Here is a 72089-nt window from a genome sequence, read left to right as displayed (position 1 = left end):
TGGGAAAATTTTCATGAAGAACTTGTTCCACTATATCTTCTAGACGTCTTTCTTCCTCCTCCCCTTTTAGGGATTCCAATACTTCTGAAGTTGGAATGTTTCATGGCATCATTTATTTCCCTGATTCTGTTTTCGTGGTTTCTAAGCTGTTTGTTCCAGGCTTCCTCTTGATTCTTTCTCTCTATCTGTTTGTCCTCCAGATCACTAATTCTATCTTCTGTTTCAGTTACCCTAGCTTTGAGAGAGTTTAGATTAGATTTGAACTCATTGAGAGCATTGTGAACCTCCTCCCTGGTAGCTTTAAGCTCTGCCCTAACATTGTGAACATCCTGTCTAGTCGTTTTCAGTTCAGCCCTCATCAATTCCGTTTGGTCATCCATGGCTTTCTCCAACCTAGCTATTGCCTGGATAATTGTTAGCTTGAATTCTCTTTCTGACATATTGTCTATGTTGATAGCCGTTAGCTATCAATGTGAAAGATGACTGAACAGATGTAGCTGGTTGTATCGACCATGGTGCAGTCAGGGTGCACCCTGGAACACTTCTGAGCAATCAGGATTTCCCGCCCAAATGAGAGGGGAAAAAAGAAAAAAAGAAAAAGAACAAAAATAGAGATGGAGAGAGAGACAGGAAATAAAGGGAAGATGAAAGAGTAGGTTCTGCCCAAATGGGTCCCAAGGTAAGATTTATGAGGTATACAAACAAAAACAGACAAACAAAAAGACTGATAAAAGTATATAACAAGATAAAAAAATATATATATGCATAAAGGAAGAACCTCGTCGAAAAGAACCCCAAGTGTAAGATTTATATACTATCAGGACAAACACAAAAACACAGAAACACTGGTGGAAGAAAAAATGGGAGAGTGGTTATAAATTCTCAGTGTGGGCAAGGAACTTTGTTTTGATTCTTCCTGGATGTATCTTGATATCTTTGTTAAAGGACTCAACTTTAAAAATTGATTTACCTATAGGGGTAGCATTGATTGGGGAAAGGGGATTACCTTGAAGTTTAACTCTATATGAATATTAGAAAATAAAAATAAGAAAGGAATAAACTAGACTAAACTAAACTAAAATTTAAAAAAATTCAAAAAATAGAAATGCAAATAAAAACACAGTGTATGTATCAAAAAGTTCAGGTTAGAAGGTTATTATGGAATTTGATGTACTGGACAGCTCGCTGTGATGGTAAATAGGTTAAAAAATTATTTATATAAAAAAATGAGCCAGAATAGTGGGAACAAAATAAAAATAGGGACGCCTGGGTGGCTCAGTTGGTTGGGCAGCTGCCTTTGGCTCGTGTCATGATCCTGGCATCCTGGGATCAAGTCCCACATCGGGCTCCTTGCTCCGTGGGGAGCCTGCTTCTCCCTCTGTCTCTGCCTGCCATTCTGTCTGCCTGTGTTCGCTCTTTCTCCCTCTCTCTCTCTGACAATAAATAAAAAATCTTTAAGAAAAAAAAAAAGGTTGTCCTATGAAGTGGTGGTGGTTCTCTTGTAGTCTTTTTTTTTCCTTTTTCTTTCCTGGTTGGCTTTCTTGGGGAGGGGCCTGCCACGTGGGTTTTCAGTCAGTGATGTTCCCTGAGTTAAGTCCTTCAGTCCCCCTCAAGGGGGTGGGCTCTGAGGAAACCGGTTTTTTCAGGCTTTTGTTCTCTGGAGGTTTCTATGATTGTTCACTTTTTTTTTCTCTCGCTATGACCGCTTTTTTTTTTTTAAGATTTTATTTATTTATTTGACAGAGATCACAAGTAGGCAGAGTCAGGCAGAGAGAGAGGAGGAAGCAGGCTCCCCGCCGAGCTGAGACCCCGACGCTGGACTCGATCCCAGGATCCTGGGATCATGACCCGAGCAGAAGGCAGAGGCTTTAACCCACTGAGCCACCCAGGCGCCCCGCCTTGACCGCTTTTGATGGTTTTTGTAGGTTTAGAGGAAAGCAAACTGCACCCTGGCCTCCCTCTCAGAGAGAAGCCTCAGTCTGTTCTTCTGTGGGTGTTGCAGAGCCCATATAAATTTCACCTTGGCCACTGGCAGAGCAGGTTCTGAGTTGCAGTCCTTTGGGACACAGGATCTTCTACTTGTCCCCCAAACCATGGCAGCAGCAGCTGTCTGGGAGCTCCAGACCACCAGAGAGGTTCCAAGCAGTGATCGCACACTTAGATTTTCCCACTGGCCCGGGCTGGGAGTGCCTGGTCTTTCTGGGTCTAAGAGCGCCCGGCTTGCGCGCACCTCTCTCAGGGGAGGCTGCGGGTCGCGTGCCCCTCTCAGGCTCTGAGAACAGGGTGCAGGTCCGAAAGCACCAGGCTGGGCCTTTGCGCACCTGTCTCGGGGGAGAGTTTGTGGTGTGGGTCTTAGGCTCTGAAACAATGGTGTGTATCAAAGCGCGCCGGCTGGGCTTTGTACCTCTCTCAGGGGAGGATGAGGGGCGCATGTATCTCAGGCTCTGTAGCAGGGCTGTTGCGTTCTGCCATCTGGCGTGGCTCCCAACCCCTCACAGGAGTCAGAACCCATGCAATCTCTGGCGCGCTGGCGGTTCAGGGACCAAGACCTGGTTTCTCCACCGCACTCTCTCTGGCTCAGCACCAGGGGAGGCTGTCCTGGGACTGGGGACTTAAGCCCCTGTCCCTAGCCGCCCTGATTCCCACAATCCCACCCCCCCCCCCCCCCCGCACCGGGATCCTTTGTTCTTTTGGAGTGCTTTCAACCAGTCTCCAAGTTAATGCTGGTCCCCAGACACAGGGCACTCTTGCTAGTATTAGGGGTATTACTTTCCAACTGGTCACCTCTGGTGGCTCTCTCCCCCATTTGTTTATCTTCCGATATCAGTCCGCCTTTCCCACTCCGCTTTACCTGCCCACTGGCATCTTCTCCCCTGTAGAGATCCAGATGTCTATAATTGTGATCTCAGGTTGATTTCATGGGTGATCAGAGTTCTTTGGTAGGTAATCAGCTCACTTTAGGGTAAAGGTTGAAAAGGCGCCTCCTCCTACTTCCCAGCCATCTTCAGCCTCCCCAGTTTGCTTGTATTTTATTGAGAATTTTTGCATTCATATTTATCAAGGATATTGGCCTGCAGTATTCTTTTTTAATGGAACATTTATCTGGTTTTGGTATCAGGGTAATGTTGGCCTCATAGAATGTATTTAGAAGTTTTCCTTCCTCTTCTATTTTTTGAAATCATTACATAAGAAAAGGTGTTAACTCTTCCTTAAATGTTTGGTAGAATTTGCCTGTGAAACCATATGGCCCTGGATTGTTGTTCGTTGGGAGATTTTCATAACTGATTAAATTTCTTTGCTGTTCAAGTTTTCTATTTCTTTCTGTTTCAGATGTAGTTACACAATGTAGTTCACATGTGTCTAGGAATTTGTCCACTTCTTCCAAGTTCTCTAGTTTGTTAGCATATAGTTTTTCATAATATTCTCTTATAATTGAATTTCTGAGGTGTTTGTTATTTATCCTTTCTTATTTGGGTCCTTTCTTTTTTGGGGTCCTTTCCTTTCTTTTTCGTAAATCTGGCTAGAGGTTTATCAATGTTCTTAAGTTTTTTCAAAGAACTAGCTTCTAGTTTCATTGATCTGTTCTACTTTTTTTTTTTTTTTTTTTTTAGTTTCTCTATCATTTATCTGTGCTCTGATCTTTAATACTTCTTTCCTTCTGCTGGCTTTCAGCTGTGTTGTTCTTTTCCTAGCTTCTGTAGGTATAAGTTGTTTATTTGAAATTTTACCTGCTTCTTCAGGTAGGCCTCTATTTCTATATACTTCCCTCTTAGGACCACTTTTACTGCATCCAAACAGTTTTGTACCTTCGTTTTTTAATTTCCATTTGTTTTCATTTTTTAAAATTTCTTCTTTGATTTCCTGGTTGGTCCATTCATTGTTTGGTAGCATGCTGTTTAACCTCCACGTATTTGTGATCTTTATAAAATTTTTCTTTAGGTTAACTTCTAGTTCCATAATGTTGTGTTTAGAAAAGGGGAATGGTATGATATCAATCTCTTTGTATTTGTTGAGACCTGTTTTATGATCTAGTAGGTGATCTGTTCTTGAGAGTATACCATGTGCCCTCAAAAAGAATATGTGTTTTGCTAATTTAGGATGGAATGTTCTGAATATATCTACGTTAATCTTGTCCAGTGTGGCATTGTTTTCTTGTTGATGTTGTGTTACAATAATCTGTCTATTGATGTAAGTGGGGTTTTAAAGTCCTCTACTATTATTGTATTATTATCAATTAGTTCCTTTATGTTTGTCTGTAATTGTTTTATATATTTGGGTGCTCACATGTTAGGTGCATTAATATTTACAATTATTATATCTTCTTGTTTCATTGTCACCTTTATAATTACATATTTTCTTCTTTGTTTTCTGTTAGGATTTGTTTTGGAGCTCAATGGGTTAAGCCTCTGCCTTCATCTCAGGTCATGATCTCAGGGTCCTGGGATCCAGCCACACAGGATTTCTGCTCAGCAGGGAGCCTGATTCCATCTCTATCTCTCTGCCTGCCTCTCTGTCTGCTTCTGATCTCTGTCTGTCAAATAAATAAATAAAATCTTTTAAAAAAAGATTTGTTTTACAGTTTACTTTTTCTAAAACATGTTTTGCTCTTCTGGTTTTCTTTTGACATCCATTTGTTTGATGAGTGTTTCTTCATCTCCACACTTTCAATCTGCATTTGTCTTTAGGTCTGAAAGGAGTCTCTCATAGGGTGCATACAAGTGGGTCTTTTATTTTTAAAATCAGTATGATACCCTATATCTTTTGATTGGAGCATTTCATCCATTTGATTTTAAAGTTATTATTGATAGATATGTATTTAGTGCCATTTTATTATTGTTTTGTCATTGTTTCCCAAGATTTCTCTGATCCTTTCTTGTCTTTGTCACTTTTGGTCTGTCTTTCCCACTCAAAGAGCTCCCTTTAATATTTCTTGCAGGGCTGGCTTGGTGCTCATGAACTCCCTTTGTTTTTGTTTGTCTGGGAAACTCTTTATTTCTCCTTCTATTCTGAATGATAGCCCTGCTGGATAGAGTGTTCTTGCGTGCAGCAGATTTTTCCCATTCAGCACTTTGAATATATCGTGCCAGTGTCTTCTGGCTTGCCAAGTTTCTGTGGAGATATCTGAAGCTAACTTTATGGGTTTTCCCTTGTAAGTTAAGAACTAGTTCTGTCCTGCTGCATTTAAGATTTTTTTTTTTCTTTATCACTATATTTTGCAAATTTAATTACAATATGTGTTGGTGTTGGCCTGCTTTTGTTGATTCTGATGGGGGTTCTCTATGCATGCTGTACCTGGATGCCTATTTCCTTCCCCAGATTAGGGAAGTTTTCAGATATTATTTCCTTAAATATGTTTTCTGCCCCCCCCCTTTTCTCTCTTCTTCTTCTGGGACTTCTATAATACAAATGTTATTAACTTTGACGGAGTCACTGAATTCCTTATGTCTATTCTCACGTTGCATAATTCCTCTTTCTCTCTTTTGTTTAGCTTCATTATTTTGTCTTCTATGTCACTTGTTTGTTCCTCTGCTTCTTCTAGCCTGCTGTTCTTGCATCAAGCCTGTTTCCAATCTCATTTACTGCACTCTTCATCTCTGATTAATTCTTTTTTAACATTTTATCTCTGTAGTAAGGGTCTGCCTCACGTCTTCTATTCTTTTCTCAAGCCCAGTGAATATCCTTATGATTGTTGCTTTAAACTCTCTATCAGACATGTTGTTTGTATGTGTTTCACTTAGGTCTCTAAACATGGCCTTATCTTGCTCTTTCATATGGGATAAATTCCTCCATCTTCTCATTTTGTCTAGGTCTCTGTCCTCTTCTCTGTGTTAGAAAAGGCAATCATGTTTCTAGTTCCTGAAATTAATGGCCTTTAAGGAAGACTTATGTCTTTCCCAGGGCTTGCCACTTCAGGGAATGTCTTTGGCTTGTGCTATGTGCACTCTGCTCTGTCTCTCCTTCAGGCCAGTCATTTGCAGAGGTTCTCTTCTCCTGCTGCAGGCAGTGTATGGTCCTTGACCATTTGTGATTTTTTAATTACATGTGCTCTGCACTGTTTTTGAAATGAGACCTGACACTATCTCCACCAGAACTGAGGCCCTGTAGAACTCTCTGTTCGAAGATGTGGTGTGGGCAGTGGTTTGTGCTGGTCTTCTGGAGGAGGAACTGAGGCATGTGTGACTAAGAAGGGTAATACTGCCAGAGTGTAGGGTGGTGGGGCTTAGTGTAAGCAAGTTGGGCATCCAATGTTGGTGCTACACTGTTTCCCACAGGTGACTCTGTGTTTATGCTGAGGGACAGGGTAGGAAAATGGTGCCAGAAAGCTCCTTTCTTCCTGGAGCCTTGCCTCCATAAACGCTACCTCTCAGGGACACACAATGAGATAAGTAAATAATCTCCCCATGTGTGCCCCAGGCATTCTTTGATTACTGTTTCCATGATGTCTAGCCCTGTGTTGTTTGCGTCCCTTCTCTCCAGGAGCAGCACCGTGCCCTCAGGTTCTATCCCAGTCAAGCTTTCTGACCTCTAGGCTTTAGGGGCACCTGAGTGTCTCAGTCAGTTAAGCAGCTGCCTTCGGCTCAGGTCATGATCCTGGGGTCCTGGGATCAAGCTCTGCATCAGGCTCACTGCTCTGCAGGGAGTCTGCTTCTCCCTTTGCCTGCTGCTCCCCCCTGCTTATGTTCTCTCTCTCTGGCAAATTAATAAATAAAATCTTTTAAGAAAGATGAAACTCCGGACTTTAAGTTCTGCTTGTTGTAAGAACTCATAAATTTCAGCCCTTCTTATTTTCCAAGACAATGACTTTGGGGAAATATTCTCTTTGTGTGAACACTCTCTTTCTCTTGCCCACTCCACAACTAGGGCTTCCTCCCCTCTGCTGCACCCACAATACATTTCTCCCCTAAAATGGTTCTCCACACTTTCTACCTTCTTTAATGTAGACTCTTCTCTATCTGTAGGTGTGGAATTTTTTTTGTCAGTTTTCAGGTTTATTTCTGGGGTATTTAGGATGATTTGATAGTTATCTAGCTGTGTTCATGGAATGAAGTGACCTCCTACTCCACCACCATCTTCCTCTGTTCAGAGAAGATTGTTTTGTATGGTACATGGGTAATCCACAGAACCTACCTTCTGGATCATGATACATTGGAGCCACTAATCTATTTTTTTTTAAATTTTTTTTATTTGACAGAGAGAGATCACAAGTAGGCAGAGAGGCAGGCAGAGAGAGAGAGAGGAGGAAGCAGGCTCCCTGCTGAGCAGAGAGCCCGATGTGGGGCTCAATCCCAGGACCCTGGGATCATGACCTGAGCTGAAGGCAGAGGCTTAACCCACTGAGCCACACAGGTGCCCCTGAGTCATTAATCTTATCCACATTTCAAAGGTAGTGATGCAAGTAATATAAAACCAAAGGCTGAATTCTTTCTTGTCATGAATACAGGGATGAGGAAGTATTTCCTTACAAGCAGAAACTAGTGGAATGAGTAAATCTGATGAACTAAGCTATAAAAATTACAGTAACAAAGCAGTCAGATTCACAGCATCATTCTGATAAACTAAGTCAACAAGGTGAATGTAGGAAGAAGCAAGCGTCTTGGAAAACTGGCATTGGTGGTATACCCATCATTACTCTAACTCTGTAAGAACTAAATAAATATGGTGAAAGTATTAACAAATAATTTGATGTGGTCATGAAGCCGTCTTCTTTACTCCTAAACCTCCTTCAGATAGTGCAATTATCAATGCTGGATATTGTGTTAAGCAAGGAATGGTGATGAAGAAACTGGAAGAGAAGATATTTTTTGTTCAATTGGATGAAAACACAATAGGCCACTTCAAAGCTAAACTGGAAAAGGAAACTCTTTGATAATACCACTTAAAGAAGATCATGAAGTACAGGAATGTAGACAGAGCAATGTAATGATGAGGGACAAACTCTTCAAAAGTGTAACATTGTTTTGAACTTTCTGTGTGCAAGCTGATAGCCCTGAAGAGATGCATACTTGGATTAAAGCAATCTCTGGGACTTATTAAAAAAAAAAGCAAGTCCCAGGACTTAGTACTTACAACTGGTCATAGAATGTTGAGTTAACCAAACTGCTTATTACAGTTATGGTAACTGACTTTGTCAAAAGTAATGCAAATTTTCTCTACAATCATCAGGTTGTAAATTTGTATTTTTTAAATGATAAATTATGATAAAAAAGAACTTCACTAATTGAAAAAATCACATTAAGCTGTCTTCTAAAGATTAATTTACTGAATTGGCTCTAGAGTTTCAATTTCTATGTTTTAGGTATTTTGAAATTTTTTATACCTCACCACTTGAAATCGCCATTGTTCTCAGAGTACATACAAACTCATACATGCATATGCATTGGATAAACTCTACATTACTATAGTTTGCATGGAATTTTAAATATCAGGTGAAATTTACCCCCCTCATAGAAATCTATAGTGTTTTGTTAATTTGTATCACTTTATTTCCAAAGTTACTTGTGTCATAAATAAACACAATATACTAGGGACTGTATGGCAGTGCATTTGGAATGGCCGTATTTTAAGAACATACTTTGATTTAGGTGGAAACAAATTGAAATTAATATTTACAACTGGTAATTATTTCACTGCAGTTTTATTTCACTGCACATTTATTTATTTATTTTTATTTCTTTTCAGTGTAACAGTATTCATTGTTTTTGCACTACACCCAGTGCTCCATGCAATACGTGCCCTCCCCAATACCCACCACCTGGTTCCCCCAACCTCCCACCCCCCCGCCCCTTCAAAACTCTCAGGTTGTTTTTCAGAGTCCATAGCCTCTCATGGTTCACCTCCCCTTCCAATTTCCCTCAACTCCCTTCTCCTCTCCATCTCCCCTTCTCCTCCATGCTATTTGTTATGTTCCACAAATAAGTGAAACCATATGAAAATTGACTCTCTCTGCTTGACTTATTTCACTCAGCATAATCTCTTCCAGTCCCGTCCATGTTGCTACAAAAGTTGGGTATTCATCCCTTCTGATGGAGGCATAATACTCCATAGTGTATATGGACCACATCTTCCTTATCCATTCGTCCATTGAAGGGCATCTTGGTTCTTTCCACAGTTTGGCGACCATGGCCCATGCTGCTTTTCACTGCACTTTTAATAAAGTATTAAATATGTACTCTTTGTTAAATTTAAAATCTTAAGTTTCATGAATGTGTGATATATTCAACACTAAATAAATACAGTTAAATGGAAGGTGAGAAGACTATGCTGTTATTGGTTACAGTGAAATTCAGTGAAGAAAACTAAACTTGTCAGACTCCCAGACAAAATAATAGGTGTGAAAAATGTTGCATTCTGCTAATTAAATAAATATAAAGAAACATGACTTTCTATTTTTATTTTCTACATTTTCATTTTTTGTCCTAAAATATGTGGGATAATTCCTAGTGTTGATTGAGAATGTATTCTGAAATTAAAGGATAAAACTGGTAGGTTTGCTTTTAAACACAGTTTAGTTGCAACTGGACCACTGTATTCTAGTTTAGGCTGACTGAATCTTCAGGTGGCAAAGCTGCCAAATTCAGCTTTGGTGACCGAACTGGTTTCTTAGTGGAAATGATTGTTAAATGTCATTGCCTTGAATTCACTCCTAAAAATGCATTGTCTTGGATTAGGAAAGACAAATTCCATATGATTTCACTCATATGAGTAATCTAAAAAGAATGAATGAGTAAAGAAACAAAAAGCAGAATCAGAGCTATAAATTCAGAGAACAAAGTAATTGTTGCCAGTGCCGAAAGGGATGAGGGGAAAGGGCAAAATGGGTGAAGGATAGTGGGAGATGAGTATTTCCAGTTATGGAATGAATAATTCATGAATATAAGAGGCATAGCCTAAAGAATACAGTCAATGATATTGTAATGGCATTGTCGTGAGCATAACATCATGCATAAACTTTAGAATCACTATGTTGTATACTTGAAACTAACGTAATGTTGTGTGTCATCAATACTCAAAAAATTTAAAAAGCAATTAAATTAAGATGCATTGTTTTAGGAAGGAACTTGAACATGTATACTGCATGGTTCATGCTTCTGCTCTGAGTGTGTGTTTTGTTTGCTTTTCAGCAAATAAAGTCTCACACTGAGTTACTAAAAAAAGTTTGCAGAACCATAATAATGATTCAAAGACCACAAAACTTTAGCATAAGCATAGTTTAATTTATTAGGCTGGATGGTGGGTGCATGGGCTACATTGTACAATTCCCATATACATTTATTAAAAATTAAATTTATTTTAATGAATTTGAGTGAAAACTTCCTTTTCTGTTGGTTTAAATATTCAAGCATCAGCATCTTTATTTCTGTTGCATAGTTCAGGTAACAAAGAAATTATTATGAGCAATGGGCTAGACATTGTGCTAGATTCTTGGGGTACAAAACTGAAAACACACACAGTCCCAACATTTTCTAACAGTATAGTGAAACAATAGTAATAGTTCAAATTGACTGCATGCTTATGTAGTATTTATGAGTGATGGAAGTATTTTAAATGGGTCTTATTTAATTTTCACAATAATGTTATGAGGTAGGTATTAATTTTACCCTGTTTCTGGGACGCGTGGGTGGCTCAGTTGGTTAAGCAGCTGCCTTCAGCTCAGGTCATGATCCCAGTGTCCTGGGATCAAGTCCCACATTGGGCTCCTTGCTCGGCAGGGAGCCTGCTTCTCCCTCTGCCTCTGCCTGCCATTCTGTCTGCCTGTGCTCCCTCTCTCTCTCTCTCTCTGATAAATAAATAAAATCTTTAAAAAAAAAAAAGGCTGATAGCTGCCATTTAATTTTACCCTGTTTCTGAGACAGACAAGTTAAAAAGCTTTTCTAAGCCCAAGTTCACCCAGCTATTAAATAGCTGAGCTGGAATTTAAAAGGATGTCAACCTAGTTCACCATGACACTAGTTAGACAGCCTCCCAAAACACCTCATTTCCATATACGCAGGGAACTCCCACATAACCTAGAAGGTGATACTACCTAGCAAGTGGTATAGATGCTGCGACGCCAGAGGACAGGCACTGTGACCAGCCATCCAGGTATGACATCAAGAGACACGTGATAAACTAAATATCTCTATGCTTTATTTAAAAGATCAAAACCGGTGAAGAAGTTCTGACTTACAGATTTACAACAGTAATTTCAAGAAGTACCAAGAATTCCCTCAGAGAAGATTCTAGAGAAGGAGACTTCATACTGTTTGTCCAAAAACAGACTCAAATTACAACAGTGTATGTTCCAGTGCCATGGCAGCAGTGTGGAAAGCACGACGTCTTCATTCTGCATTTCATCTTGAACTGTTGCCTAGCTGGACTTGCACTGATTTTTTTTTCTCCCTCCCCAAAACTGAAGAACTTCATTGAAAACAATGACTGATAGAAACTCCAGATTTTTGTTTAAAGTCAACTGACAACATCTTCCAGATTTTCCTAGTACTGCACATTCTTTTCACTATTTTAAAAACTCTGAGTTCCAAAACCAAATTAACAAAAACTTTGCTGGCAAAGATTCTGCTCAAAGATCTAGCCATCATACTACTTATTTTTCTAAATTTCACATCTGTACCTTATTTTTTTTTTTTACTATATTCCCTATGCTGTACATTACATCACTGTGTATTATTTATTTTATAACTGGAAAACTGGGGGTACCTGGGTGGCTCAGTTGGTTAAGCATCTGCCTTTGGCTGAGGTAATGATCCCAGCATCCTGGGATTGAGCCCTGCATCAGGCTCCCTGCTCAAGCAGGAAGGCTGCTTCTCTCTCTCCCTCTGCCTGCTGCTCCCCCGCTTGTGTACTCTCTCTCTCTTCCTCTCTATCAAATAAATAAGTAAAACCTTTAAGAAAATTAACTGGAAAACCATACCCTTTGATCCTCTTCACCTATTTTATCTATGCCTCCACCTCCTCCACTCTGGTATCCATTAGTTTGTTGTCTGTAACTATCTATGTTCTCTGTATCTATGAACAAAACTCATAGATAGTTGATAAATTTGTTAGATTGTTAGATTGTATTTTAGATTCTTCATGTAAGTTAAGCCATACAATATTTGTCTTAGTCTGTCTGGTTTATTTCACTTAGGATAATACTCTTTAGGTCCATCCATATTGTCAAAAATAGGAAGATTTGGGGGCACCTGGGTGGCTCAGTGTGTTAAAGCCTCTGCCTTCAGCTCAGGTCATGATCCCAGGGTCCTGGGATGGAGCCCCGCATCGGGCTCTCTGCTCAGCAGGGAGCCTGCTTCATCCTCTCTCTCTGCCTGCCTCTCTACCTACTTGTGATGTCTGTCAAATAAATAAATAAATAAAATCTTTTAAAAATAAGAATATTTCATTCTTCCTTGTGACTAATATACCATTGTATGTATATATGACATCTTTCTCACCCATTCATCTAACAATGGACATTTAGGTGGCTCTCATACCTTAACTATTGTAAATAATGCTGTAATGAATATTGAATATGGGATACGTATGTCTTTTCAAATTAGTGTTTTCATTTTCTTTGGATAAATACATAAAAGTAGAATTGCTGAATCATAATATAGTTCTATTTTAAAATTTTGAGGACCACTGTACTGTTTTCCATAGTAACTACACCTATCTACCGTCCCACTAATAGTATATTAAGGTTCCCTTTTTTCCACATCCTCCCAAACACTTGTTATTTCTTGTCTTTTTGATAATAACCCTTCTGATAGGTGTGAGGTAAAATAGCAAATTGTGGTTTTGATTTGTATTTCCCTGATGGTTAGTGATGTTGAGCATCTCTTCATGTGCTTGCTGACCATCTGTATGTTTTCTCTAGAAAAATGTCTATTCAGGCCCTCTGTCCATTTTTTAACCAGTTTATTTTTTTATATTGCATTTTATGAATTCTTTGTATATTTTGGATGTTAGCCCCTTATCAGCTATATCATTTGCAAATATTTTTTCCCATTCAGTAGTATTTGTTGTTGTCGTTTTGTTGATGGTTTTCTTCACTGTGCAAAAGCTTTTTAGTTTGATGTAGTCCCATTTGCTTATTTTTGCTCTTATTGTCCTTTGCCAATTGGCAAAACTGCAAGATGGTTTCCAGCCATAGAGAGCTCATTGAGGCTGGGAAACTGGCAGAAATTGTGCAGCACATGCCATAGATGATATTGGTTCACACTAAGGTACTGGAGGTAGGAATTGCAGTTAGTTATTAGCTAATTAAGGATGATGTAATGTTCTTAGATAACCAAATTTGGGGCGAATAATTTCTAAGGCATTGTCACTAAGATCCAAACATTGGAGTTTTACAAGGGACCTAATGGCTTTTGAAACCATGACTGTCATTTGAGTGAAGGTACAGTTACACAGGATTTGGAAGCTTCTGAGCAAGGTTTTCTGGAAAGTTTGGAGGCCATGATTAGATATCAAGCATACTGCAGCACTACATCTTGTAAAAATTGGTCCATAAACCTGGTGATTCACAGACCTGTACCTCTGGGGATAAAAATATATGTTTATAAAAAATAAAAAATTAAAAAATAAAATTGGTCCATTTCTCGGTGCTGGAAGAGCCAGCACTCCAGATGCAGGTGGTGCTGGATGGCAAGTTCTCTTAAAGAAATTTTTATGTCTTTAACATGTTATATAATACTTTAAATTAATATCATAAGAACTCAGATTATTTAGTTCTATCTCTTCCTGAACTTATAATGTCATTTCATAATGCCTTTAACATGCGCTAAGTTCACTTAAACAACTTTTTCATGTATTATTCAGATACAAGATGCTTTTACATAATGAAGCCTGGTTTATCATGTATACTATATTGCACTCATGTTTCCAAATTTGTACCTGAGGTAATTTAGCAATACACAGGCATATCTAAATGACAAGAGTGAAATATTAAGTGTAGGATAGAAACTTTAAACCTAAAAAACTATACTGGGCACAAACGGTGGAAAAATCATTAGACAAAGAGGGAGTGGGGGACACCTGGGTGGCTCAGTTAATTGAGCGTCTGCCTTCTGCTTGAGTCGTCATCTTGTCGTTCTGAGATCTAGTCCCACATCAGCCTCCCTGCTTGGTGGGAAGCCTGCTTCTCTCTCTGACCGCTGCTCCCCCTGCTTATGCTCTCTTTCTCTCTAACAAGTAAATAAATGAATATTTTTTAAAAAGAGGGAGTGGGCTTTCAGTATAAAGTCCAGAAAGTGGTACATGAAGAAGAAAATTTGAACATTTAATTCCTTTTGGTAGGAGTAATGAGTATGTTAGGATCATTGACATAAGAATCATAACTCATGAGTTCCGGCAGAGAGCGAGGTGAGAAACGCAGCGCGGCCGTCGATCCCAGGGCCCTCCAGGCCCTCCGGCCTGAGGCTGGCGGGTGACCTGGGGGGCCCGGGGACAGGTCGCGGGCTCCGACCTGCAGAGACCCAGCGCCCTCGCCGCCGCTGCCCATCGGCCAGGTCCAGAATGAAGCAGCTGCGAGCTTCTCCGCACCCCCCACCCCCACCTTGGCGCCGATGGCGGCGGCCTCTCGGAGCCCAGACCTCGCCTGCTGCCCACTCCCCGGGCGCAACTCTGCGGGACCTCCGCCAAGCCCCTGCCCGAGCCAGCGGGGTCGTGGCGCCTTTGGACGTCGGGTGTGGCGGAGCGAGAAGAATGGCGGCCACGCGAATGCTGCGGAGGGCCGTTGGGGCCGCCGAGAGCCTGAGAAGGCAGGTCTGCGTGGACGCAAGCTCGGCAACCTTTGGGCCTTGGAGCCCCACAGGCCCGGCCCTGGGATGACAGCTCCGCCCCCACTGGACGAAACCTCACTTTCTATGGAGAACGGTGGACAGAGGCCCTAACGGGCCGGGAAGGTGAGCGAAGCCCCGGTCCACGACGGGTGGAACGGTTAAAGGGCCACAGGCGGTTGGTCTTCGTTCCTCCTGACGTTGATGTTGGAAGATCGAAATGGGAGAACTACGTACCACATTTGGCCAATAGGAAGACCACCCTTCGGGAAGATTTACTGGCCCTTTTTAGAAGGCCTGTGTATATAATATGAAAAAGCTGCTCTCAACTTTCCCCCCAACCTTTCAAAAGAAAACTTTTTTGTCACATCTAGGCCTTCTAGATGTAAAGAGGTTGCCGACATATGATAAAGTAGAATTAGAAAAATCACACGTCTTGTAAATGCCTATTTGTTTTTTTTTTTTTAATCATAGAAATGTCTTTTGAAAATGACTTTGAAATGGAATTGCTAGACCACCTCTAGAAGGGACATCAGGAGCGACTCGCGTCCACGTTTGTTCAGTGGGTAAGAGGACATGAAGTAGACGACCTTGAGGAGGAAGAAAAGAAGGTTCGGTGCCAGACTGGTCATATTTAGAAGACATTTTCATATTACAACCATTGTTTTGTGTGTGCATTTTATCCCTCAGCTACTGTATATATAGTTGACAATGCTAAGTACATTTTTGAAATATCTAGTCTTTCTAGATGTTCTGAAGTGCCTGATAACGTGTTAAAAATAGACGTAGTAAAAAGACATTCTTGTAAATACCTTTCTGTTAACATTCATATGGAATGCTGTCTAATTTAGGGGGAATGGCCGAACCACCTCTTTGAATAGTACACATTGTGTTTGTGCACTGGTTCAGAGGGGGTGGGAGAAGGAAGTGCAGAGAGTTCTGCCAGTGTGTTTATAGTGAGGGAAGGTAAACCATTGTACTTTATGTTCCTGCATTTTGGTTTACTTAGCTGTGTATATAGTGTACATACTGGACAAATGAGTCCTAATTTTCAACATCTAGTCTTTCTAGATGTTAAAGAGGTTGCCAGTGTATGACAAAAATAGAGTTAGTAAACTAATACATGGTGTACATTTTGTGTTAAAATTCCTAGAAAGCTCGTCTTCTGAAAATGTGAGCATTATAGCCCACTGGGTTGGTGGAGAAAGGAGAGATAAGAATGGATAGTCTTAGGCTAGAATGTTCACATTTTGAAGACACTTTCAGATTATAACTGTTACATGTGTGCAGTTTATTCAAGACTGCTGTGTATATAGTGGACAAATTATGTCCTTATTTAAAACATCTAGTTTGTCTAGATGTTTAGAAGTGCCCAACGTATGTTAAATGTAGAGGTAGTAGAATACCGCTTTGTAAATATCTTTTTGCTTAAAATTCATAGGAAATAAACCGTCTTGGTGATGGAATTGTTCAACCACCTCTGAGCAGTATTCTATCATGTATCTTTGTTCTGTTGCTTGAAGGTGGTGGAAGGGAAAGAATTGCAAAAGGTAATATGTTAGCGTGTTTGTGCTTGGACATTTTCAGACAAAACCATTTTTTGTATGTTTTGTGCATTGTGTTTTGCTGTGTATATAGTGTATATAATGGACAAATGAGTCCTAGTTTTGCAACATCTAGTCTATAGATGTTGAAGAGGTTGCCAATGTATGACAAATTAGTAAAATTAGCACATTCTATACACATTGTGTTGAAATTCAAAGGAAAGCTTTTCTTCTGTAAATGACTTTTGGATATGAATTTGTTCAACCACCTTTAAACATTACACTTGCCTGTACTTGTCTACTGGATTGGTGGTGGAGAGAAGGAAGTGAGGGAGGGGATAGTTTAGTCCAAAATGATGGTCATATTTAGAATATATCTCAGATTGTACCCATTGTTAGGTGTGTGCGGTTTTATTTAACAGTGCTGTTGTGTACTCAGTGGACAAGTACTTATATGAAATATCTAGTCTTTCTAGATATTTAGAAATGTTTGATGTATGTAAAAGTAGAGTAATGCTTCTTATAAATAGCTTTTAAAAACTGATGGGAAATATTATCTTTGGAAATGGAATTGCTAAACCACTTCTCTGAACAGTATACTTGTTCCTTGGTTTGAGGGAAGTGGGAGGGAAGAAATTGCAAAAGATGCTTTGCTAGTGTGTAGTAGGAAATTTCAGCTTATTCATTGCCCTATATGTTATGTGCATTTAACTTGACTGTATATATTGTATATATACTGGACAAATAGGTCCTAATTTTATAATATCTAGGCTCTAGATATTAAAGAGGTTGCCAATGTATGACAAAAGTAGAGTTAGTAAACTAACACATTTTGTACACTTTGTGTTAAAATTCATGGAAAGGCTGTCTTCTGAAAAGGACTTGAAGAGATAACATTGTAGTCACATCTAAGTGACACGTTCCTATTTGCACTCACCCACTGGGTGGGCGGTAGAGAGGAGTTGTGAGAAATGAAGGGTTCTAGACTGGAATGTTGCCATGTAGAAGACACTTTCAGATATAACCCATTGTTACATGTGTGTAGTTTATTCAACACTACTGTGTATATAGTGGACAAACTCAAGTCCTTATTTGAAACATCTAGCCTTTCTAGATGTTTAGAAGTGCACAAAGTATGTTAAAAGTAGAGGTAGTAAAATAACACATTTTGTAGATAATCCTTTTGTTAAAATTCATATGAAATACTGTCTTTTGAAAATGGAATGATCAAAATGATGAAACCATCTCTCGGAGCAGTACACATCATATGATATTTGTACTGGTTCAGGGAGGAGGGAGAAGAAAGAGCAAAGGGCTTTATACCAGGATGTTTGTAGTTAGGGAGGACTAACCATTGTCCTGTATGTCTGCATTTTGTTTTATTTAGCTGTGTATATAGTGTATATAAAGGACAAATGAGTCCTAATTTACAACATCTAGTCTTTCTAGATGTTTAAGAGGTTGCCAGTGTATGACAAAAGTAGTTAGTAAACAAATACATTGTGTACACTTTGTGTTTAAAGTCAGGAAAGACTATTCTGAAAACTAGAGGAAGTGAAATTGTTAAAATCCCCTCTAAGCATTACAGATGCTTCTACTTTCCACTATGTTGATAGAAATGAGAAGAGGAAGGATTCTAAGCCAGAATATTCTTTCAGTGCTACTATGTATGTAGTGGGCAAATTTTTAAATAAATCCTTACTTGAAACATCTAGTCGTCTGGATGTTTGAAAGTGAACAACATGTTAGTAGAGTAGCAACACCCTTTATTGTTAATTTACAGGAATGTTTGTATTTTGGGAATGGAGTTGTTAAACTTGATGTCTTGGGGAGTATGCTGACTGTTCACTGGGTTCACTAGGGGATGGGGATGGGGGCAGGGAAGGAAGTGAGGAGCAAAGGGTTCTGTGCCCGTGAGTCTTTAAAGTTTTGTATGTGCATTTTAGTTAATGTTGCTGTGTGTCAAAGGATAAACAAGTCCTAATACCCAAAATATATTAAAAGTAGAGGTAGTAAAATACTCCCTTTATGAATGCCCTTTTGTTAGTTTTTAAGAAGGACTGTTCTGGGAGTGTCTGTCAGTCACCTCTTAGAGCTAGATGTAGTCCTATGCTTGGTCATTAAAATGGTGGAGGGAGCAGAGGAGGGGTGAAGGGAAGGGCTTTTTGCTAGTTATCTCCACATATAGAAGACCATTTTAGGTTAAAACCATAGGTCTGGATGTGCATTTTGATGAAGTACCTGTGTTTGTTGTGGACAAGTGTCATTATTTTGTAACATCTAAGCTTTTTGGATGTCCTGAGGTGACAATGTATGATAAAATGTACAGCTAGTGAATCAACCAATTTATAAGTTTTTGTTATCATTGATAGGAAAGAAGCATCTTGGACATGGAATTGTTACGCTGTCTCAGAAATGTGAGGACTTACTAGGTTGGCCGCAGAGGGGCAGGAGGAAGGATAGAGGGAGAGCTGTATGCGGATGCGTTCATACTTACATTGTAATAACTGTTAATGTGTGTGCGTCTCTTCGGCTGTACTATAGGAATACATTAAGTGATTCAATGGAAACATACCCCGTTGCTAATATTTGAATAGTATAGATTGGATAATGAATTCTTTTAGAAGCATTATACATTGTGTACTCTTACTTATGTCTGTTTTTATTGAACATTAAGGGAATGCAGTATTTTAATGGTAACCCTGCCAGTATCTTTATCTAGAGGCCTGTTGCCATTTTTGTCCTCTCTGAAATCTTTGTCGCCGAGAAAGGCAGGATTACACTTTTTTCTTTCAGATGGAGTTGGTGTAGTGTATTCTTGGTTATCGAAATACTCATAGTATGGGGACTTGGAAATGGTAAATATTCATGGTGTGTAAAAAAGCATGATACATAACTACGATCTTAATTACATTAAGATGCTTACTTTTGTAGATACACACATGGGACCTAGAAGTCAAACTGTAAACTGCTTGTGATTATGGATGACTTTGTTCTTTGCTTCTTGTGTTTTTCAGTTTCCTTTTATGCACATGTTAATTTTTTAAAAATAATTTTTTTAAAACCTAAAAAAAAAAAAAAAGAATCATAACTCATAAGAGCTAAGACTTACTGTGCACCAACAAACCTTATTATTAGGATTTTTCCCCATGTAGATAAGAAAAGAACATGTAGACAGAAAGGCATATAAATCATTGATCTACTTGCAAACTAAAATTCTTATTAAAAATCACCTGTTGGTTTATGGTTCTGGGACAAGATAGATTCCCACTATACAAATAAAACTCTATACATGATACCTAAAAATATATAAGAAGGCCCTGGAATGTGGGGAGAATGTCTTATTACCCACCCCAATTCAACAGAATAAAACAACACAGGTCTGGCATTTCCCAAAGTCCAACCTATCAACAGCAGAAAGCCCAGATATGTTCATCTCTCCCTTGAATTGAAGTACTATCACAAATACCAATGAAGTCTGGTGGAAATGGCCAGGAGGATCTATCAGGAAACCTGCTGATAATAAGCAGTAAGAGGAAGTGCTTTTCTTCCCTGCTAGGCTACCTTCCCTTGCCAGAGACAAGGGGCAACAAGTAGTTCTATCCAGGAATCTTCTTCATCCCCAGGGCCTGAGACATCCATAACAAAAATTTTAAAGCACCCATTATAAAAATGCTTCAACAAGCAACTTAAAATTCTCCTAAGCGAAGGAGAGCAGAAATTCTCAGTAAGAAATAATAATGGACAAGGGGAGTTAGAGAGGAGAAGGGAGTTGAAAGAAATTGGAAGGGGAGGTGAACCATGAGAGACTATGGACTCTGAAAAACAATCTGAGGGTTTTGAAGGGGTGGGGGGGTGGGAGGTTGGGGGAACCAGGTGGTGGGTATTGGAGAGGGCACAGATTGCATGGAGCACTGGGTGTGGTGCAAAAACAATGAATACTGTTACACTGAAAATAAATTCAAAAATTAAAAAAAAAGAAATAATAATGTAATAACTGAAATAGGAAAACTCTCCCTAAGGTAAGCTCAATAGTAGCATGGTGAAGACAAAGCATTGTGTCAGGGAATTGAGGACATATTGATAACATTTACCCAATGTGGATATAGAAATAGAGTAAAAACAAACAAACCAGAGCCTGAAGAATCTGTGACAAAATTAAAAAAAAATCTAACTGCATGCTGCTATTTATAAGAAACTTCAAATTCAATGACATATGTTGATTATAGTGAAAACAGAAAAAATACACAATGTAAGTATTAACAAAGGGAAATTTTTTGAAAAAATCAATAACATTGATAATCCTTTCACTAGAAGAGCAAAAATAAAATGAAAGAATACAAAAATCACCAGGAATGAAAGAGGATGTATTATATATCCTACATAATTAAAAACATAATAGGGAAAATTACAATTTCATACTAATAAATTTGACAACTTAAATGAAGAAATAACCCTCAAAAATTATAACTTACTAAAACTCAACCAAGATAATATACATAATCTGATCATCTGGTTAGTCCTATAACCATGAAAGATTTTGAATTTGTAATGAAAAACTTCCAGGAAAAGAAATTTCTATGCCAGGATGGTTTCACTGGACAAGTCTGCCAAACACTTAGATAATAAATAATGCTAATTTACACAATCTTTTTCAGAAAATAAAAGGGAGGGGAATACTTCCTATAATAATTTTATGATTTAACTATTACTCTAATTCCAAAACAAGACAAAAGCAGCACAAAAAAAGAGAAAACCACACAGCATTATTTCTCACGAACATAAATGAAATAAAACAGAAAACCATTAAAAATAAAATACAAAAATACAAAAAAATAGAATTCTACAACTCATTATTGCATTCACAGCATGTAATGGCCCATTGTTTATGTTTGACACTGACTTATTGGACAAATGAATGGATTAATTAGTTAATTCTTATGGACCATTCCACTCCACAGTCGCATAGTCAGTTCAAGTGCAACATGACTAAAAATTGACTTATTAATCTATGTATTCCTACTCCCACTCTTCACAATGACTAGAACATACCCAGAAATACTACAAATAATATCTACTGAAAGGGTAAATGCATCAACTAAAGATAAGCTAACTATCAACCACCTCAGCCACAAATCAAAGGCTATAGAAAATGGTAAATGGCATAGATTCTGGAGTCAAATAAAATTACATTCAAATTCAGCTTTGCTATTTATCAAATGTGTGAACAGAAACAAATTTTTAACTCCTCTGAGCTTCCAAAGAACTTTTTCTCACCATCTACCATCTGACTGCTAAGTCAATGCCATATATTTTAGGCTTTTATGGGTTTTGTTTCTGTAACATTCCACTTCCAGTACCAGAAGCTATTTTAGTCAGGCTGAGAAAGATTAGGTTGTTGTAATAAAATACAGCAAGATCTCAGTGGTCTGACATTTATTTCTTGTTCATTGTACATGTTTTTCATGGATCAGAAGGAGTATTTTCTCTATATTATCCTTACTTGGGGACATGGGATAATGGAGGCTACAACTTCTAAATCTTCACCAGTTAGAGCATCAGGAAGAGGAAAACATGAAGAAACATTCATCAGTTCTAAAATGTTCCCAAAATAAGTGACACTTTTTACCTCCTTTTATATTTTACTTATAAGAGTATGGCACATAGCTATGCTTAACTCAAGAGAGCAAGGAAAGAGGGAGGAGTCAAGATGGCGGAGAAGTAGCAGGCTGAGACTACATCAGCTAGCCGGAGATCAGCTAGATAGCTTATCTAAAGATTGCAAACACCTGAAAATCCATCGGCAGATCGAAGAGAAGAAGAACAGCAATTCTGGAAACAGAAAAACAACCACTTTCTGAAAGGTAGGACTGGCAGAGACGTGAATCCAAAGCGACGGGAAGATAGACCCCGGGGGGAGGGGCCGGCTCCCAGCAAGCGGCGGAGCAACGGAGCACAAAATCAGGACTTTTAAAAGTCTGTTCCACTGAGGGACATCGCTCCAGAGGCTAAACCAGGGTGAAGCCCACGTGGGGTCAGCGTGGCCTCAGTCCCACAGGGTCACAGAAGGATTGGGGGTGTCTGAGTGTCGCAGAGCTTGCGGGTATCAGAACGGGAAAACCGGCTACAGAGACAGAGCCGACAGTAAGCTCATATCTCGGTGTTAACTTGAACCAGCCACAGGCTCGGTGAGCTCAGAACACGGCCAGAGGTCAGGCAGACGGGAGTAACTGGGCGCTGTTCTCTGAGGGCGCACTGAGGAGTGGGGCCCTGGGCTCTCAGCTCCTCCAGGCTGGAGACCAGGAGGCCGCCATTTCTATTCCCATCCTCCGGAACTCTAAGGAAAGCGCTCAGGGAACAAAAGCTCCTGAAAGCACACCTGAGCGGATTACTCAACGGGCCCCTAGTAAGGGCGGTGCAATTCCGCCTGGGGCAAAGACACTTGAGAATAACTACACCAGGCCCCTCCCCCAGAAGATCAACAAGAAACCCAGCCAAGACCAAGTTCACCTAACAAGGAGTGCGGTTTCAAGACCAAGGAGAGCAGCAGAATTCCAGAGGAGGAGAAAGCAAAGCACGGAACTCATGGCTTTCTCCCTGTAATTTTTTTTTTTTTTTTTTTTTTTTTTTTAGTCTTGCAGTTAATTTAATTTTTTTCTTTTTCTTTTTTCTCGCCTTCGGGTAAATTTTTTTTTTTTAATTTTTACCCTTTTCTTTTTTTTAATGTTTTCTAACTAGTTTATCTAATGTATATTTTTTCTTTATTATATTTTTCTTTATTCATTTTCTTTTTTTAAATTCTTTTCTTTTCTTTTTTTTTCTCTTTTTTTTTTCTTTCTTCCTTTTTGAACCACTTTTTATCCCCTTTCTCCCCCCTCACGATTTGGGATCTCTTCTGATTTGGTTAAAGCATATTTTCCTGGGGTTGTTGCCACCCTTTTAGTATTTTACTTGCTCCTTCATATACCCTTATCTGGGAAAAATGGCAAGACGGAAAAATTCACCACAAAAATAACAAGAGGCAGTACCGAAGGCTAGGGACCTAATCAATACAGACATTGGTAATATGTCAGATCTAGAGTTCAGAATGACAATTCTCAAGGTTCTAGCCGGGCTCGAAAAGGCACCCTCTCGGGAGAAATCTTAAATGCAGCAGGACAGAACTAGTTCTTAACTTACAAGGGAAAACCCATAAAGTTAGCTTCAGATATCTCCACAGAAACTTGGCAAGCCAGAAGACACTGGCACGATATATTCAAAGTGCTGAATGGGAAAAATCTGCACGCAAGAACACTCTATCCAGCAGGGCTATCATTCAGAATAGAAGGAGAAATAAAGAGTTTCCCAGACAAACAAAAACAAAGGGAGTTCATGAGCACCAAGCCAGCCCTGCAAGAAATATTAAAGGGAGCTCTTTGAGTGGGAAAGACAGACCAAAAGTGACAAAGACAAGAAAGGATCAGAGAAATCTTGGGAAACAATGACAAAACAATAATAAAATGGCACTAAATACATATCTATCAATAATAACTTTGAAAGCAAATGGACGAAACGCTCCAATCAAAAGATATAGGGTATAGGGCGCCTAGGTGGCTCAGTGGATTAAGCCGCTGCCTTTGGCTCGGGTCATGATCTCGGGGTCCTGGAATCGAGTCCTGCGTCAGGCTCTCTGCTCAGCGGGGAGCCTGCTTCCCTCTATCTCCCTCTCTGCCTGCCTCTCCATCTGCTTGTGATCTCTCTCTGTCAAATAAATAAATAAACCTTAAAAAAAAAGATATAGGGTATCATACTGATTAAAAAAAAAAAAAAAAAGACCCACTTGTATGCTCCCTATGAGAGACTCCTTTCAGACCTTTAGGCAAATTTCAGGTTTGTCTTTAGACAAATGCAGATTGAAAGTGAGGGGATGGCCAAGGCACATGGGGGGCTCAGTCAGGTATATGTCTACCTTTGGCTTAGGTCATGACCTCACATCCTGGCCTTTGTTTGGTGGGAAGTCTGCTCCTCCGGCCTAATCTCCCTCGTTCTCTCTGTTTCAAATAAATAAATAAAATCATTTTTTAAATAGTGGGGGCATAGAGAACCATCTATCACATTAACGGACAACAAAAGAAAGCGGGAGTAGCCATACTTATATCAGACAAACTAGATTTTAAACCAAAGATGCTAACAAGAGATGAAGAAGGTTACCTTATCAAAATAAAGGAGACAAAACAACAAGGAGACCTAACAACTGTAAATATTCATACACCCAACATGGGAGCACCCAAATATGTAAAACAATTAATGACAAACACAAAGAAATAATTGATAAGTTAACAATAACAGGGGAGAAAAACTTTTCCCTGAGTTTTCAATGAGAAACTGTACGTTTTCAGTTGACACATTATAGAGCTGTACCTCTGTGGTAGAGAAGTTCACAGATTCAGATTGCATAGTCGCTAAGTGTGTGTTATTGCTTTTTATTTTCTGTTCTTGCCTTTAACAAAAAGAAATAATTGACTATGTGATACATACTTTCATAGTATAAAATTCAAAAGTTTCAAAACAGTCAGTTAACAGTATGCCTCTCACCTCAACTGTGGAAACATCCACTTCCCTTCCCCAAAGACAAACACTCTTTTCCACCAGATTCTTATATATCCTTCCTTGCAGAGTTACATATGTGTATATATGTGTATATATAAACATTTACATGTATTTTAACCAGTCCCCTTTTTACACAAATGGTTCAATACCAAACAGCTTTTGGGACCTGCATTTTTTTTTCATTTTTATTGTATCTTGGAGATATTTCTGTGTGATCCTAATAAGGACAAAAATTAGAGAGTGCTTTATTAATTTAACCGTCATCATACCAAGTGAAGTACATGTCCTCATTTCTTGTTGAGGAAACTAAAGCACATAGAATTTAAGTAATTTGCCCAGTGTTAATATGACTGAAAGTAGGAAGAACCAGGACTGGATTCATGCAATACAGTTTCAGATGGTACACTTAGCTCTTCAGCTAAATAACATTCTACTTAAAAAAAAAAAATAGCTGCATGGTGTCCTTATACATGGATGTATTCTCTCTCTCTCTCTTTTTTTTAGCAAGTCTGCTACTGATTGGCACTGATTTACCAATCATTCTAATGTTATTACAGACAATGCTGCATTGAATAAGCTTATATATAACTTCTTTCCACGCACACCCAAATGAATCCAATACATAAATTCATTGAAGTAAGACTTCTGGATCAAAGGGTAAATGAACACATAATTTTGACAGATATTACTTAATTGCCTTCTCTACAAGCTATATCAATTTAGATGGATACTAACAACCCAGTCACATTTCCCTTTTCCGACAGCCTCACGAAAAGGTGTGTTTCAAATGATCGTATATTTGGCAATATGGTAGAAAATAGATGGTATCATACTGTAATTAAAATACACATTTCTCTTATTATGTGTGATCTGGGCATTTTGAAAATGCATAGAGGTTCCCCTTTCTCCATATCTTCTCCAATATTTCTTGTTTCTTCCCTTGTCAATCTTTGCCATTCTAACTGGTGTAAGGTGGTATCTCAATGTGGTTTTTTATTTAAATTTCCCTGATGGCTAAAGATGATGAACATTTTTTCATGTGTCCGTTAGCCATTTGTATGTCTTCTTTGGGGAAGTATCTGTTCATGTCTTCTGTCCATTTTGTGACTTGATTATCTGTTTTTTGGGTGTTGAGTTTGAGGAGTTCTTCAGAGATCTTGGGTATCAGCTTTTTGTTTGTAGTGGCATTTGCAAATATCTTCTTCCATTCCATGGGTTGTCTCTTTGTTTTGTTGACTGTTCCCTTTGACTGTGCAGAAGCTTTTGGTCTTGATGAAGTCCCCAAAATTCATTTTTGCTTTTGTTTTGCTTGCCTTTGGAGATGTGTCTTGACAGAAATTGCTGTGGCTGATGTGGAAGAGGTTACTGCCTATGTTCTCCTCTAGGATTTTGATGAAATCCTCTCTCACATTGAGGTCTTTCATCCATTTCGAGTTTATCTTTGTGTATGGTATAAGAGAATGGTTGAGTTTCATTCTTCTGTATATAGCTGTCCAATTTTCCCAACACCATTTATTGAAGAAACTGTTTTTCCACTGGATATTTCTTCCTGCTTTGTCAAAGATTAGTTGACCATAGAATTGAGGGTCCATACCTGGGCTCTCTATTCTGTTTCACTGGTCCATGTGTCTGTTTTTGTGCCAGCACCATGCTGTCTTGGTGATCACAGCTTTGTAATATAGCTTGAAATCAGGCAATGTGATGCCTCCAGCTTTGTTTTTCTTTTTCAATATTTCCTTGGCAAGTTGGGGTCTTTTCTGGTTCCATCCAAATTTTGGAAAGAATCTTAAGCAGGCTCCATACTCAGAGTGGAGCCTGACACAGGGCTGGATCTCACGACCCTGAGATCATGACCTGAGCCAAAATCAAGAGGCAGACACTTAACTGACTGAGCCACACAGGTGCCCCAATCTCTTAATTATAGAGAACAAACCAATCATTACCAGAGAGGAAGGGGGTGGGGGGATGGGTTAAATACATGATGGGGATTAAGGAGTGCACTTGTCCTGATGAGCATCAGGTGATGTATGGAATTCTTCAATCACTGTACTGTACCCCTGAAAATAATAAAACACTGTCTGTTAAAAAAATAAATAAATAAATATATCATCCCACATGCAAACAAAAAGACATTCTCTATGGATTAGATGTGCCATAGACCAGGCTAAATCATGTGGACATGCATGAGTTCATCAGGGATGTAGAACACTTTCACTAAGGAAAGTCACTTCAGAGTGTGGCAGTGAATATCTTGTACAGTAATATAAATGACAGTGCTTGGTACAGTTTGTCCTTTTATATGTTGACCCTTCAACATTTACAAATCATTTGATATAGATCTGTTTTGGGAATACAGCATGCAGTTGAGTTTGCTTTGTAATCCAATGAGAAAAAAAGTGTTATCGATCCCTGACAGTAGAGTGTTGAAGTTCCCAACTATAATTGTGGAGTTGTCTATCACTCCATTCAGCCCTATCAGGTTTTTGTTTCATGTATTTAGTGGTTTGCATCTGACTACGTACATGTTTAGGCTTGTTACAATTTCTTGCTACACTCAATTCCTGAGTGTAGTAATTATGGCTTTGAAGAATACATTCTCTAATACTGATAGAGCTGCTCCTGTTAAATAATTAGCATTAGCATGACATATTTGTCCATCAACTTACCTTTAACCTACCTGTGTAGTTGTGTTTGAAATGCATTTCCTGTAGACTGAATATGTTTGGTTCACTTTTCTTTCTTTTTTACTAAGATTTTTTTAATTTATTTGTCAGAGAGAGCATGCGCACAAGAAGCAGGCTCCCCCTTGAGCAAGGAACCCAACGCTGCACTTGATACCAGGACCCTGGGATTGTGACCTGAGCTGAAGGCAGACGCTTAACTGACTGAGCCACACAGGCGTCCGGGGGTATTTTTCTTACATCAGTGCTGCCCATCTCTTTCACTGGTGTACTAGACAGTTGATAGTTAAAGTAAATATCCATACATAATGGCTTCATTCTAACATTCCAATATTTGAATTTTGTTGTTCTTTTTCTCCTTAAGTTTCATTTTTTGCTCCCCTTGGGCTACCAGAATGTTTGAGAGATCCATTTTGATTCCTTCAGAATGTTTTTGAGTATACCAGTTTGTATCTTTTTTTAGTGGTTGCTCTAAGTATTGTACATGTGTAACCACTGTCTATAGGCACTGATGTTTTATAACATTGCATAAAGTTACACTTCCATTTAGGTCCACTCACCCTTCTAACTTGGAAATTCTAAATATTCTAAATATTGGTCTCAAATATTTCCCTTACATGCTCTGAGCATCAAAACAGATGTTCTAATTTTTGCTTCATCCATCACACATGATTTAACAAGCTCCTGCAAAAAAGGAAAGTTTTTATTTACCCCTCTTTTTATCCAACACATTTGCTTTTTATTTTCTGAAGCACCAAGCATTCTGCAGTTATTCTTTAGCTCTTTTCGTAGGGGATGAGTGTAGGTAAGAGAACATCAAGACATTGTATGAGGGTATATCTGCAAATGAAAAATTATTGTCCATTTCCTTCTTTTGAGTATGCCCTTATTCCCCTTGATACATGAAGGACGGTATTTGAGATATAAAATCTAGAATCGTCAGTTCTTTTTTCTTAACTAAAAAATATTGCCCAAGGTCACAAATGTTCAGTTATAAGATGAATAAGTTCTGGGAATCTATACTTAATAACAGTGTATTGTACACTTGAAATTGGTTAGGATGTGTTAACTAATTTAATAATGGTAATCTTATCACTATTTATATGAATATTAATTCATCAGTGTACATTACAAGTCCCCCCACGAAAAAGAAAGTGGGGGCATAGAGAACCATCTATCACATTAACGGACAACAAAAGAAAGCGGGAGTAGCCATACTTACATCAGACAAACTAGATTTTAAACCAAAGATGCTAACAAGAGATGAAGAAGGTTACCTTATCAAAATAAAGGAGACAAAACAACAAGGAGACCTAACAACTGTAAATATTCATGCACCCAACATGGGAGCACCCAAATACGTAAAACGATTAATGACAAACACAAAAGAAATAATTGATAAGTCAACAATAACAGCAGAGGACTTTAAAACACCACGTAGACAGCATTGAAACACAGCATCAACAAGAAAACAATGGCTTTGGATGACACTGGACCAGACTGACTTTTTTTTGTCTTGACAGAAAAGTACTGGAGCACCTGGGTGGTTCAGTCAGTTAAGTGTCTGCCTTTGGTTAAGGTCATGATATCGGGATCCTGGGGTTGAGTCCTGTGTCAGGCTCCCTGCTCAGTGGGGAGTCTGCTTCTCTCTCTCTCTTCCCCTCTGCCATCTGTTCCTGCTCTTTTATGCCTTGCTCTCTCTCTCTCTCTTAAGTACATGAATGAAATCTTAAAAAAAAAAAATAGAAAAAGAAAAATACAGAAAGGTTTTAATTCTCTGAATACCAAGAGTTAATACTTTATCACTACCCTTTGAAAATAGGGTACTTGGGAGCAATTTTGAAGTTTTCAAAATCAGTATGAAGCTTATTAAATCCAACATCACTTTCACAGACTGCAAAATGACTTCCTTATAAAAGAGGAGCAGCCAGGCTTCGGGTGGGTCTGTCACTATACTCAGCTACATTTCTGTTGGGCACAGAGTCCGGGGGCCTTCCCGCTCCTTCCATGGGGGCCTTGGTTCAGTGACACTTTATTTCATGTGTCCCTTGAAAAGCCCTTTCTGATGTTGCCTATCCATGCAGTCCCGTAAGGGTGATACCTTCCTCTCAGCCTGAATGCATTTATTGGAGTGTACGTGAAATAAAGAGCCATCCCCCGCAAGATGAACTTCTGATTCTCTGTGGCAGTTTCCTCGCAGACATGCAGGTTGAGAACACCTGTTCCTGCGTCCACCGCTATGCAGGCTGTGGCTGGTGGGTGCAACAGCGTACTTCATTCTGGGACATGTACTTGAAAAACTGCTGCTGACGCATTCCATGACAGGTACAAAAGAACCCCGTGTCCCATGATTTGGTTTTCACTGGGAGGGTAAGAGTCAAAGCAGTAACCTTTTCAGTCGTTTGTTCCAGAACATCCCAAAGGAGGTAGGCTTGTGGTCAGGCCCGTGCGATTCTGGGTACACGTTCTCCAAGAACACCTGAAACCCTTCCACCGGAGTTTTGCATGGAGCTGCCTCCTCTCTGTTACATCCCCAAAGGGCTCCACAGGGGCAGGGGGCTGTGATGGTCGTAGAGCTCTTTAAATTCATCCATCCACATGTCAGTTGTTCAGATGCTGCTGGCCCACAGCCTTGTTGCAGGAGTAGGGTTGAATATACTTAAAAAAACAAAACAAAAAAAACAACTGACTATCCGGCCAGCCTGGAGATAACTGCAACTCCTGCAACATAGTAGCAATGTGGTTTTTGAAAGTAAAGCTTACATTTTGAAACAGTTTGAGGCTTACAGAATTACCAGGAAGAGAGTAAGACAGTTCTCATATACCCCCACAATCACATCTCCTCTATTATTATCATTTTATGGTAATGTGGCACATTGTAACAAACTGATACTGAGATGCTATCATTAACCGAAGACTATACTTTATTCGGACTCTCTCAGCTTTTCTCTAATGTTGTTTTTGTGCTCCAAGATCCCATGCAGGGTACAACCTCATCTTTAGTACTCTTAGTATCTTCTTAGGCTTCCTGTGGCTGTGACAGTTCTGTCGATTTCTGTGAGTTTTATGCCCCTGACAGTTTAAAATTTTTATCAACACTCCGAAGTTCTTTAGCTTACTGTTAGCACGGTCTGTCTTTCTCCATCCCTTTACTTAAGCCTATCGGAATCACTGTACTGAAAGTAGGGGCTTGCGGACAATACATACTGCTGCAGTTGTAAAATTCACTGCGACTTTTGATTGCTATTTAGAGACCATTCCCATTTAAAGTGGATTCTGAAATACTTGCACTGATATCAACCATGCGTGTAGCTATTTTCTATTCATTACAAGAGGCTTACTTTCCTGCTTTCTCTGGTTTTAATTGAGCATTTTACATAAAGGCAGTTTTTTCGTTCACTTCTTAGTGTACCAATTATAGGTGCTTAAAAACATTTTAGATATTTCCTTGGAGGGTGCATTTCACTTCAAACTAATGTAAGGGCACCTTCAAATGACACTCTTGACAAACCGAGCAGGTAACTTACACTGTTTCTGCCCATTTTTCCATGACTGCCATTCTTTTCACTTACTCCTGTGCTATACTCACTGGCTACGTTGTGACTCTCATTATTGAAACATTTATTTGGCATTTATCAAGAATAAGATAAATTTTATTATTTAAACAAGTTACTTTTGGGTGCCTGGGTGGCTCACTTGGTTAAGCATCTGCCTTTGGCTCAGGTCATGATCCCGGAGTCCTGGGGTCCAGTCCCACATTGCATCGCATCTCCTTGCATCTGACTCCCTGCTCAGTGGGGAGTCTGCTTCTCCCTCTCCTCACTGTTCCTGCTCTCTCTCACGAACTCTGTCTCTCCCTCTCTCTCTCTCTTCTCTCTCAAATAAGTAAATTTAAAAAAAAAATAACATAAATTAACAGGTTACTTTTCAACCTATTAAGGAAAATTAACTTTGTTTACCTTCATGTGTTTCTTCCCTGAGGCACTCCCTTTCTTATGTAAATCCAAATTTCTGACCTTCATCATTTCTCTTCTTCCTGAGTAAAATCTTTCCATTTTTTGCAGGATAGGTCTAATGGTGACAGTTCCCTTCATTTTTCTTTGTCTGAGAGAAGAAGTCTTTATGGACGCTTCTTTACCAAATAGTTTTAACCAGGTATATAAGGATGCTAGGTTGGTGAATTATTTTTTCCTTTGGCACACGAAATATGTCCCCTAATTCTCTTTTGCTTGCATGGTCACTCACACGACTTCACTGTAATTTGCCTCTTGTTCCTCTATGGGTTTCGTTCTTGGTGTTCTTGGTGTGTGCGTATGCATGTGCGTGTGCGTGTGCGTGTGTGCGTGTGTGTCTTGGTCTGGCTTTCTTCCAGATTTCTTATTTATCTTTTCTTTTATTCACATTTATAGGCCACGAGGTAGCTTGCTGTCCTGTGAGCTTTCTGGGTATCTGATTCAGTGCCTATCAGTAATTTGGAAATTTCACAGTCATCATTTTCCAAATAGCTTTTCTGCTCCTTTTCCCCTTACTTCCACTTCTGGCATTTCAATTATGTCTACGTCATGTATTTTGAAATTGTTCCACAGTTTTTGGATGTTCTACTCTGCATTTTTTCATGTTTTTTTGTTTGTTTGTTTGGTTGGTTGGTTGGTTTTTGTTTTTCTTCTATTTGCGGATCACTTTGGGAAGTCCTTGTTGGCCATTCTTCAAGGTCACTGATTCTCTACTTGGGCAGGTCACAACTCCTGAGGACCCCATCAAAGACCCCATTTTTCACAGCTATTGCCATAGCATGAATTCTGGCATTCCCTTTTTATTCTCTTTCACAGTTTCCACCTATCTACCTCCATTACCTATCTATTATTGCATGTTGTCTACTTATCCCATTAGAAATCTGAACATATTTATCATAGTTGTTTATCTTCCCTGTCTTTTTTTTAAATAAAATTTTATTTTCCAAAATGTACAGTTGGTGGATCTTGTTCATGCATCTTCACCAGCAGCTGGGCCATCTCCACCCTTGGTGTTTCTGGTGTAAATTACTTGAGCTCTGTGCTTTGAAACCAGTTTAATAAGTCCTTTACTAAGGAGCTCCTGAAGGGCTGCCCTGGCCAGGGAAGCTTGAATCTTCAGTCTCTCAGAGACAGCAGCTGGAGTTATAAGCTTATAGTTGGGAACTTCTTTACAGAGTTTGTCATATGTCGCTTTGTCAAACAAGACCAAATTATTCAGCTTGTCCCGAACTTTGCCTTTGGACCGCTTCTTCTTTTTGGCCTTGCCCCCAGATTTGTTCACTGGGTCTTTGTCTTTTTTGGCCGATTTTCCGGCATCCTTCTTCTTCTTGTCATCCTTGGGCGGCATAGCGGAGCTGGGAGACGAGCGTCCACCCCTGCAGCCTCATTAAGATGTCGGACAAAAAGGCTGTCTTCCCTGTCTGATCACTCTAGCTGCTGTGTCATATCTGAATTGGATCTATATTGCTTCGACTGTTCGTTCTTTCTGGAACTCAGATGATTAAAATGTTAGCCCATTGGCTTTCATCCCACAGCTCCCAAACTCGGTCCGTGTTTGTTTGCTTGTTGTACCGTTTTCCTTAACAACATTTTCATTCCTGAACAACAGCATAGTCTAACCTGTCCTCAAGTTCACTGATTTCATCTTCTGTCATCTACAGTCTACAGTGGATCCCAGCCAGCAGTTTTTTATTTTCTTTATGATATTTTTAAATATTTAATTTCCATTTGGCATGTTTCATATTATTTCTGTAACTTGGCAGAGGTTTGCTATCTTTTTTTTTTTAATTTCATAGTAATCCATAATTACTCCTTCAAGAAATTTTATATTGGCTACTTTAAAATCTTTGCAAGCGAGTCCTAACATCGGATTCATCTCTGTTGTTGTCGGGGTTTGCCTTTTCTCATTTAAGTTTTGACTTCCCTGGCTCTACGTCTGAAGAACAATTTTTTATCCTGACCTGCACAGTTTGGATAGTCTATGAAAAGACTCCTGATCCTTTCATAGTAAGTTGCCCTGTTTTAAGGATCGGCCTGCCTGTTCTGGCCTACTTTGGGGGGGATGCAGTTCCACTGTCACTTCATTTCATGAGCTTTTGCAAAGCATTCCTGAGCCACATTGTTCTGAGTCCACCTGATTTTCTGATGGGTGACTGCCAGACATGCCCGTGGTAGCAGAAAATGCTTCCATGGGCCGTGGGATGTCATTAGGTGGGGGTGTGGGATTCAGGGCCTAAAGGATACAGAACATTCTCGCCTGGCCTGTGTTTCAGTCACCCAGTACCACTGGCCTTCCTATTCTATATCTACCAGTACACCCAAGGGAGGGGGTCATCTACCATGACACCTGCTGCTGCTGGTGGAGGGCTAGGAGCTGCAGGCCTGGGTATTTCTCCACCACTGGGTGGAGTGTGGAGGCACCCCAAAACTAGATCGCCTTCTGGTACGAATGCCAGGCCCGGTTGCTTTCTGCCAATGAGTGGAGGAACTGCAGGCGCCTGGCCAGGATGTTTTGCTGGGCGGAATGACGTGAGCCACCATATACAGTTGGAACCTTTCTGTTGGCTGGAGTAGAGAGAGACGCTGGCCTTGGATCCCCTTCTGCCATTGAAGGGACACCTAGGAGACATGAAGCCTACTGGAGTCACCTGAGCAGGTGGTGAGGAAAAACTGTGGTGGTCTTGAGAAGTGCACAGGTGGGTCAGGCCTCTGAGAATCAGCTATAGTGGCTGCTTTGGGAAGGTGGATCCTGCTGTTTCCTTCATTTGGAGGGGCAGAGTGGATGCACCTGCCCCGCAGGCCAGGCCTAGCTCTTGCAAATGCTGCAGGTAGTTCCCTTGGTACTTCTCTTGTGTGTCCATCTCTCCTTTATGTCACAGTTGAGCTTCCATTTTTCCTGATGTTCACCCATTGAAAGCAGACCCTGGTTTTTGTTTTTGTTTTTTCTTTGTTGGCTTTGTTTTCTGTTTTTTGTTTTTTGGGTTTGTTTTTTTTTTTCTGTGTCTGTGTACTTTATTTCTTTCTCCTCTCTTCCTGTGTTTTTCTAGGAGTATTGGTGTTTCTTTGATGCCCATCACTGAAACTCGATTTAATTCTAGACAGTGGTAGGGGCACAGGGGTGGCTCACGTGGTTAAGTATCTGTTTTGGGCTTGGGTCATGATCTCTGGGTCCTGGGATGGAGCCCTGCCTTGGGCTCCCAGCTCAGTGGGGTGTCTGCTTCTCCCTCTCCTTCTACCTCTCCCCTTGTGCATGTTCTCTCTCTCTCTCCCTCTCTCTCTTTCTCTGTCTCTCTCTCTGTATCTCTCTGTCTCAAATGAATAAATACGATCTTTTAAAGAAAGAAGACAAAGGTCAGGGAATTCACCATGGCATAGATATTCAAATCCTTAGGTCCTTAGGTAGAACACATTTTCCTTTCCACCGGTTACACTCTTTTTGTGATAATTTGTTGAAATATTTCCAAGGAATTCATTTGAATTTAGAGGGCAGAAGCAGAAAGAAGCGAGTCTCCGCTATCATCCCCGCAAACCAACATTCTTGTCGGTATTTTTTCTAAGTACAGCTCTTTGCAATGTTCCTAATCTGTCCTTTGGACATTCTTTACTAATGTCTAGCTATGATCAAAGATCCGGTTAGAATACCCTTCTCTCTCTTTCCATGCCTCTATGTTTGCCTTAAAAATGTTAGCTTTATTTACAGCTCTTTCACTTGATTTGTTAGTCTTATGAACATTTGGCTCTCAATAGCGGTCTATTTGCCTCAGGTTTTCTATCGTTATTGACTGAGTTCGTACGATACCAAATTCATTAAAGCAGAGTCCTTAGAATAAATGTCCCTGACTTAGCACGTGCTTCCAATTTTTTGCCTATTGCTTTTATACTTGAATGACAGATTTGATTGCAGAAAAAAATTGTTAGGTCACACATTTTTCCTTGATGATTTTGTAGCTGTTGCTTTGTCAAAATGTGTGTTTCAGACCTCAGCATTCTACTAATACCTGGTAGGACAAGCTCCTGAAATTAATATTCTTTTGGAACATATTTCAGAGCAGGATTTGTGTATTTATTTTAGACAAAAAAAAAAAAAAAAAAAAAAAAAAACCAAAAAACAACAGACGTAAAATTCATGGAGGGGTCATTTCCACTTCCACCTATGGTCGTGATGAAAGAGCCCGTTTCAGTCCTATTATCTCACAGAGAAAAACAAAAGTCTGGATAAAGGGGGGGAAGATAGCCAACATTGCTTGAAGGCATCAGAGAGCTTCTTCTCTGCCCAGCACATCCAGGTAGAGGAAATCTGGAAAACAGAGAATCTCTGCAGGGGAATGCAGCAATCCTGTGCTACTTTTCTCCCCTCAGGGAAGTGCTGAAGGCCACAGTGCCCTGAATGACAGGGCATCATTCTATAGACAAAGAACCCACCAAGTGAGAGAAGACAGCAGCTCCTCAGAAAACTCATGGGGCTAGGGAACAAAACTCAAGAGTCCGACTTACAAAGCAGTCAGTATTTGAGAAGTCGAGGCCTTAGGAAGAAGAAAGGCAGACAGACCTGAGACCTGTACTGGGTGCTTTTCTCCCTGGAGGCATTCCTCCATACCTAAGCTGCATAGGACCTGAGACTAGGAAGTTGAACAGGCAGCTGTTCAAAGCCTCAACAGATATCTCAGCAGTCCCAGGGTGTAGGGAAGTAAAAAGAGGCGTGCCTGCAGAACTCACCGGAAAGAGGGCCCCCAGAAAACACCCCAGACTGTCAGTGGGGACCCCTGAAGGGCTACCTACCATCCGGGGCAGGGGGAACCTGAGGTGGTGCAAACTTTATAAAAAGCCCGGAGCACCCTTGGAGCTCAGCCCCTGGCTGGACTGATGTCATGGCCCCTACCCTGGGTGTCTGCCAGGGAGAAGGTAAAACTTCTACGGAGGGAGACACATCCTCCAGGAGCACTCAGCTTTTCCGTAAACAATGCCTGGCACTTAATTAAACCACCAGGCTCATCAAAAACCAGATGAAGAGAAAGAGGAAGAGATAAACACCCCCAGAATACCCCAATAGTATACTTATCGGACACGGACTGTGAAATAATTATGATTAATATGTTCAAGAATATGGATGACAAACGTGAGGTTTTATCAGGACACTAGAATTTATTTTTTTTTTAAGATTTTATTTATTTACTTGACAGAGATTACAAGTAGGCAGAGAGACGGGCAGAGAGAGAGAGAGGAGGAAGCAGGCTCCCTGCTGAGCAGAGAGCCTGATGCGGGGCTCGATCCCAGGACCCTGAGATCATGACCTGAGCCGAAGGCAGAGGCTTAACCCACTGAGCCACCCAGGCGCCCCAGGACACTAGAACTTCCAAATCAAATGGATACACTGAAAAATGGAAAACTAAAAACTACCATCACTGACATCATGCATTGCACATTTGAGGTAACAGCATACCAGAACCGGCAGAATGGAGGGGGAAGACAGGGGAAACTTCAGGGAAAGGGCAGTCAGAAGGCTGACAGGCGCACGGGTTTGTCCATGGGATCGCAGAGACACAACTTGTGCATAGAAGGAGCAGGGCAGATGATGATTTCAGCAGCAGCTAATACCTATGCAGCCCTTGCTGGGTACCGGACACTGCCTGGGCTCTGCCATCATTATCCAGAGACAGACTTAGGTACCCCTTCTGGAAGGCTGCCTCTGGCCCTCGGGAGACACTTCCGCCTCCTGATCAAAAGCCCTAAAATGTTTTTATTGTGGCAAAAACATATTTAGGGTGTGAAACGGTCACTGTAATCGTTTGAAGTATACAATTCAGAGGCACTAATTGGGTTCACAATCTTGTCCAACTGTGACCACTCTTGCCAAGCCGTTTACTACTGCAAACAGAAACTCTGTGCACATTGAACAATGACTCCCCCTCTACTCTTCCCACCTAGTCCCTGGTATCCTCTACTCTACTTTCAGTCTCTCTGATTTTGCCTCCTTTTTAGACATTGAACCATCCGTCAAATCCTAAGGGACGTGTCCTTTTGTGTCTGGGTTGCTTTGCTTAGCATAATGTTTGCAAGCCTAACGGTCTTGTAGCATGTAACCTAAAGACACTGTTCAAGTTAGAAATACAAGGTTTCCATTTTCTTTTCAGTTGGCAAGAAAAATGTGGAACCAACCTTTGGGATCCCACTGTATTCACTGCATGCCTTGTCGGCCAGACCTCAGATATTTTATTTTTTTTATTTTTTTTTTTTTTTAGATTTTATTTATTTATTTGTCAGAGAGAGAGCGAGCGAGAGCAAGCACAGGCAGACAGAGTGGAAGGCAGAGTCAGAGGGAGAAGCAGGCTCCCTGCGGAGCAAGGAGCCCGATGTGGGACTCGATCCCAGGACGCTGGGATCATGACCTGAGCTGAAGGCAGCGGCTTAACCAACTGAGCCACCCAGGCGTCCCGAGACCTCAGATATTTTAGGGGTGAGTTTAGGCAATGATCAAGTAAGGCTTCCCCTTCCCCAACAAGTCTCCCAGTAATAGATGTGTTGTTTCAGTACATGAGTGAGAGGGGTGTTCTCCATTCTGTGAGACAGAAGAGAATTGAAAGGCTTTTTCATCACAGACCCTTTATTTTCTATTCAAGATTAAATTAAGTGAGATAAGAAATTACCTACACCGGATTCTCAGACCCCTGATGGTGAAGTTTCTTTTCTTAGTGAATTACTTCAAGAGCAGAGCAGAGAAATTATACTCTCTCTTCTAACTCTCATCAAAGAAACCCGGCCATCTCCTGTGGAAAGAAAAACAAACAAACAAACAAACAAAAACCATTTTTGCCCCCAGGGTCAGTGTCGGTGGACACAACCTATTCACCGTTTCTCTCACATTAGGGGACTCTTTTCTGATATACCTCCAATATAATCGACAGAGACAGCACTCAGCCACCACACTACTTCTCCTTTCTCATTTGGGTATCTGAAGGGTTTGCTTCATCTATTGAAGACAGATTTTATAACTAATAGGCAACACGGAACTATCAACAGAATAATTAGTAGAATTAATAATGACGGGGCATCCTCCTGTGTCCTTGCTCTTGCTCACCTACAGTATCTACTGTGAGCAGGTATGTTTCTTACCTTCAGTGCCTGGATTTTCTATGAAGAGCTGAGTAAGTCTACAGTAAGTTTTCAGAGGAAAGAGGGAATGTCACATGTCAACAACAGGCGGAACAGGCGAAACAACAACAGGCGAGTCTGCAGGATTCACGACATATGAAAACACTGATTGAAATTTAATGCAATATTAAATATTAAATATCTAGTCCAAAGACTAGATCCTGAGTTGTTTTAATAATGGGAATCTCCCTCTTGCCGGTACTCTTCAAAACAGACTCACACACCAAGAACTCATCAGTCTACAAATGGCGTTGAGTCACACGCATCTACCTAACTAGAGAACAGAGCATTCAGTTTGGCAGGATTCTCACGTCAGGAAACACAGTCCTTTAAGGATGGACACTAAGGACGGAGGAGAACCGAGTCAGACCCTTCTGGCTTGGGGTAAAACACGGTAGGGGAGTAAAGTCAACGTAAAGAAGAACAACTCTTTGCCCTTGTGAGTGGCAACCTATTACTGGCATGAAGTGGAGTATGGGGCATCAGAAAGGTCTTCTGGGAACTTCCTCTGATGTTCTGGCAGGACATCGTCAAGCCTCTGATGTCACAACAGAGGCACGTGGGACCAGTTGCACATCAGAGGCATTCTTTGTAACTACGGTCGGACGTACTGGCAACACGACCAGGGTGGCAGCTACCTCCGAGTATGGTAAGATCGCTGAGTCTCTAAGCCACTTTCCGTGGTGGTGTGTTAGGCCTTGAAGTCTTCTTGTGTCAGTGCATGGCTGCGCTCGTGTGATCCCATATGTCACGCTGGATCAGGCTGTGCAGCATGGGCAGCAGGGATAGTGTGGGGCAGTGTATTTGTTTACAAGAGCTGCCACAACAAAATGTCCCCCACTGAGTGGCCTTAAGAACAAAGGTTTATTTTCTTACAGTTCCAGAGTTAGGAAGGCCAAGATCAAGGTCCCCATATGGTTGGTTTCCCCTGGAGCCTCTCTTCTTGGCTTACACATGGACACCGTCTTGCTGCCTCTTCACATGCCGTCTGTCTGGGTTCACACACCCCTGGTTTCTTTCCGTGTGTCCTAATCTCCTCTTCTCATAAGGACACCAGTCAGATGGGAGTGGGGACCACCCTCACAGCTTCATTTCAACCTGAGAGTCACGTATTCAAAAGTCCAATCTTTAAGTACAGTCATATTCTGAGGTACTGGGGGTTAAAGTTTTAATATAGGAAACATGCGGGCACGCAATTCAGCCCATATCAGGCAGGATCAGGTGTCTACCCTGTCAGCCCCATTTGTGCCACCATCTCCCATCATCAGAGAAGTGGCCAGAATTAAAAGTGTGTCCCCTTCCTGACATGCACTATGTCTTGTACTGCGCTGAGGAAAGAACGGACCCCTTTCCCTTCCCCCGTTTCTGTTTCCCACGGTAAATGTAGTAAGTCAGAGGTGGGACAATGGACCAGGGTAGAGGGAAAATAATGTGCCTTAGAGGCACTAATCAGAACCCTGAACAAGCCACCTCGCCCCTTCTCTAGGAGTCTGTGGTCCCTCATGCATAACAAGGAGATTAATGCCGGCTACCTGTGTTATAGAACGGTTGGAAGCACGGAAGAAGGTGGCAGGTATGAAAGTGCCTAGAAACGGTATGTGGCTCAATCTTTGTGAATTTACCCCCTTCAGTGCATATTCAGTCCTTACCCTTGACTGTGTTTTTGATCCTAGGAGCCCTGCCTCTCTTTCTCACTGGATTTATTGATCTCTGATCCAACAGCCTTTCCTACCAACGCCCAATTGTAAGAAAAACTGATTTTGTTTAAAAAAAAAAGGGGGGGGGGATCATGCCCGATCCCAGGGTGGGACTCTGGATTTCTCCAGTGCAGTCATTGATTGCTATCCCATTCTCCTTTGCCAGGTGATGGTATTTCCAGCCTCCTCTGCTTCCAACGGTGGTGGCCCCGTGACCCAGTTCTGCCCACGGAAGTGGATGGGCCACATGTAGGGGTCTTCTGTGGAAGATTCTGTTTCTTGACAGGAAGGACATGTGAGCAGGGGAATGTTAGTCCAGCCATCAGAAACAAGGGAATTCTGCCATTTGTGACAGGGAATTAGAGCCGGGGTCCTCTTCTGATCCAGTCTTCCTATTTTGGCAAGAAAGTCTCAGAGGCAGTGTTGCATTAATCTCTCAGGAGGCACATACTGCATGGCTGCCCCTCTTTTTATAATGCCAGCATGGGGCGCTAGTATCCCTTGAGGCTTAAAATGGAGATATTTTAATTCTATCTACCCTTCTTTATGTATGAGATAGACTTTTTCTCTGATGAGCAACTTCCCTCATCCACTCTTTGGGAACCAGTGTTACAGTTCATATGCCAAACACGGGACAATTGTTTCATTATTTGCCTCTGCTCACCCAATTTCAAAACAATGAATTTATTTCCTAGCATTTAGTAATGGTGACTGTGAGGTCTGTGTCTCTTGAGTCGCTGTGGTCTCGATATTTAATCGCAGTTGGTGTGCTTAGTTAGGTCCATCTTAGTTATGATTCTTACTGACACTCAGTTTGTCCCTGAGTGACGCAGACTCAATCTCAGTCTGCTGGCACAGGAGCGAGCTCTCAGCAGGCGCTTAGTAAATGTGTGCTGAAAGTATGTCAAAGAACTGAGTGAGGTGTATTGATATCATACTTGATTGTTCTGTCACAACAATATATTGCTGTGGCCTCCCCTCCAACAAATGTTTGAAACTGACATTACCCCTTTGCCCTCTTTGGTGTTATTCAAGTAGTACTGCACTGGGATCAGAAAATTTAACACTCACTCCCTCGTTGGATCTTTCTACATTAATGGGGGTGCGGTGGGAGACAAGTGACCTCAACTCATGGGTCTGATTATTTCTTGGCTTCCAAAATTCATTTCCTCACATGACCATTAAGTCTCACTCACACTGCTTTCTCTGTGCTCATCTGTGCCATCATCTGCTATTGCTCTACTTCCCAGAAACTTGCAGAGCCCAGCTGCCTCTTTCCCTAACAGAGCCCCCTCCTTATCACAGTCCCAGCACTCCTATGGGAGTACTTTGTCAGCAAATCAACAAGTGTCTTTATTCTGCTTCTTCATCTCAGTGGTTTTTCCAGTTACGACTGTGCAAGTTGAAGGCCAAGTGTTTGACCTGGGTCGCGTCAAAGACCCTTTGGTGACCAGCCTCCGTTTCCTCAAACTTCACTTTTCTGATTTCTAATACGAGGCTAAGAGCTAGCTCTCCTGTATCGACATGAAATGGGTTCCACAAAAGATTGTCAGAACATTATAAATCATACAATGCCCGGATGTGCAAATTTTTTTGAAGACAAGCTGCTATATGAGAAATGTTGGGTCAAATGAGGGAGAATTTGACAACACGCTGAACTTACCCCAGTGCTCTTAGGGATGGCAGTAATATTTACACACAGGTCACCGGACTATATGCGGGAGTTGGTTGGCTATTGTGTTAACATATGGGGATCCTTTTTTCTCCTTTTAACCCAGACTTGACTACTTTCTGGAAGTACTATTCCAGCAACTGGCTATCAGGGTATTCAATACTAGTGGAGATTGATTCCCCAAATTTTATTTTAATATTTGTTTCTTTTTAATATTTTTTCTTATTGATCTGTAAATGATATATTACTTTATATAAATTTAAGGTGGAAATGTTTATTTGGGTATATTTCATTTTGTATATATGTGTGTATATATATATATATATCTATATATATATAAAATACTTGATAACCAACTAGCATTAATATCTCCATGATGACACATAATTATTATTTGTATGCCTCCTTGAATGTTACTGTATCTGGTTTTGGTTCTGGTTTACAATCATCAATGGTGAAGCTTCAATGTTCTTCATATTCCCCATAATTGTGTGTAAATTTTTCTGAAAATAACGAGATTGCCTCTTTGGCTTTAGTTTTGTAGTTCTGTTCTCACCTAGTATGTGGACCATTGGATGGATAACTTCCTAGAGTGTGTGGTGTGGACAGTGTAGGCCATAGAGACTGCATTAGAATGGAGATACATTTTCCGCAGTTTAAACTCAAATGAGGCTATTTTCTCTATGCATACTCCGAGGCTTGGCTTTCAGGCATTTCAGTCATGAGTGATGTTGCTGTCATGTACTTTACTGTAGTAGTGGTATCTGAGTAGTAATGAACGTGCTGAATTATCGTGTAATTTCAGCCTCTGTGTTTCTTGTACCAGCCATGTATCCTTGCACCTCCACCCCAGGGTGTATGTTTGAGTATGGATTTATCTTCACTTATCTAGGGAAACTGAGGCACAAAGTGGTTAAAGAAACTTAAGAAAGGAAATACTTTGAAATGCTAGACCCTGAATTTGAACCCCAGCTTTTTTGTCACTTCTACTAGTCAGTTTTTGGTTGCTGTTAATAGAAAACTCTGTTGATAGCACAGAAATTAATTGGAGAGTTAGAGGCTTTTAAATATTGTCCTTATAGGGCCTGGAGATGTAAGTGTATTCATGGCCTCTAAGAATGATTACATATGTCAGAACTGGCCCCAAGGGGAACTGTCACTGCTACCACCATTGAGGAGTGAGAAAAATCAGTATATTTTCAGTGCAACTGTTGGCTTAGGCATAGTGTGTATTAGTTGCCTACCTAAAAGCAGGAAAGTCTACCAGAGTTATCTCAGTGAAGATACTTCTTCAACTGGATCCATGGCTCCAAATCAAGCTTGCCTTACTCCACATCTCTCTACATTTAAAGTGGCTTTAAAGTAAATCTGATCAGTGTGCATCAGACTGAGAGCAGTAAAAGCATCAGCAGCCTTAGGAGTAAAAACTCTAGGAAATGGAGACTTAAGCTTTAAAATAGAGAGACAAGTTTACGAACAAACCTCAAAGATATCCTGAGAGAACTAATATAAGGCATCCAACACAGTCTTCTGAACCATGTGTTCACTAGTGCCTTGATATTTTCCTGCTCTCCTTTTAGCCCATCTAATACTACTATTCCTCAATCCTGGATGAAACTTAGAACTCGGCTTGTGCTCTAGGCTGCTTGATGATGCTAGGTGTATGCTGGAGAAAAAAGGGAATCTCCAAATCCAGAGTACTGTATTATGTTTTTGTTTATGTATTTATGTATTATGGTTTTGTTTAATTGGAATTCTTAAAAAAATAATTTTATAACTCCCAAGTCAGCCACCTGCCTATACCCCAAAAGTTTGTTCTGTATCTTCCCCCATTCCTCGTTTTTCTTATTGCAATCTTCCCTCAGAATCTCCACACAGTTATCTCTTACTTCAGGAAGAAAACATAATTGCTCATAAAGGAATTCAACTGAATTATTCTTTCTCCCTTAAATTCATCCATATTTCCATTCTCTAAAGATAATATAAGACTTTGTCCCCTTCCTCCATTTGTGATTTATACTCACCAAATCTCCCAATCCCTTTCTTGTTATATAATAGATGCTACAAGCCAGTATGGCCTTAGAATCTTTTTGTCCATGTTTGAACACCAAGTCCACTATTTACTAGCTATGTAACCTTGGATAATTCACTCAGCCTCTCTAAACATCCATTTCTTAACTATAAGAGAGAGTGATTTAAGATTACCTTCTTCACAGAATGGTAGAGAAAATGAAATGAGAGAACCCATAGAAAATAATTGAAATATGACCTGCTACTAAAAAACTCAACAAAGTGAGTTATCACCAAATAGATGCAGTTTAATTGTAATGTACCCAATGAGAACATGGATACCTTTTGAAAAAAGGTGGATACCTTCTGTAATCATATTGGTGTTGACAGTACTGAGACAACTTATATAAAAATGCAGTCAAATGAGTATTTTATTTTCTAATTTTATTATCCCTGTTATCATTGTAAACATTGTTAATGTTTCTATCTCTTGGGTGGACCTGCCCCTGCCCTGAGCCCCAAGGATGATGGCTTGTGAGGACCTCCTGCCACTATTTCTCATTTTTTCTTTAAGGTTTTAGAAATGAAAAATCCTCTGTTCTCTAACAGAGATATTAATAAATAGTAGTCAGGTTAACATTCCCATGATCAATTCAATTGACCCAGGTGAATCAAACATCCCAGGTCTGTGCTGCTTCCTTGCTAGTACTAATCTTATGTGAACACAACTGCCTAAACCTTGCTTGATAAGTTCTCCTAGAGACATTTTATTAAGTCTATCCAAGGTCTACAGAATGCCCAAGAAAGGCTCCAGCACATGTGTGGAGTATTGTCCAAGGGTCTCTGCACATTCAACCTCTCAGTTCTTCCTATTCATTGTGAATAAACATGCACACTCTTTTTATGTGACAACAAATAATTAAACCATTACCAGAGGGAAAAAGAATAAAGGGGTTTGATATCTAATGGCTTGGGAACAGCACAGAACTAGTAACATAGTGGCAGCCCTAGACCAAAACCATGAAGGGTACAGGTCTGTTAGACACAAAACATTTTTTCTAATCCTAAACTCTGGAGAACAAAATCGCTAAGTTATAAATCAGTCACCAATTTGTGAAATATTCTGACTCGTTGGATTTATTTAATATCCAACTAATGACCTTATCTTGTACTTTGCAAATTGTATTTTCCCAAGATCGTTTTTTTTTCTATTTAAGTTTTATCTAAATTAAGATGATTTACAGACCAGCTCTTCCAGGCTTTGGCTCAAATGTTATAAACTCTCACTGAGGGTGAGATTCTATTGATTAGTGTCTATGGACTTTGTTCATCTCAGGGGTCTTAATCAGTTTAATTAGGCTGGCATCCACAGCCTCATGTCATTACCACTAACTGAGGAAGGTTCCAACATGACACTTATTTGTTCTTGGACAAATCCAGTACCAGCAATAGCAGCAGTGAGCAGGGTTCCAAGCCTCCCAAATGGGGCAAGAAAGTGTGTGGATCCAGGGTGTACGGGGGAGGGGGGGTTTGTTGGTGAGTGGAGCAGGATACAGTTGGTTGGAATACAAGTGAGCTGAGTCCAGTGCTTGCCTGTGTGATCCAACACAGCATTTTAGGGTAGCCATTGTTCAAGCACCTGCACAAAAGCTGTAAGTTGGGCAGCTTTACTGGGCCTAGGTTTTCCTTTGGCATTCCTTCCACACACACACAGCCACAGTGCTTCACATGAAAACGAGTTAAAACCCCATCCTTACACCACAGAAGCCATCAGCAAGAGTTACAGGGTTACGGGTCAGGTGGGGGAGGGCCCCTCTGGAAAAAGAAAAAATCAAAAAGCCTCTGGTATTCAAATTAATGAGTGATCTTATGTCGTATTTCCTAGGTTCAGCTACATCTTCATGTATTTCATTAGTGCCTCTCTAGTCACTAATGTCTTCCTTTGGTTGCTAGATTTCTGGGTAGTTAACCCATCTCCTGCCTCCATTTGTTCAATAGCAATTCCCGTTTTTACTTGGATCTTCGAGTAGAATTGTAAATCAGGTGTGCCAGTCTAGGTTTAATCATTACAGCGTCAAATTGCTCTCCCAGATCGTGTGAACAAAAATGAATGGAAAATTTCGTTTTACAAATCCTACTTTTGGACTTAGCCCATGGCTGAGAACTAAGGAGGCCGAGCGTACGGATGGCAGCGAGGGGTCAATCCACGCCCCGCGTTGGGTCGGCGGTGGAGGAGTCGGAAGTGGTTGGGGTTTGGGGGAGGAGATCCGCTCACACAGAAGAGGAGAGGGTTGATCCGCCATATCTGCTGCTGCTGCCGCAGTTGCGAATGCAGTGTTGGGGGACTTAGCTGCCTCTGCGCTGCCGCTAAGGTTCGCGTCGCTTCCCTTTGGCACTTCGCTCTTGCAGCCTTACCCCCTGGCGGCGTAGCCCGCTCTTTCTGGAGTGTTAACCCCGCTCCCTCCCCGCCACCCATCAGGTCCTCAGACCATGGATCCGGGCAGCAGCAGCAGCGACTCAGCACCCGACTGCTGGGACCAGGTGGACATGGAAGCCCCGGGTTCGGCCCCGAGCGGAGACCCAGCCTCCTCGGCGGTTGCCGAGGCCCAGCAGGAGCATCTCAGCTCGGCCTTCAGCCGTCAGCTCAACGTCAATGCCAAACCCTTCGTGCCTAACGTACACGCCGCGGAGTTCGTGCCGTCCTTTCTGCGGGGCCCGGCCCAGCTGCAGCCCCCCCCGGCCGACATCACCAGCATCGATGAAACCTGCACCGGCGCGGGCGACCTTCAAGGTAAAAAGCTGGGACGGGGGGCACCTGTGGAGCATTCCAAAGAGGAACAGTTAGTGTTGCATGAAGGTTCCAATTCAGCCGTTACCATGGAACTTTCAGAACCTGTTGTAGAAAATGGAGAGGTGGAGATGATCCTAGAAGAGTCATGGGAGCACAATAAAGAAGTAAGTGAAGCTGAGCCAGGGGGTAGTTCCTTGGGAGATTCAGGGCCCCCAGAAGAAAGTGGCCAGGAAGTGATGGATAAAGAGGAAATGAGAAAATCTAAATCCGTGTTCGTGCCTTCAGGTGCTCCTAAAAAAGAACACGTAAATGTGGTGTTCATTGGGCATGTAGATGCTGGCAAGTCAACCATTGGAGGACAAATAATGTTTTTGACAGGAATGGTTGACAAAAGGACACTTGAGAAATATGAGAGAGAAGCTAAAGAAAAAAACAGAGAAACTTGGTATTTGTCCTGGGCCTTAGATACAAATCAGGAAGAACGAGACAAAGGTAAAACAGTAGAAGTGGGTCGTGCCTATTTTGAAACAGAAAAGAAACATTTCACCATTTTAGATGCTCCTGGCCACAAGAGTTTTGTCCCAAATATGATTGGTGGTGCTTCTCAAGCTGATCTGGCTGTACTAGTAATCTCTGCCAGGAAAGGAGAATTTGAAACTGGATTTGAGAAAGGTGGACAGACAAGAGAACATGCGATGTTGGCAAAAACAGCAGGGGTAAAACATTTAGTAGTGCTTATTAATAAGATGGATGATCCCACAGTTAATTGGAGCAGCGAGAGATATGAAGAATGTAAAGAAAAACTGGTGCCCTTTTTGAAAAAAGTTGGCTTTAGTCCCAAAAAGGACATTCACTTTATGCCCTGCTCTGGGCTGACAGGGGCAAATATTAAAGAGCAATCAGATTTTTGCCCTTGGTACACTGGATTACCATTTATTCCGTATTTGGATAATATGCCAAACTTCAACAGATCAATTGATGGACCAATTAGACTGCCAATTGTGGATAAGTACAAGGATATGGGCACCGTGGTCCTGGGAAAGCTGGAATCAGGATCCATTTTTAAGGGCCAGCAGCTTGTGATGATGCCAAACAAACACAATGTGGAAGTTCTTGGAATTCTTTCTGATGATGCTGAAACTGATTATGTAGCCCCAGGTGAAAACCTTAAAATCAGACTGAAGGGAATTGAAGAAGAAGAGATTCTTCCAGGATTCATACTTTGTGACCCTAATAATCTGTGCCATTCTGGACGTACCTTTGACGTTCAGATAGTGATTATTGAGCACAAGTCCATCATCTGTCCAGGCTATAATGCGGTGCTGCACATTCATACTTGTATTGAGGAAGTTGAGATAACAGCCTTAATCTCCTTGGTAGACAAAAAGTCAGGAGAGAAAAGTAAGACACGGCCCCGCTTCGTGAAACAAGATCAAGTGTGCATTGCCCGTTTAAGGACAGCAGGGACTATCTGCCTTGAAACATTCAAAGATTTTCCTCAGATGGGTCGTTTTACTTTAAGAGATGAGGGTAAGACCATTGCGATTGGAAAAGTTCTGAAACTGGTCCCAGAGAAGGACTAAGCAGTTTTCTTGATGCCCCTGCACAATACTGTGAGAATTGACTACAAAAGTTCACCACTTTCTCTTATTTACTGCCCACTGACAGACTTTTCTTCATCTTTTGCAAAGAGAAAATTCACAGCAAAAATCCGTGTTTTGTCAGCTTTCTCATGTTGAGATCTCAGTTATGTTACTGTTGAATTGACCCACAACTTTCCTCCTCCTATGCCATTTTGCTTCCTTGGACAGAACCCGTGATAGCTTTGTAAGTGATGTGGGTGTAATTGTCTATAACAATGAAAAATTAATATATTTTTTAATTTTTCATTTTCCCTTAGGATATTTAGACAACCCTTGTTCCACGCAGATCAATCAGAGTGTGTCAGTGTGTGTGTACATGTTAAAAAGACAACTAACATGTCAATAAAATATTCCATTTGAAACTCTTCTTGGTATCTGAAATGCTTTTGAATATTTTTAAAAATTTGTACATAATAGTTTTCAATTAGCTTTTTTACTTTCTCAGGTCATTGAACACATCTTATTACTTGGGCTTTTAAAAACTGTCCTCCACTCACTGTTTTAAATGCGCCTTTACAAACTGCACAGGTTTGTATTAAAAGTTTTTCATTTGGAAAACGAATCTATTTGAGGGCTCTTCCCAGTGAACTTTGTTTTCTCTATCCAATTTGAATCAATAAAGGAGCTCTTCTGTTTCCCCACTTGTGATTTGAAGAAGCATTTCCACATTACAAACATACCTGGGGATTCAGACCCTATGTTGACTAAACTCTTATCCACACACTTTTGCTTTGTTCACCATGAGACTTGTGATGTGGGATACAACACAGTAAGGGGCATGACGGTTGAGAAAATACATGCTTTCAATAGGGCTGTAAGTCATTTACTGAAAAATAAGTGTTAGTGTGGGCCCCGAGCTGGGAAATGAGCCCATTCCACCCTTGTATTCTTCTGTGCTTGGAGTTGGTAGGAAAGATAAAAGTTCATTTTTACCATCGGATCACAACCCACATTTCAGTCAGAGACACTAGACTTGTCTCTGTACCCTGTATTAAGGAAAACACTCTGCTCTCCGTCTTGAGATGGCTACTTCGATTGCTAGGACAGTGGCTTTATAACCTGCATAACTATCAACAACTGCAAGAGCTTTCAGTCTTGGTAAGTTGGTAGTGACCCAATGTAAACAAACACCTGCCCAGTGGTGGGCAGGGCCATTTCCTCACACTCATGGGCTGGTTGGATGGGGGTGGAGACTGGCTACCAGAACAACCTGGGCCTATGCTTAGGCAAAGACCATGTCCCCTTATTCATGGTCCCTTGGTCTCTGTGCCCATGGACCTCCAGGATTTCTGACCTGTCAGAGATAGCCACGGGTCTTAACAGCATTAATAGCATGGTTCTGTGAATCATCCATCAGAGATCTTCAGGGGCACCCAAATGGGAAATAAGGATTTTTCTTTTGTCCTATGTCAGCTAACCTAATCCACAGGGATACAGCTCATACTGCCTTGGACCCAGAACTTTCATAATAGAATATCAGTGGCAAGAGTTTCATCTTTATTTCAGATTCCTTCTCTTGCCTCTATGCTCTGAATTTTGTACAAAATACAGACCAATTCAGTGTCTGCTAGAAGTGTTACCCTGCAGCCCCTTAAAATTATTTCTGGTGCTACATCAACTTCATTTTTTTCCCACAATTTTAGTAATTTGCCAATAGGATTATTATAGATATCTTTCACTAATAGACCAAAGCTACAAGGAAGGACAGAACTTTTTTCCCATCCAGTTTGGATAATTTCCCCTCAAAAACTGGCTCCTTAGTGTCTTTCTCAATAGCCAGTTGAATGGCAAATTCTCCACCAGGAGCTCTGAACTGTGTGTGTGTGTGTGTGTGTGTACACACAACTTCAGAGACCAGGACATAAACTTCTGGAAATAGATGTCAGAAACTAATTCTTTTCATTTCAGTGAGAAACAGATCATCCAGGTGATTGGAGACACCAGCCTGGCTCTTTAGGAAACTGGATTTAAACTCAGGGTAACATTTCTTTCTAATGTCCTGAATGCCTTCCTTTCTAGTTCTTAATATCTGATGGTAGTATCCAATACTGCAAACATGGGGCTGTTCACAAACACACTAGTTTTCCCTGGTGCGTACAGAGCTGTGTCCTTTCAGAGGTTCCCTATTGCCTCCATTTCAGGCCAGTTTAACTTAACTCTCTTCAGAGCTTCATCTGGCAACCAAGATAATGTAGAATCTCCCCAAGTCAGGCTACATGCTGTGATACATGGTGAACTTCCTGCTTAAGGCTTTCTCAATAAATGTCAATCCATAGGCTCTTGGCAGCTTTTCTCCCAAGCCTCTTCCTTTATTTCTCTGGTCATTATGGGACAAACTGAAATTCTGGGAAAGGGGCCAACTTTCAGCAGAGACCCAAAAAGAAAGAAAAGAGAAGGTTTGGATTGGGTAGAAGTTAGCAGACCTCCCACATTACTCACTTTGAGCATCTTTCTCTGGTACCCAGAACAAACTGCCCGTGCTTTTAATACTTACTATGGTTACTGTTCCTGTCTTCAAAAGACAAATCCTTTCTCAAAATAGACACTCCTTTCACAATGTCTTGATTCTGGTGTACTGCAATGCAAGAGCCTGCTTTTTATAAGGTTTACTTATAAACACTTCACAGTTCAAATATTCAACTCATTTTAGTTGAAATGGGCTATTTGGTAGCAGGGAGATGATTAGTTACCATTTCATGACCATTAAAAAAGAAACTCTCTAACGACCAAAGAAGTTCTGCCAAAACCTGAGCATTTGAACTTGTTCACATTAATCCAGATTTTATGTTTGACAGGGTTCTTTTTATATTTTCTGCTGAGACTATTGGTAGATTTCCATTTGTTATAGTTTTTAGTTACAATATCTGCTTAACTTACCCTTTAAAATGTCATATGGTTTCTTTTATAAGTTAGTGGACAAAAGGTTCAGGCTCTAAGAATCAGCCATCAATAAAAAGGAGTTCAGCAAAACCCCTTATTTTCTACAGACTCATATTAAGCAACCAGAATTTACATACACAGAAAATTTGAAGACGTTTCTCAGACATCTAATGAAGGTATTTCTTTGACTGCTGAACTTCAAAAGCATATGCAGAGAATATTGAGACCTGTCCCCCAATTTTAGCATGAGAGGGCAAAAGCAAACAAAAAGACTTGCCCATGGTCAGGCTGCTGTACACAATCAAGTCACTGTATCTCTCACTTGATACAATATGAATCCAATATGTATCCACTTAAAGCTTTTTTCACATTTGGAACACTGAGTAAAAAAGTTTCCTAAAGTCTCTAACAGAGACTTGGATGAATTATCTCCTCCAGAGACTGCTTTTACTAGCTCTACCAGTGACTTTTGCACACCAGTAAATTCACAGAAGACTGCATGGTCACATGGCAAGTGACTAAGACCCCAAATGGCTTCTGACAGTCCCCGGATTAAAGGTTAGTGTTTGATTTCTACCTTTGTATTTCTTTTGGCACCTTGCTTTAACTGGTGTTCATGTAACCTATATTATTTAGCTTTCTAAACTGCTTTAGCTTCTTTTGCCAGTTTGGTAGGGTATATGTGTAGAGGTGAAATTAAATGTATTAATACAATTTTTGAATATCTAAAGGCTTAGCTCTGAGTGGTGCTAATGACAGAATGCTCTATCCCCATCTGTGTTCCTCAGTGCATGCTAAGCCAAAAAGAACTGTGATCTTAAATAGTAGATGAGCTGCAACCATGCATTTCGCATAGTTAAGAAGGGCACACATGGGAAACCTGGGTGGCTCAGTTGGTTAAGCCTCTACCTTTGGCTCAGATCACGATCCCAGGGATGGAGCCTCGCATCGGGGTCCCTGCTCAGTGGGGAGTTTGCTTCTCCCTCTGCCTCGCCCTTCCCCCACTCCCACCGCTTATGCTCTCTCTCTCTCTGACAAATAAATAAATAAAAATATTAAAAAAATAAATAAAAAAGGGCACACAGAAGGTTTGAAGGGCAGGAGATAACCTCTAAGGAGGCCCTTAAAGGATAGAGATTCAGGATGGATGAGAGGTGGTTTCATGAGATCCTGGGGGTGAGTAAAACATTGCAGTGTTCAAGAAGAACTGTTTGCCTCTATGGATGGTACAGTATTCAAGGCCTGGAGGGAAGTTGGGAGCCTGAGAAATCTGAGAAATTTCATAGCAGAATCTGACCTGGGCCTGCAGGTAGTTGAGGGGGAGGTGTTGAATGCACATTAGATTCATTCTGTAAGATAAAAAGGTCAAAACTGCTAGAAATACTGGCAGCAAGAAAGCCAGCTCTGAGGATGATGACATTGCCATGATACCCAGATATAAGTGTCAGGCTCCACACTATCTACCAATGCCTGACTGAGTTAGTAGAATCCAAGATAACACATGATCTGGATGTGCAGATTGTTAATAGCTGCAATGAAGGGCAATTTCTGCTCTAGGTCACCCTAATGCCTCCACCTCTGCCAGAAGACTCCATCATTAGAAAAGGAGCCAGCATAAAATTATGTCTGCTTCTGCCTAGGAGATAGTGGGCCTCTTTTTCTTTCCCTGTTCATGTTTCAGAAAGTGATCTTGGTAAGCCAGAGAAAGAACTATGGCCCATGGCAGAGGGGTAAAGTAATGTGCTGTGAAGGCACTAATAGGACCCCCCAAACAAGCCACCTCACCTTCTCTTCCTATCTCCGGTCCCTCGTGCATAACATGGAAATAATGCTGGCTGCCCATGTTATGGGATTGTTGTGAGACCTGAACAAGGCAGAAGTTACCAAAGTCCTAGAAATGGTATGTGGCTCAATGCTTGTGAGTTTATTCCCCTCAGGACATAGTCAATCCTTATCCTTGACTGTGTTTTCAACCTAACCAACTCTGCTTTTTCTCACTGGATTTGTTGATTGCTAACCCAATGGCTTTTCCTAACAATGCCCTGTGGTAAGAAAAACTGATTTTTTTTAAAGAAGCAGTATGTCCAGTCCAGGGTGAAAACTCAGAATTTCTCCAATCCAGTCAGAGCTATCCTATTCCCCTTTGCTGCTGTACACAATCAAGTCACTGTAAGGGAGGCTGGAAAGAACCAGCCTCCCTTACAGCTGAGTGTGGCCATGTGGCCCAGGTCTGCCCAATGAAGTATATAGAGAATGTATAGGGGATTTATATAGAAAAGGCTGTTTCTTAATAAAAAGGGTAGATGTGAGCAAAGATGATGATACTTGGAATGTGATAGAAATACCTGGAGTTGTTGCAGCCATGTTGTGACAAGCATGTGGTCATAGAGTCAACCTTCTGAAAATGGCTGAGTAGGAGGTTAGAAGCTTTGGAATCCTGGCATTTTTGAGCAGCTGAACCAATGCAAGTGTACTTCTGTACTTCTTATTCTGAGTGGGGGAGTGGGGATGGTAAGGCTCTGTTTAGTTATACCGTTGTCTCTAAACTTTTGTTGCCTAGTAAATTAATTGAAAATAGCTTTTAGAAATACCAGTGTCCTGGCACCATACCTAGAAATTCTGGTTAATTAGTCTACCTTGGGGCACCTGGGTGGCTCAGTCAGTTACGTGTCTGCCTTTGGCTCAGGTCATGATCCCAGTGTCCTAGGATAGAGCCCAGCATAAGGCTCCCTGCTCAGTGAGGAGCCTGCTTCTCCCTCTCTCTCTGCAACTCCCTCTGCTTGTCCTCTCTGTCAAAAAAATTTTTTTTTTAAATCTTAAAAAACAAAATCTATATTGTGGCTTTGGACATTAAAAAAACCTTTCTGTTATCAACAGTGTGAGATACATGACAAGATATAATACAAAGAAATCATGTCAGTCTCACACAGCTTCAACAATTAAGAATTCCTGGATCTATACTCCCACATTCTTGTCTACCCAGAGGTTATTTTGAAGCTAATCCTGAACATCATGTCACTTAATAAACAATTATTTCAGTATGTATCTCTAAAAGATATATACACTTTAAAATTATAGGCACTGTAACACTATTGCATTTTAAAAAGTAGTTATAATTGTGGGGCACCTGGGAGGCTCAGTGGGTTAAACCTCTGCCTTCAGCTCAGGTGATGATCTCAGGGTCCTGGGATTGAGCCCCACATCAGGCTCTCTGCTCAGGGGGGAGCTTGCTTCCTCCTCTCTCTCTGCCTGCCTCTCTGCCTACTTGTGATCTCTGTCAAACAAATAAAATCTTTAAAAAACTTTTTTTTAAATTTAAAAAGTAGTTATAATTGCTAAATATCTTCAAATATTCATCCTTAGCTTAACATTTTCCAATTGTTTCATACATAGTTTTTCTTTTTTCTTTTTTTTTGTAAGTTGGCATACAGTGTTATATTAGTTTCAGGTGTACAGCATAGTGATTCAACAATTCTGTATATTACTCAGTGCTCGCCACAAAAAGTGTAGCCACCATCTGTCACCATACAATGTTATTACAATATTATTCATTCTATTCCCTATGCTGTACTTTTCATCTCCATGACTTAATTATTTTGTGACTAGAAGTTTGTACCTCTTATTCCCCTTCACTTATTTCACCTGTCCTTCAAGTCCCTCCCTTCTGGCAACCACCAGTTTGTTCTCTGTACTTACGATTCTGTTTTTGTTTTTTGTTGGTTTGTTTTTTAGATTCCACATAAAAGTTAAGTAATATGGTATTCATCTTTCTCTGTCTAACTTATTTCACTTAGTATTATACTCTCTAGGTCCATCCATATTGTAACAAATGGCAAGATCCCATTTATTTTTTTTTAAAGATGTTATTTATTTGACAGACAGAGATCACAAGTCAGCAAAGAGGCAGGCAGAGAGAGAAGAAGGAAAGCAGGCTCCCCGCCGAGCAGAGTGCCCAACGCGGGGCTCTATCCCAGGACCCTGGGACCACGACCCGGGCCGAAGGCAGAGGTCTCAACCCACTGAGCCACCCAGGCGTCCCCCATTTATTTTTTATGGCTGAGTGATATTCCCTTGTATATATGTATCCCACATCTTTATCCACTCATCCATCAATGGACATTTATGCATCTCCAGATAGAAGCATACAGCACTACCTATGAGATACTATTGTCAAAAAGAAGAAGAAGAAAAATCTAATTTGAATCTAATAAAGGCTCTGTCTCTGATTTTAAATCAGATTTCATAAGTCAGTCAGAGAGCAACAAATACCATATGATTTCACTCACATGTGAAATTTAAGAAACAAAACAAATGAACAAAGGGGGAAAAAGACACAAACCATTAAACAAATTCTTAACTATAGAGAGCAAACTGTTGGTTATGGGATGGAAGATAAATGAAATGGATGATGGGAATTAAAGAGTACACTTATCTTAGTGAGCACCAGGTGATGTATAGAATTGTTGAATCACTGCATTGCACACCTGAAACTAATTTAGCACTGTACGTTAACAATTAGTGGAATTAAAATTTAAAAACTTAATAAAAAAAGAAAATAAGATTTCAAATATTTATTTAAAAATAAGCAAATATTTATTTCAGCTCAGGATCCAGTTTACTTTCATGCATTATAATTTGTTAATATGTCTATTAGGTCACTTTCAATCTCTGGCTGTTCCTTTGTCTCTCTCTCTCTCTCTCTCTTTCAAATTATTTGCTGATGAATTTAGGTCCTTTACTCTCTAGAGTTTCATAGATTTTCCTGGCATCCTCCCTTTGTCATTGTTTAACATATATGTGTATGTCTCCTGACTTACCTATAAATTGGTTGTTAGAGACAGAGCCTTTATTAGATCCAAGTTGGTTTTTTTTCTTCTTCTTCCTTTTTTTTTTCTTTTAGCAAGAATACCTCACAAGTAGTGCTGTGTATTTCTATCTGGAGACACATAATGTCTGGTTGTCTCTTTTTTTATGATGTTAGCAAACACTGATGATTATCGCCTAGATCTAATATTTCGTTACAGATTATAGAATGAAGTTATTTTATTTATCTTTCTCATTTATTAGCAAGAATACTTCTCTAAAGAGAATCTTCTCCACGTTAATTATTTGGTAACACAGTAGATACACAAATGGAAGGATCGTTATTTGCTTTTTTCCTTCTATTTATCAGTTTCAAATTATGAATTTATTCCTTAGTACTCACAGGGCATATTTTCATAATCACTATGAATGCAATATTTAAATGCACTTAATGTATTTGAATCTACCTAATTACTGTTCTTATAGATGCTCAAGCTGATGCATTTTTAGGTATATAGACTTTTCAGATTAGCTCTTGAATCCTTTTTACATGATCACTGTAGTCCTTCCTCCATTCTGGTACATTAAGTTGTTCTCAGCTAACCTTATACATTTCCTAAAATTAGCTAATTCATCACATAATCTTGATGTATTTTTGAACGGAAAATGCTTGGTAGAGAGCAAAATTATGGTGCATGGCTGCAAGTTACCAGATTCATCACAGTTTCTAGTGCTTTGTAAGGGACAGAGCTAAGAAGTATGTATTTTTGAAGTAAAATAGAACATGAGTTTATACTGATACATCTCATTTGAATTCATGGCTTCAAGGTATATACTTTATGTCATTGATCTTTCATCCATATATCCTTTTTCTGAATACACAGTCCTGACTCCCAGTGACACCAACAAAATTACTCATTACTGTTATCCCACAATTCACAAACAACAATGTAAAAAAAAAAAAAAGAACATACCAACAATACCAATAAAAATCCTGATTCTGAAAACAGCTTAAAAATTTCAACTGACTCTTTTGATTCTCAGGTTGTATCTCACAGGAATTTACAGGACAAGTGATTGTATTTTACAATCATTAAAAATAGTTTCTGTATTGTTGTACCACCAACTTGGTTCATGATAAAGTCTATTAGATTCATTTTGCTTTTCATTGCTTTTATCTTATTCAATTAGTTGCATGTAATAAGTATGCAAAAAAAATTAAATCTACTATAGAACATATTTTAGCAAAGTCCAGTTTGTCTTCTTGTCCCTTCCAGTCTGTGTCTTCTGTCCCATATGCACATTTTTTTTAGTTTCTTGATTTGAATTCTACATGTATTCATACTCGTTGTGTGTTATAAGTGATTATTAGACAACTTTCCCCATCTTGATTTTTTTCATTCGTCAATATATATATGGAGAGTTTTCCAAATCAATATGTAGAAATAGTCATCATTCCTTTATATAGCTGCATAATATTCAATTATTTTATTTTTCATGTCTTTTATTCATGGATATTTAATTTTTCCGGTTTTTGTTATAACATGTGTTGCTATGATCAATAACAATTTCATATTTTCCCAATGTTTCTTTGATTTCAAGAATTGGGACTTATGGAACAACAGATATATGCTAAATATTGCTAAATTCTCCTCCATAAAAATTTTACCATTATCCAAAGAGTTTGTCTTTCTAGAAAATGTTCCAGGTGATTTTGAAATTCTGGAAAGGTTGAGAACCACTAACTTAATTTGTTATTAGTTGTTTATTATTCTTGTTGTGGTTTCATTTTTTTGTTGTCATTATTACTAGAGCTAAATGCATAACAATCTAATGCACAATTCATCATTGAGATATTCCTACTATATTTGATACTTAATTCAGGGACTGTGCTGAATATATCTTTATATCCACAGTGGCTAGCACAGGGGCAAGAACAAAGCAAGTTCTTATTTAATATGTGTTGGAGCAAATGAGGTAGTGATGTATAGTGACATCATATTTTATTGCTTTCAAAAAAACATTATTTTGCCTGCCCCTATATCAGATGTTTCATTTCTGAAGGCATGGAGTGTGTATTATTCATACAGCATGCAACAAATATTTATTTAGAGTGTACCATGTGACCGACAGTATTCTAAGTGGTGTTAGATAGAATAGAAAACAAAACGGGTAAATGTCTGTGCCCTGTGGAGTTTATATTTTATTGGCGTCAGAGATATTAAACAAAATAAGAATTGAATATGAACAAAGGAGTACTAAGCATTAAAAAGAAAATCAAAGCAGTGTAACAACGAGACTGACAGGGATTTTCACAGTGCTTAGACCTACCTTCATCTTTTAAGCAGAAACCTGAATCGTGTGAAAGATGGCTTGTCTGTCATAGAGGGCATTTTTGAATATTTATTGATTAAATGAATGCTTTATGATTGCCAAGTAAATTTTATGTCTCTGACTATGTAGCAGTCCCCAGATCAAAGCAACCTGCCTTATTCCTCTGTGCTAAACTCTTCCCTTTCCATCCCTCTAAGGTGGCCCATAAAGTCAGCCTGAGAGAAACTGAACCTCATTCCCCATAATCAATACAGTAGATCTTCTAGATATATATCAAAATTTGCAACTGGACAATAGAAACATACTGTCTCCAGTACACAGGGAGAGTCACAAAATTTTATTATATGCCAAATCACAAAGAAAGTATCAAATAACGTAGAAATAACAAAACCAGCATGCTCTTGTCATAATACAATGAAGATAATGTTTTAAAAAGTCTTTACATCAGAAAATTTAAAAACTCTATTAAGGACAGCAGAGTGGTACAACAGAAGCATGCTGGGGCCATAAAACTATTAAAAGCCTTGAGTGAGGGTACTTGGTGGCTCAGTGGGTTAAGCCTCTGCCTTTGGCTCAGATGATGATCTCAGGGTCCTGGGATTGAGCCCCACATTAGGATCTCGGCTCAGCGGGGAGCTGGCTTTCCCCTCTCTCTCTGCCTGCCTCTTTGCCTACTTGTGATCTCTCTCTCACTGTCAAATAAATAAGTAAAGTCTTTAAAAAAAACAAAAGCCTTTAGTGAAAGGGGAAATACAAACCAAAATAGCAGCATTAAAAAAGTGGTAATGGAAATCCTACATATTATAATATGTGGGAAATATTTAAACAGTTTTAGAGGAAATTGAATAAATTTAAATTTAATTTGAATTTAATGTTTGTATCAATAAATTTTTAAAATAAAATTAAAGAATTCAGTTTTCAACTCTTAAAGTTTGGCAAAAAAACACCAAAGTAAACCAGAAGAAAACACAAGAAAGCAATGATAAAGATTACAAAAAACACAAAGATATAAAAAATAGAAAAATAGAAGAACTAAATAAATCAAAATATTAAATAAATAAATAAATAAAATAAATACATAAAAATATTAAAAATAAATTAATAATAAGTAATCAACCACTAGTTAATGTAATAAATAGGTAGAAAATACAAATACACAAAATAAGAAATTAATAGAGGAGAATAACCATTAAGACAGAGAAAAAAATTTTAAATAATAACAAAATAATTCTTTGCACAATAAATTGAAAACCTAAATGAAAAGTACGATTTCCTAGGAACAAATAATTTGTCAAAAGTAACTCCAATTGAGAATGAGATCTTAAATAAACCAATTTCCATAGAAGAAATAGGGAGACATATTAAAGAACTCCCTCACAGAAAAGCATCAGGCCTTAAAATTTTCACAGAATTTTACTAAAAACTTAATCACCAACTAATCACAATTCTACATAATTCATTAGTCCTAATGCTACACAATATATTCTAAATATAGGAAAGTAATAGGAATTCAAATTATTTTTATGAAATGAGAATAACATTGGTAACAAAACCTGATATAGTATAGTAAGTTATAGGACAATTTCAATTATGAATATAGATGCAAATCTTCTAGATTTAATATCAATAGACAGAATTTGATACCACATTAAGAAAATAATATACTGAAGGGACGCCTGTGTGGCTCAGTGGTTGGGTGTCTGACTCTTGATAATGGCTCAGGTCATGATCTCAGGGTCGTCTGAACCAGTCCCAGGTGAGCTCTGTGCTCAGTGGGGAATCTGCTTTTCTCCTTCTCCTTCTGTCCTTACCATGCTTTCATGCTGTCTCGCCCAAATAAATAAATTAATTAATTAAATATTTTAATAAAAGATAATGATATACCATGAACAAGTGGGATTTACTGTTGTCAATCAGGGGTTATTCAATAGTTAGGAAATATGTTAATATACTTAATCTTATGACAGGCCTAAGGAGAAAAGTCATAAAAATCTCCAGAAATTCTGAAAAAGAATCCAGTGCAACCCAACAATTATTACAAAAAAATCAAAACAAAATAAAATAAACTTACAAAAACTTAACAAAATAGGAATTACAGGTACTTCCTATATATGAGTATATATTTGTAAGGAAGTGTCTATTTTATATCAATACTAAGTAAATAATAGAATTCATAATGGGAAACACAAGAGACCTTCCTGCTAAGGTCAAGAACAAAGAAAAGTTGTCTACACTTTTTCAAATATTTCAGCTTTCACTATTCAAATGTGCAGTGGAGCTACTAGCCACAACTAAAAAACAAACACTAAAAAAATTTTTTTTAAATTATAGGTATATGAATTACAAAAAGAATCGAAACTCTAGATTATATGACATTGGGACAAGTCAAAAAATGCAGTGATAAAACTACACAAATAATAAAAGATTTGGTAAATTTAGAAGGATATAAACTGATATACTAAAATCAATGACTTTTAATACACATAAACAATAACCAAAAACAAGATATAAACAAAAATGTCATTTATAATACAACAAATAAGATAACATTCTTAGAAATAAACTTGACAAGAAATGTAGAAAGCTATATGAGGAAAAGTTTAGGCTCCGGAAATCCATAAAAGTAGAAAAATTAGATTTTGTTTTTGAATGGGAAAGTTCAACACACTAAAATATGATTAGTGTCCAAATTTAATTCATTCTCAATATAAATATACCAGCAAGTTGTTGTTTTCTAGAGAAAAGATGAGTTTTTTCTAAAGTTTCTCTGGAGAAAAAATAAACATTCAAAAATAGCTACAATACACAATGAAAAAACAATGAGGGAGACTAATAAAAAGTCAGTCAAAGAGAAATTGAATAATCAGGTGAGAGAAAATATTTTTCCCCAAATATATTAAGGATAAAGAGCTAATATTCCAAATAAATGTACTTTTTAAAGTCAAGTAAAAAGACCATAATCCATCACAAAAATGACAAAAAAGCAGAACAAATAGTTTAGAAGAAGAAATACAAATGGCCCTTAAATATATTTAAAGATGTCAAATCTACTGATAGCAGCAAGAACTTAAATTAACACTACTTTGGAAAACCATTTCTCACCTATTAGGTTGTCTGTTCTCTGTTCCTATCTGTTATGATTCATGTACCACTATCTCATGCATATATTATTTTGGGTGTATTATGCATTGAATACTAAGCTGGTACTAATCAAGCTACTTTTATAGGATAAGGAATAGAGCTTGGTAGATAGAAAATGCTCAATAGGCACTAGTTAACTTTATTTCAATTCATTAACACCATGAATAATATATGAGCTGGGTCCTCCTTCAACACTTTGGAAAGCAGTTGGTGCGCTTTATCCAATATTTCACATTGTACAAATGATCTATATGCGCCCATACTGTCTTGCAATACTAAAAATTACAGAAGCAATCCTGTGAAATTATGGAACCAAATTACTTATACAGTAGTGACTATCATTGGAAAAATAATTCTGTTGACTCTATTTTTCTCATTCTGAACTGACAAAGGAGATGGTGCTGGCAGCTGAGGAAAATCTGCCTTTGGTGTGTCAGGTCTGAACAAGTCTGGGTCAAGTGCATGGTTACCTTGGCAACAGCACAATCAGGATGCATCATCTCCCATAGCAACAGCATCATCGAGGGGGCCTAATGTCTGAGTAAAAGCTTTCTCTCCATGTCATGCCCTATTTGAATCCACATCTATAGTTACACCCTGGGGTGCGAGTTGCAAGGATACAGAGAGACCACAAGGAAACACAAAAGCAAGAATTATAAGTCATTTCAACAGCTTTTTTATTTTTCAGACACCACTGCCCAACACTATTACATTAAGGTATGGGAGAGCACTTTCAGTCAGATCTGAAATGTCTGAAACCCAATTATGGAAGTAGAAAAAGGCAAAATCTTAGCTTAAACAGAAAAGAAAATATATCTCCATCATAAGACAGTCCCAATTACCTACAACTTCCACAACACACTCTCAGAAGTTACTCATTGTTCCATTGTTAATTAAGGATAGAGCTACAAAACCAAAGCTGACACTATAATACTCTTGCTGCCAAATTTGCATACATTTACGAAAAGGAATATGAAAGACTCCAAAAACTGGAATCATTTAACACAGCCTTGTTCATTTACTATCAGCACCCACAACTGTTACCAAAAAAATAGGTGAAGCATCTTTAGGTAGAAAAGAAACACCAAATAACCAATTGCTGTAGTCCTTCCAGAAAGTAGTCAAGTCTGGGTTAAAAGGAGAAAAAAGGATCCCCATATGTTAACACAATAGCCAACCAACTCCCGCATATAGTCCGGTGACCTGTGTGTAAATATTACTGCCATCCCTAAGAGCACTGGGGTAAGTTCAGCGTGTTGTCAAATTCTCCCTCATTTGACCCAACATTTCTCATATAGCAGCTTGTCTTCAAAAAAATTTGCACATCCGGGCATTGTATGATTTATAATGTTCTGACAATCTTTTGTGGAACCCATTTCATGTCGATACAGGAGAGCTAGCTCTTAGCCTCATATTAGAAATCAGAAAAGTGAAGTTTGAGGAAACGGAGGCTGGTCACCAAAGGGTCTTTGACGCGACCCAGGTCAAACACTTGGCCTTCAACTTGCACAGTCGTAACTGGAAAAACCACTGAGATGAAGAAGCAGAATAAAGACACTTGTTGATTTGCTGACAAAGTACTCCCATAGGAGTGCTGGGACTGTGATAAGGAGGGGGCTCTGTTAGGGAAAGAGGCAGCTGGGCTCTGCAAGTTTCTGGGAAGTAGAGCAATAGCAGATGATGGCACAGATGAGCACAGAGAAAGCAGTGTGAGTGAGACTTAATGGTCATGTGAGGAAATGAATTTTGGAAGCCAAGAAATAATCAGACCCATGAGTTGAGGTCACTTGTCTCCCACCGCACCCCCATTAATGTAGAAAGATCCAACGAGGGAGTGAGTGTTAAATTTTCTGATCCCAGTGCAGTACTACTTGAATAACACCAAAGAGGGCAAAGGGGTAATGTCAGTTTCAAACATTTGTTGGAGGGGAGGCCACAGCAATATATTGTTGTGACAGAACAATCAAGTATGATATCAATACACCTCACTCAGTTCTTTGACATACTTTCAGCACACATTTACTAAGCGCCTGCTGAGAGCTCGCTCCTGTGCCAGCAGACTGAGATTGAGTCTGCGTCACTCAGGGACAAACTGAGTGTCAGTAAGAATCATAACTAAGATGGACCTAACTAAGCACACCAACTGCGATTAAATATCGAGACCACAGCGACTCAAGAGACACAGACCTCACAGTCACCATTACTAAATGCTAGGAAATAAATTCATTGTTTTGAAATTGGGTGAGCAGAGGCAAATAATGAAACAATTGTCCCGTGTTTGGCATATGAACTGTAACACTGGTTCCCAAAGAGTGGATGAGGGAAGTTGCTCATCAGAGAAAAAGTCTATCTCATACATAAAGAAGGGTAGATAGAATTAAAATATCTCCATTTTAAGCCTCAAGGGATACTAGCGCCCCATGCTGGCATTATAAAAAGAGGGGCAGCCATGCAGTATGTGCCTCCTGAGAGATTAATGCAACACTGCCTCTGAGACTTTCTTGCCAAAATAGGAAGACTGGATCAGAAGAGGACCCCGGCTCTAATTCCCTGTCACAAATGGCAGAATTCCCTTGTTTCTGATGGCTGGACTAACATTCCCCTGCTCACATGTCCTTCCTGTCAAGAAACAGAATCTTCCACAGAAGACCCCTACATGTGGCCCATCCACTTCCGTGGGCAGAACTGGGTCACGGGGCCACCACCGTTGGAAGCAGAGGAGGCTGGAAATACCATCACCTGGCAAAGGAGAATGGGATAGCAATCAATGACTGCACTGGAGAAATCCAGAGTCCCACCCTGGGATCGGGCATGATCCCCCCCCCCTTTTTTTTTTAAACAAAATCAGTTTTTCTTACAATTGGGCGTTGGTAGGAAAGGCTGTTGGATCAGAGATCAATAAATCCAGTGAGAAAGAGAGGCAGGGCTCCTAGGATCAAAAACACAGTCAAGGGTAAGGACTGAATATGCACTGAAGGGGGTAAATTCACAAAGATTGAGCCACATACCGTTTCTAGGCACTTTCATACCTGCCACCTTCTTCCGTGCTTCCAACCGTTCTATAACACAGGTAGCCGGCATTAATCTCCTTGTTATGCATGAGGGACCACAGACTCCTAGAGAAGGGGCGAGGTGGCTTGTTCAGGGTTCTGATTAGTGCCTCTAAGGCACATTATTTTCCCTCTACCCTGGTCCATTGTCCCACCTCTGACTTACTACATTTACCGTGGGAAACAGAAACGGGGGAAGGGAAAGGGGTCCGTTCTTTCCTCAGCGCAGTACAAGACATAGTGCATGTCAGGAAGGGGACACACTTTTAATTCTGGCCACTTCTCTGATGATGGGAGATGGTGGCACAAATGGGGCTGACAGGGTAGACACCTGATCCTGCCTGATATGGGCTGAATTGCGTGCCCGCATGTTTCCTATATTAAAACTTTAACCCCCAGTACCTCAGAATATGACTGTACTTAAAGATTGGACTTTTGAATACGTGACTCTCAGGTTGAAATGAAGCTGTGAGGGTGGTCCCCACTCCCATCTGACTGGTGTCCTTATGAGAAGAGGAGATTAGGACACACGGAAAGAAACCAGGGGTGTGTGAACCCAGACAGACGGCATGTGAAGAGGCAGCAAGACGGTGTCCATGTGTAAGCCAAGAAGAGAGGCTCCAGGGGAAACCAACCATATGGGGACCTTGATCTTGGCCTTCCTAACTCTGGAACTGTAAGAAAATAAACCTTTGTTCTTAAGGCCACTCAGTGGGGGACATTTTGTTGTGGCAGCTCTTGTAAACAAATACACTGCCCCACACTATCCCTGCTGCCCATGCTGCACAGCCTGATCCAGCGTGACATATGGGATCACACGAGCGCAGCCATGCACTGACACAAGAAGACTTCAAGGCCTAACACACCACCACGGAAAGTGGCTTAGAGACTCAGCGATCTTACCATACTCGGAGGTAGCTGCCACCCTGGTCGTGTTGCCAGTACGTCCGACCGTAGTTACAAAGAATGCCTCTGATGTGCAACTGGTCCCACGTGCCTCTGTTGTGACATCAGAGGCTTGACGATGTCCTGCCAGAACATCAGAGGAAGTTCCCAGAAGACCTTTCTGATGCCCCATACTCCACTTCATGCCAGTAATAGGTTGCCACTCACAAGGGCAAAGAGTTGTTCTTCTTTACGTTGACTTTACTCCCCTACCGTGTTTTACCCCAAGCCAGAAGGGTCTGACTCGGTTCTCCTCCGTCCTTAGTGTCCATCCTTAAAGGACTGTGTTTCCTGACGTGAGAATCCTGCCAAACTGAATGCTCTGTTCTCTAGTTAGGTAGATGCGTGTGACTCAACGCCATTTGTAGACTGATGAGTTCTTGGTGTGTGAGTCTGTTTTGAAGAGTACCGGCAAGAGGGAGATTCCCATTATTAAAACAACTCAGGATCTAGTCTTTGGACTAGATATTTAATATTTAATATTGCATTAAATTTCAATCAGTGTTTTCATATGTCGTGAATCCTGCAGACTCGCCTGTTGTTGTTTCGCCTGTTCCGCCTGTTGTTGACATGTGACATTCCCTCTTTCCTCTGAAAACTTACTGTAGACTTACTCAGCTCTTCATAGAAAATCCAGGCACTGAAGGTAAGAAACATACCTGCTCACAGTAGATACTGTAGGTGAGCAAGAGCAAGGACACAGGAGGATGCCCCGTCATTATTAATTCTACTAATTATTCTGTTGATAGTTCCGTGTTGCCTATTAGTTATAAAATCTGTCTTCAATAGATGAAGCAAACCCTTCAGATACCCAAATGAGAAAGGAGAAGTAGTGTGGTGGCTGAGTGCTGTCTCTGTCGATTATATTGGAGGTATATCAGAAAAGAGTCCCCTAATGTGAGAGAAACGGTGAATAGGTTGTGTCCACCGACACTGACCCTGGGGGCAAAAATGGTTTTTGTTTGTTTGTTTGTTTGTTTTTCTTTCCACAGGAGATGGCCGGGTTTCTTTGATGAGAGTTAGAAGAGAGAGTATAATTTCTCTGCTCTGCTCTTGAAGTAATTCACTAAGAAAAGAAACTTCACCATCAGGGGTCTGAGAATCCGGTGTAGGTAATTTCTTATCTCACTTAATTTAATCTTGAATAGAAAATAAAGGGTCTGTGATGAAAAAGCCTTTCAATTCTCTTCTGTCTCACAGAATGGAGAACACCCCTCTCACTCATGTACTGAAACAACACATCTATTACTGGGAGACTTGTTGGGGAAGGGGAAGCCTTACTTGATCATTGCCTAAACTCACCCCTAAAATATCTGAGGTCTGGCCGACAAGGCATGCAGTGAATACAGTGGGATCCCAAAGGTTGGTTCCACATTTTTCTTGCCAACTGAAAAGAAAATGGAAACCTTGTATTTCTAACTTGAACAGTGTCTTTAGGTTACATGCTACAAGACCGTTAGGCTTGCAAACATTATGCTAAGCAAAGCAACCCAGACACAAAAGGACACGTCCCTTAGGATTTGACGGATGGTTCAATGTCTAAAAAGGAGGCAAAATCAGAGAGACTGAAAGTAGAGTAGAGGATACCAGGGACTAGGTGGGAAGAGTAGAGGGGGAGTCATTGTTCAATGTGCACAGAGTTTCTGTTTGCAGTAGTAAACGGCTTGGCAAGAGTGGTCACAGTTGGACAAGATTGTGAACCCAATTAGTGCCTCTGAATTGTATACTTCAAACGATTACAGTGACCGTTTCACACCCTAAATATGTTTTTGCCACAATAAAAACATTTTAGGGCTTTTGATCAGGAGGCGGAAGTGTCTCCCGAGGGCCAGAGGCAGCCTTCCAGAAGGGGTACCTAAGTCTGTCTCTGGATAATGATGGCAGAGCCCAGGCAGTGTCCGGTACCCAGCAAGGGCTGCATAGGTATTAGCTGCTGCTGAAATCATCATCTGCCCTGCTCCTTCTATGCACAAGTTGTGTCTCTGCGATCCCATGGACAAACCCGTGCGCCTGTCAGCCTTCTGACTGCCCTTTCCCTGAAGTTTCCCCTGTCTTCCCCCTCCATTCTGCCGGTTCTGGTATGCTGTTACCTCAAATGTGCAATGCATGATGTCAGTGATGGTAGTTTTTAGTTTTCCATTTTTCAGTGTATCCATTTGATTTGGAAATTCTAGTGTCCTGGGGCGCCTGGGTGGCTCAGTGGGTTAAGCCTCTGCCTTCGGCTCAGGTCATGATCTCAGGGTCCTGGGATCGAGCCCCGCATCAGGCTCTCTGCTCAGCAGGGAGCCTGCTTCCTCCTCTCTCTCTCTCTGCCCGTCTCTCTGCCTACTTGTAATCTCTGTCAAGTAAATAAATAAAATCTTAAAAAAAAAATAAATTCTAGTGTCCTGATAAAACCTCACGTTTGTCATCCATATTCTTGAACATATTAATCATAATTATTTCACAGTCCGTGTCCGATAAGTATACTATTGGGGTATTCTGGGGGTGTTTATCTCTTCCTCTTTCTCTTCATCTGGTTTTTGATGAGCCTGGTGGTTTAATTAAGTGCCAGGCATTGTTTACGGAAAAGCTGAGTGCTCCTGGAGGATGTGTCTCCCTCCGTAGAAGTTTTACCTTCTCCCTGGCAGACACCCAGGGTAGGGGCCATGACATCAGTCCAGCCAGGGGCTGAGCTCCAAGGGTGCTCCGGGCTTTTTATAAAGTTTGCACCACCTCAGGTTCCCCCTGCCCCGGATGGTAGGTAGCCCTTCAGGGGTCCCCACTGACAGTCTGGGGTGTTTTCTGGGGGCCCTCTTTCCGGTGAGTTCTGCAGGCACGCCTCTTTTTACTTCCCTACACCCTGGGACTGCTGAGATATCTGTTGAGGCTTTGAACAGCTGCCTGTTCAACTTCCTAGTCTCAGGTCCTATGCAGCTTAGGTATGGAGGAATGCCTCCAGGGAGAAAAGCACCCAGTACAGGTCTCAGGTCTGTCTGCCTTTCTTCTTCCTAAGGCCTCGACTTCTCAAATACTGACTGCTTTGTAAGTCGGACTCTTGAGTTTTGTTCCCTAGCCCCATGAGTTTTCTGAGGAGCTGCTGTCTTCTCTCACTTGGTGGGTTCTTTGTCTATAGAATGATGCCCTGTCATTCAGGGCACTGTGGCCTTCAGCACTTCCCTGAGGGGAGAAAAGTAGCACAGGATTGCTGCATTCCCCTGCAGAGATTCTCTGTTTTCCAGATTTCCTCTACCTGGATGTGCTGGGCAGAGAAGAAGCTCTCTGATGCCTTCAAGCAATGTTGGCTATCTTCCCCCCCTTTATCCAGACTTTTGTTTTTCTCTGTGAGATAATAGGACTGAAACGGGCTCTTTCATCACGACCATAGGTGGAAGTGGAAATGACCCCTCCATGAATTTTACGTCTGTTGTTTTTTTTTTTTTTTTTTTTTTTTTTGTCTAAAATAAATACACAAATCCTGCTCTGAAATATGTTCCAAAAGAATATTAATTTCAGGAGCTTGTCCTACCAGGTATTAGTAGAATGCTGAGGTCTGAAACACACATTTTGACAAAGCAACAGCTACAAAATCATCAAGGAAAAATGTGTGACCTAACAATTTTTTTCTGCAATCAAATCTGTCATTCAAGTATAAAAGCAATAGGCAAAAAATTGGAAGCACGTGCTAAGTCAGGGACATTTATTCTAAGGACTCTGCTTTAATGAATTTGGTATCGTACGAACTCAGTCAATAACGATAGAAAACCTGAGGCAAATAGACCGCTATTGAGAGCCAAATGTTCATAAGACTAACAAATCAAGTGAAAGAGCTGTAAATAAAGCTAACATTTTTAAGGCAAACATAGAGGCATGGAAAGAGAGAGAAGGGTATTCTAACCGGATCTTTGATCATAGCTAGACATTAGTAAAGAATGTCCAAAGGACAGATTAGGAACATTGCAAAGAGCTGTACTTAGAAAAAATACCGACAAGAATGTTGGTTTGCGGGGATGATAGCGGAGACTCGCTTCTTTCTGCTTCTGCCCTCTAAATTCAAATGAATTCCTTGGAAATATTTCAACAAATTATCACAAAAAGAGTGTAACCGGTGGAAAGGAAAATGTGTTCTACCTAAGGACCTAAGGATTTGAATATCTATGCCATGGTGAATTCCCTGACCTTTGTCTTCTTTCTTTAAAAGATCGTATTTATTCATTTGAGACAGAGAGATACAGAGAGAGAGACAGAGAAAGAGAGAGAGGGAGAGAGAGAGAGAACATGCACAAGGGGAGAGGTAGAAGGAGAGGGAGAAGCAGACACCCCACTGAGCTGGGAGCCCAAGGCAGGGCTCCATCCCAGGACCCAGAGATCATGACCCAAGCCCAAAACAGATACTTAACCACGTGAGCCACCCCTGTGCCCCTACCACTGTCTAGAATTAAATCGAGTTTCAGTGATGGGCATCAAAGAAACACCAATACTCCTAGAAAAACACAGGAAGAGAGGAGAAAGAAATAAAGTACACAGACACAGAAAAAAAAAAAACAAACCCAAAAAACAAAAAACAGAAAACAAAGCCAACAAAGAAAAAACAAAAACAAAAACCAGGGTCTGCTTTCAATGGGTGAACATCAGGAAAAATGGAAGCTCAACTGTGACATAAAGGAGAGATGGACACACAAGAGAAGTACCAAGGGAACTACCTGCAGCATTTGCAAGAGCTAGGCCTGGCCTGCGGGGCAGGTGCATCCACTCTGCCCCTCCAAATAAGGAAACAGCAGGATCCACCTTCCCAAAGCAGCCACTATAGCTGATTCTCAGAGGCCTGACCCACCTGTGCACTTCTCAAGACCACCACAGTTTTTCCTCACCACCTGCTCAGGTGACTCCAGTAGGCTTCATGTCTCCTAGGTGTCCCTTCAATGGCAGAAGGGGATCCAAGGCCAGCGTCTCTCTCTACTCCAGCCAACAGAAAGGTTCCAACTGTATATGGTGGCTCACGTCATTCCGCCCAGCAAAACATCCTGGCCAGGCGCCTGCAGTTCCTCCACTCATTGGCAGAAAGCAACCGGGCCTGGCATTCGTACCAGAAGGCGATCTAGTTTTGGGGTGCCTCCACACTCCACCCAGTGGTGGAGAAATACCCAGGCCTGCAGCTCCTAGCCCTCCACCAGCAGCAGCAGGTGTCATGGTAGATGACCCCCTCCCTTGGGTGTACTGGTAGATATAGAATAGGAAGGCCAGTGGTACTGGGTGACTGAAACACAGGCCAGGCGAGAATGTTCTGTATCCTTTAGGCCCTGAATCCCACACCCCCACCTAATGACATCCCACGGCCCATGGAAGCATTTTCTGCTACCACGGGCATGTCTGGCAGTCACCCATCAGAAAATCAGGTGGACTCAGAACAATGTGGCTCAGGAATGCTTTGCAAAAGCTCATGAAATGAAGTGACAGTGGAACTGCATCCCCCCCAAAGTAGGCCAGAACAGGCAGGCCGATCCTTAAAACAGGGCAACTTACTATGAAAGGATCAGGAGTCTTTTCATAGACTATCCAAACTGTGCAGGTCAGGATAAAAAATTGTTCTTCAGACGTAGAGCCAGGGAAGTCAAAACTTAAATGAGAAAAGGCAAACCCCGACAACAACAGAGATGAATCCGATGTTAGGACTCGCTTGCAAAGATTTTAAAGTAGCCAATATAAAATTTCTTGAAGGAGTAATTATGGATTACTATGAAATTAAAAAAAAAAAGATAGCAAACCTCTGCCAAGTTACAGAAATAATATGAAACATGCCAAATGGAAATTAAATATTTAAAAATATCATAAAGAAAATAAAAAACTGCTGGCTGGGATCCACTGTAGACTGTAGATGACAGAAGATGAAATCAGTGAACTTGAGGACAGGTTAGACTATGCTGTTGTTCAGGAATGAAAATGTTGTTAAGGAAAACGGTACAACAAGCAAACAAACACGGACCGAGTTTGGGAGCTGTGGGATGAAAGCCAATGGGCTAACATTTTAATCATCTGAGTTCCAGAAAGAACGAACAGTCGAAGCAATATAGATCCAATTCAGATATGACACAGCAGCTAGAGTGATCAGACAGGGAAGACAGCCTTTTTGTCCGACATCTTAATGAGGCTGCAGGGGTGGACGCTCGTCTCCCAGCTCCGCTATGCCGCCCAAGGATGACAAGAAGAAGAAGGATGCCGGAAAATCGGCCAAAAAAGACAAAGACCCAGTGAACAAATCTGGGGGCAAGGCCAAAAAGAAGAAGCGGTCCAAAGGCAAAGTTCGGGACAAGCTGAATAATTTGGTCTTGTTTGACAAAGCGACATATGACAAACTCTGTAAAGAAGTTCCCAACTATAAGCTTATAACTCCAGCTGCTGTCTCTGAGAGACTGAA

General features: G+C 40.4%; 3 protein-coding genes, 1 long non-coding RNA gene and 2 pseudogenes across 4 annotated transcripts in view; 4 read left to right on the top strand and 2 right to left on the bottom strand.

The window, feature by feature from the left end:
• Window positions 1–8034, top strand: part of LOC131820948 (pleckstrin homology domain-containing family A member 1-like) — a 15746-nt pseudogene extending 7712 nt beyond the window's left edge.
• Window positions 8035–14317: 6283 nt separating this feature from the next.
• Window positions 14318–19122, top strand: LOC131821522 (uncharacterized). Its single transcript, XR_009349934.1, has 2 exons — window positions 14318–14879; window positions 15228–19122. It is a non-coding gene; the product is annotated as an uncharacterized LOC131821522 (long non-coding RNA).
• Window positions 19123–29599: 10477 nt separating this feature from the next.
• Window positions 29600–31886, bottom strand: LOC131820947 (polypeptide N-acetylgalactosaminyltransferase 12-like; annotated as a pseudogene).
• A 620-nt stretch (window positions 31887–32506) lies between these two features.
• LOC131821405 (small ribosomal subunit protein eS25-like) lies at window positions 32507–32970 on the bottom strand. Its single transcript, XM_059157488.1, has one exon. The coding sequence runs from the start codon at window positions 32926–32928 to the stop codon at window positions 32551–32553; it is 378 nt and encodes a 125-aa protein (XP_059013471.1). The 5' UTR covers window positions 32929–32970; the 3' UTR covers window positions 32507–32550.
• Window positions 32971–46356: 13386 nt separating this feature from the next.
• On the top strand, window positions 46357–48904 carry GSPT2 (G1 to S phase transition 2). Its single transcript, XM_059158038.1, has 2 exons — window positions 46357–46480; window positions 46588–48904. Exon 2 carries the CDS (start codon window positions 46599–46601, stop codon window positions 48480–48482), a length of 1884 nt encoding a protein of 627 aa, XP_059014021.1. The 5' UTR covers window positions 46357–46480; window positions 46588–46598; the 3' UTR covers window positions 48483–48904.
• A 22894-nt stretch (window positions 48905–71798) lies between these two features.
• LOC131821379 (small ribosomal subunit protein eS25-like) overlaps window positions 71799–72089 on the top strand; it is a 481-nt gene continuing 190 nt past the window's right edge. The window contains exon 1 of the mRNA XM_059157444.1: window positions 71799–72089. This exon is cut by the window's right edge and continues 190 nt beyond it. Within this exon, the coding sequence (XP_059013427.1) occupies window positions 71857–72089 (233 nt within the window). The 5' untranslated portion in view covers window positions 71799–71856.

The sequence above is a fragment of the Mustela lutreola genome, chromosome X, assembly GCF_030435805.1.
Source record: "Mustela lutreola isolate mMusLut2 chromosome X, mMusLut2.pri, whole genome shotgun sequence".
NCBI lineage: Eukaryota > Metazoa > Chordata > Mammalia > Carnivora > Mustelidae > Mustela > Mustela lutreola.
This window is presented reverse-complemented; position numbering and strand designations above follow the sequence as displayed.

Excerpts from the sequence above, each read along its gene's own strand:
- LOC131821405 (XM_059157488.1), bottom strand. The coding sequence starts at position 32,928 with ATGCCGCCCAAGGATGACAAGAAGAAGAAGGATGCCGGAAAATCGGCC.
- GSPT2 (XM_059158038.1), top strand. The coding sequence starts at position 46,599 with ATGGATCCGGGCAGCAGCAGCAGCGACTCAGCACCCGACTGCTGGGAC.